We start from the raw sequence: 62159 nt of genomic DNA on the forward strand, positions 1-62159 counted from the left end.
TTACTTTTGTAATTTAATTTGTACTACTATTGGAGAGCATCGCCCTTTTTCTCTTCCATATTCTTTTCTCCTTCTTTGGGTTTTTATAATATTACCTTTACTTTAGTACTAAATCACAGTTTGATTTGATAAATTACAAAAGTGAAGTGAGGAAAAAAATAAAGAAAAAGAAAATTGATTTGTATGTGTAAGGATTTCAAGAATTTTTCTTTAGTGAAAGGTGCATTATTTAAATATCAGAACCAACTAAAGAACCTATTTTATATGATCCAAACAAGGACTCTAATTGTTCAAAGTCTTTCTCGTGAATTTGACAGTAGATTTCCAAATAATCAACCTTATTATTGTCGCACCCAATTATTTATTGGCTGTTTTGCACTACCCCCTCACATGATGGGTGAATAGCTCTAATGTCACAGGCTAGAATGCTTTTTATTTGAAATTGATTGTTGATCACGGGGACGTGTAAATTGTCTTGTATTATATTTAAAGAATAAAAACCTTGGTCACTTCAGATTCATCTCCTTTATAAAGTTGAGGCGATTTAAAGGAAGTAGGAATCCTAGCGTTTGCTATCAGCACGTAATTCAACTTTCATATGTTAGGCGAAAAAGGGACTAGTAGCGTATATAAAAGCGCCATGAGGGACAAGATTTGCATTTTTCCGGTTCTAATTAAGACATGCTTGCGTTTGAAGCAATGGAGATGTCTTCCTCCACTCTTTATTCATTGAGTAGGATCTGTTTTTGATAAAACATTGATTAGGATTCTTGATAGGTCTTTACGGGACTTCACTGTTCTTCTACTTCTTCTTCTTCTTCTTTTTTTTTTTTTAGGATTTGGTTTTCCTCTCATACTTTTTAAAAAAGAATCTCATTTTGTTTTAATGAGAGACTCTAATATTACTTACTAACTAAATAAAATGTGAGGATTAAAACTCATTATCATTTGTCATTATATGTTTAAAACAAAAGAATATATCCAGTTAAAAAAGTATTAGAGGTAAGTCAAATCATTTTTTATATAAATAATAAGAGAATGAAAGGTAGAGTTCAAATCACACTATTATGAAATCTTACAAAAATATATCATTAATTATAACTATACTATGAATTGAAATCCACACAACTTTTCAGTTAAAAATTGGCTATTTTGTCTATTAACTAGTAAGGGTGCTTGGAATTGCTTTTAAAGGGAAAAAAATTTTGGTTTTAAAAATAAACTAACAAAAATAAAAACTCTACAAAAAAGTATTTCTCTAGTTATTTTGTGAAGCATAGAAGACATTTTTTGTTTTCTTGGAAAAAAGAGTTGTTCTTATTGAAACTAAGATTATTTTTTTCATCAATCACACCTAAAATGTATAAGGAAAGCCTACGTATATTAGTATAGTGTAAACCAATAGCACAAATCTACAACAATTACAATGCAAAGTGCAATGGACTCAACTGGGCTTGGATCTAAATCTAAGGGGATAATAATCTCATGGCCACTCTCAAACTCAAATTAGAGGAAAAAAAACTTGAGTTTGGAGACAAGGTCACTAAAGTGCCCAGGTGGATAGGACTTTGTAAAAATGTCAATAAACTAATCACGATATGGCATAAAAGGAATTTGCAAAGTACCATGAAGAAGATTATGAGATACAGATATGTTTAGTCTGCTCGAGAAAAATGTCATTGTGTGCAATTTGAATTATGTTTTGATAGTCGGTATTATTGTAGGCACAAAGTTGAAGAGATGATTGTGAATATAAGTAAAGACCATGTTACAAGGTGTTTTGACATAACGAAGCATGCAAAGAACCATTGCAAAGTGAGTGGAACACAAAGTGGCTCACCATCTTGGGGAGTGATTCAAGCGTTAAATTCTATTGGGGTGAACAATTTTGCTATCAATTGAGTCCAACATGAAACAAAAGGTTTAAGGCATATTTGGTATGTATCAAATAGTAATCAACGTAAATCCAACAAAATAAGTGAGCATACTAAGATCTTTCATCTCGAATTGCTAATTGAGAAGCTACCATGAGCCCTTGGATGCCATCTAAATAATCTCCAAATGATGATCATGTCATCAACATACAAAAACAAAAACAAAAATCAAAACCAAAACCAAAAGAATAGTGCTGAGGTTTGTGTGATGAATGGAAATTGCAAAATTGTAGGAACTAGCAGTATACCTAAGGTAAGAAACTAAACAATTGAACTTGGCAAACAAGCTTGAGATGCCTACTTAAGCCCTATAAAACGTGACAAAGACAACGAACCTTATGTGGTGGATGTGAGAATCTTGAGGAAGGTTTGATGTAAACCCTTCGCTTAGAAGATCACCATTGAGGAAGACATTTTTTACATCAATTTGAACGATTTTCTAATAATGAGAAGTATCGATTACGAGTTTACGATAAGAGTGCACACAAAAGGAAGACGTGCAATAAGAACAATGTTTGTTTCATAATCATTCCCATATTTCTGTGGGAAACCTCTTAACATTAGACTATAACACTTAATATAACCGTCGAAGACTAGACTCTTGATCTTGTATATTACCAATAATAGACTCCTTGGAGATAGATAAACCAAGTCCTATGTATGTATCTTTACAAGTGCATTCAATTCCTGTTTTTTTGTTTACTGCCATGCCATCTTCATGATTATCACTGCTTTAATGTTTTGGCTTCCTTCCTAGTAGACCGATGAAGATCAAGAGGTGGTGCATTGTTAGTGCCCTCAAAACGAACAAATAATCAACGCTCAACTCGAGTGGGACTGATTGTGTGTTCCCTAGAGCCTAAGACTTGACTTAATTAAGCGAGAACGGTGTGTTAGCTGGAGTAGTTGGGTTGGGGGGACCTTAGATTCAACTTAGGAAAGAGATCAAACATAGGTTGAAAAAAAAAAAGAATATGAGAGATAGAACAGGATATTTTGAAAGTCGATACAGTGTTAAACATTTTGGGTTCCCAAAATGCAACACGACAGGATATCCTTAGCCTTCTGGATAAGGTCATAAGTCATAACACCACACCAATCACCTTTATGCTAAACACCATACCTAAAAAAGCAATAGTCCAGAGCATGGAAATAGTTTGATGCGTTCTTAAGGCAGAAGAATGACAAAACAAGAACAACTAAAAATCTTAAATTGACTAAAGAGGGGCGGCGCTAGTCTATATTCAAGGTTCAAATGAATCGCCTGACTTAAAAATATATATATATATATATATATATATATTTTTTTTTATTAGTTTAATTCTTTAATTTTTAAAAATATTTTTGCATACCTTAATTAAATTTTGTACATCTTTATTACAAGTATTTTATACTCTAAGAGTAAAGAGTAAGTGTTTGTGAATTGTAAATATCACTCTTTTTTATAAATTTATATTATGTGTGTGAGTGTGTCTAATATTGATTGTGTGCATTCCTTTTTATTATAATATTATTTGTGTAAATTATGATGTGTGTGGACGTTTGTGTGTACAATATAAATATAATATAAATTTATATAATTTAATAATTATCATGTTACATGTGTGTGTATTGTTATCATGTTATAATAACTTTTTGTTATAAAATTAGTAAAATTTAAGAAAAAAAATTGTAAAGTTAGTATTTGTCCAAGCATTTGATTGGTTAAGTAGACACGTAGTGTATAATTTTATGCATGAATGAGTGTGGTTGTATGCGTCAATAGTTAATACAAAGCTAATGAGTTTAGTTAATTTAGTCATTTAGTTTAAAATATTTTTATAAAAAAAATAACAAATTGATAATAACAATTGCATAAAAATAAAAATGTTAGACAAACTTAACAAAATAAAATAGTCATAGGCTAATAGCTATCTACATTAGCAATAGATACTCATAATGAACTATCATATAACAATTAAAAATTTGATAATTTATAGAAGAAAATTGTAAAACTTCATATATTAATTTTTTTTGTCGATAACTCAATATATTCAAATTCTTTTTTTATTAAAATTTTTAAAGACCCCTCTAAACAAAATTTCTAGAGCCGCCACTTACTAAAGTCATGAGAGAACATCCAACAACTATTCATAGTAGGTTTGCATATGAATAAGGAAAATGCTAGATCTACAAAAAAAAATATATATATATATATATATATAAATAGCTAATGTGGTGAATAATTATTAGTATGTGAAAAACTAAAAATAGGCTATAGTAATTGTGGGGAGTAAAAGGACCAAAGCGGGTATTTGGGCCTTTGGGCTCTAGCAAGGAGGGCCGATCTGTTCTTGGGCTAGGAATTTGTTAGTACTGCGGATCGGCCCATACGCCGAGGGTCCGAGGACACATCTGAGGGTGAGTTCCTCCTCAGACAGACCCAAGAAAGCTCGTAGATTCAGTATGAAGATCAAGGCAGAACTCTGGAAAGACTGTTGGTTAAGAGGGGGAAACCCTGAACCTTCTAGATACACCGATGTTAGAAAAGTATCATGAGCCAAGGCTGCTACCTCCACATTAAAGACTCTGCACCTGCCTCCCTGGCCGCATTAATGGGGAAGTGACCCCTGAACAGTAGAGCTGAAGCTTTTGGTCACTATTCAAAGGCACTAAGGGAAGAAATATCTAGGGGAAAGGGGGGTTTGAGCAACACGTGGATAAAGTGTCAGGAAAGGAAGTATTTAAGGGGGGTGAAGGCCAAAGAAAAAGGGGGAGTCTGTAACTAAGAAAGAAATTAAGAATTGTAATCTTTAAGAAAGAAAGAGAAATAACACAGAAGTAATCCCCGGCTCACGTCCGAGGAGGTCCACCTGCAATTATCATTCTTTGTTTACAAGTGTTTGCACCCTATAGCCCGTTATCAAGTTCTCAGTATCTTTAATCTAGATTTCAAGCCCACACTCTACAAATTTCATTGTTTAAGGCTCATTGGGCCTGAGCCCATAATAATATTTGGGTCCAGGTGCAATTGTGCACTTACAATTGGCGCTGTCTATGGGAAATCTAGTCTGAAAAGAGTTGGGATACGATGGCAGGCCTAGGTTCTCACCATGCAGAATCACAGGGATCACAACCGGAGGATCATTTCGAGTGTCTTGAGCGTCAAAGAGGTCGTGAAGGAAGTGTCCACACAGAATACCCTAGGGCTAGCCATACTCATGGCGGGGGCAGCGCCACCCATGAGGATGGTGCTAAAGCCATGCAAAAGGAGATTAATCGTTTGAAAAGAAAACTGCACCGCGCCAGACGTAAGCCTTCACCGTCCTTGTCTAATCCTTCCTCAGCGGAGGTCTGGGAAGGTAGTTATAGCTCGAGGTCATGTTCAACCCCCAACGCAATGTCCTCTTGTGAGGAGGACAACCCGCCAGCTCGTAGACATAAGAAACTTCCTTCTAGGGGCTTGGGGAACGATGCTATGAGTCGGGCGTTGCACCAACTCTCCAAATCTCCATTTTCAAGGAGGATTGAGAAAGGGAGGCTTCCCAGGAGGTTTACCCAGCCCACCTTAACCATCTACAATGGCCGGACTAATTCGGTGGAGCACGTGAGTCACTTTAACCAGAGGATGGCGGTGCACTCTCATAACGAGACCCTGATGTGTAAAGTTTTCCCCTCTAGCTTGGGACCTGTTGCTATAAGGTGGTTCAACGGCCTTAAATCGGGGTCTGTAGGTTCGTTCGGGGAGCTTACTGGAGCGTTCGCTTCGCGGTTTATCACGTGTAGCAGAGTGCCTCGGCCATTGGACTCGCTGTTATCCATGACCATGAGGGAAGGGGAGACGTTGAAAGCATATTCTGACCGATACTGGGAGATGTTTAACGAGATAGATGGTGATTTTAATGAGGTGGCGCTCAATACCTTTAAGGTAGGTCTCCCTACTGATCACGATTTGAGGAAGTCCTTGACCAAAAAGCCCGTCCGCAGCGTACGTCGCCTCATGGATCGAATTGATGAATACAAAAGAGTAGAGGAAGACCAGCAGCAAGGAAAGGGTAAGATGAAGGTTATCCCGCAGGAGAGAAGGGATTTCAGGTCGGACAGATACCACAACAACAAGCCGAGGAGAGATTACATTGGGCAGTCCGGCTCGGCAGTACCTCAGGCCGTGAACACTGTGTTCCGAGAACCAGTACACCAATTATTGGAGAAAGTTCGTAAGGAGCCCTTCTTCAGATGGCCTAGTAAGATGGCAGGAGACCCCTCGAAGAGGAATCAGAACCTCTTTTGTCAGTACCATTAGGACGTGGGCCACACTACCGAGAACTGTCGGGCACTTTGGAACCACTTGGAGCAGCTTGTCAGTGAAGGAAAACTGAAGCAGCACCTGTGTCAACCTAATGGGCAGGGCAGTCAATCTGGCTCAAACAATCAGAAGAATAATCCATCTCGGCCGGCATTGGGAACAATTAACGTTATCTTTGCTGCACCTGGCAGGACCGGCTCAGGTCCCATTAGGGTGATGGCGGTTTCCCATTCTTAGGCCGAAGAGGCAGGCTCCAGGCCGAAGAGGTTGAAGGTGGATTTACCCGTCTTGGGATTTTCGGAGGAGGATAAGGTTGGTACCATTCAACCCCATGACGATGCTCTTGTGGTCACCCTCAGGATAGGGAATTATGATGTAAAGAGGGTGATGATTGATCAGGGCAGCAGTGCAGATATCATGTACCCTGATTTATTTAAGGGGCTAAGGTTGAAGCTGGAAGATCTTACTCCTTATGACTCGCCACTCATAAGCTTTGAAGGAAAGGCCGTTGTGCCGAAAGGACAGATTCGTTTGCCCGTTCAATCCGGCTCAGAAACGGTTGAGGTGGATTTCATTGTGGTTGACGCGTACTCCCCATATACAGCCATCCTCGCCAGGCCATGGCTGCACGCTCTGGGAGCCGTCTCCTCTACCTTGCATGTTAAGGTTAAGTTCCCTTCTGGGGAATACGTTGAAGAGATCCTCGGCAGCCAATCGACCGCCAGGCAATGCATATCGGCCGCAGTGCTTCATCAGACAGAAGCCGAGTCATCGGCTTTGCTCATCCAAGACTCATAGCAATTAACAGCTCTGGATGCACCTGGAGCGGTGACAGGAGACGAGGCTGTTTGTGAGGAGTTAGAAAAGTTTTTGATAGCGGATGACCTAGAGAGGTTCTTCCAAGTCGGCGTACGTTTGCCGCACCACGAGAAGATGGAGTTGTTGGAATTCCTGAAAGGCAATATTGATGTTTTTGCGTGGGATCCTTATAAGGCTCCGGGCATAGATCCGAGCTTCATTTGTCATCATTTAAATGTCAATTCCGCCATTGTTCCGAGAAGGCAGCCACCTCGACGTTCTTCTAGGGAACATTCCGAGGCTGTCAAGGAGGAGGTGCTCAAACTCAAGAGGGCTGGGGCTATTAAAGAAGTCTTCTACCCCGAATGGTTGGCGCATACGGTTGTGGTCAAAAAGAAGAATGGAACGTGGAGAGTATGTGTGGACTTCACGGATTTGAACAAGGCCTGCCCCAAGGATTCATTCCCAATGCCGCGTATTGATCAGCTTGTGGACGCCCTTTGCATCGGACATCCTCGTATGAGTTTTTTGGATGCCTTCCAGGGTTATCATCAGATTCCATTGGCATTGGAGGATCAAGAGAAGACTGCTTTTATTACTCCAACAGGGAACTACCACTATAAGGTCATGCCGTTTGGGTTGAAGAATGCTGGGGCTACCTACCAAAGAATGATGACCAGGATGTTCGAACAGCAGCTAGGGAAGACCATTGAGGTATACGTGGATGATATGGTGGTGAAGAGTAAAACAATACCTTCACACGTTAAAGATTTGGCTGACACCTTCCAAGTGCTAAGAAAGTACAAGTTGCGCCTTAATGCCTCAAAGTGCTCTTTCGGCGTGGGATCCGAAAAGTTCTTGGGATATATGATTACTCATAGAGGGATAGAGGTAAACCCAGCGCAGGTCAAGGCTATCCAGAATTTGCAGCCGCCTCGGAACCCAAAAGAAATCCAGAAATTGACCGGGATGATTGCCGCACTGAGCAGATTTATCTCTCGGTCAGCTGACCGGTGCCGTCCTTTCTTCCAGTTGTTGAATAAATGGAAGGGGTTTCAATGGACCGAGGACTGCGTGTTAGCCTTCCAACAGCTTAAGCAATATCTTTCTCGGCCACCCATTTTGTCTCGCCCCGAGGCGGATGAGGTCTTGTTTGCTTATCTAGCAGTGGCCGTCCACGCGGTCAACCTGGTCCTCATAAGGGATGAAAGCGGGGTGCAAAGACCGGTCTACTACGTTAGCAAGTCTTTGAATGAGGCTGAAGTGCGCTATCTACTCTTGGAGAAAGCACTTCTGGCTATAGTTCATGCTACGCGGAAACTTCCTCATTATTTCCAGTCTCACACTGTGGTGGTTCTGACCCAATTGCCTCTCAAGGCGGTGTTACGCAGCGCCGATTACTCTAGCAGGGTGGCAAAGTGGGGAAATATTTTGGGAGCCTTTGACGTTAAATACAGGCCTCGCACCTCGGTGAAGGGCCAGGTCCTTGCTGACTTGGTGGCAGAATTCACCGAACCATTGCTAGGAGAAACTCTGAAAGAAGCACACATGGATGAAAAATTAGTTGGTGTGATCACGGCCGCAGCACCTCCGACTTAGAAAATGTATGTGGATGGGGCAGCTAATCAGAGAGGATCTGGTGTCGGACTCGTCCTGATATCCCCTGAGGGAATTTTCTTCAAAACATCTCTAAGGCTGTCATTCTCGGCTACTAATAACGAAGCCGAGTACAAAGCAGTCTTGGTGGGCATGAACATGGTGCATAGGATGGGTGGAAAGGAAGTCCATGCGTTCTCGGACTCTCAGTTAGTGGTCAACCAGGTCACGGGGACCATAGAGGCTAGGGACCCAAGAATGCAGGAATATTTGGCCCAGGTCAAGCGTCAGCAATCTGAATTTGACTCCTTTGTCTTAGCTCACGTTTCTAGGAGTGGAAACACCCATGCAGATTCTTTGGCCACATTGGCAACGTCTTCGGCTCAGGGTTTGCCCAGGATTATCCTTGTGGAGGATTTGCTAGAGCCAACTCTTATCACTGTCAACGCAGCTCGCATCCATCTGATAAGGCCTGGACCTAGTTGGATTGACCCGGTCGTATCTTTTCTTAAGAACGATATCCTTCCTAAAGATAAGTCTGAAGCGGATAAGATACGTCGAAAGGCGCCACGTTTCTGGTTGTCCGAGGACCAGAAACTGTATAAACGATCATTCTCAGGACCGTACTTGTTGTGTGTGCACCCTGAATCAACGGAAGCACTTCTGGAAGAGCTGCATGAAGGGATTTACGGGAGCCACACCGGGGGAAGATCCTTAGCCCACAGAACTCTGACTCAGGGTTATTGGTGGCCCAATATGCAGAGGGAGGCTCAGGATTATGCTCAAAAATGTGATCAATGCCAAAGGTTCGCCCCTAATATTCATCAACCTGGAGGGGTTCTAAATCCTCTCTCCAGTCTCTGGCCTTTTGTACAATAGGGATTGGACATCGTGGGGCCATTTTCGAGGGCTGCAGGAAACAAAAGATGGCTCCTCATGGGGACGGACTACTTCACTAAATGGGTCGAGGCCAAACCCTTAGCAAATATCAGAGACGTTGATTCCAAGAATTTTGTCTGGAAAAACATCGTCACTAGATTCAGTATACCACACACACTTATCTCGGACAATGGCGTTCAATTCGACAGCAAGGCTTTTAGGATATTATGGTGATATGGGCATCATAAATAGATACTTCACCCCAGCTTATCCTCAGGGAAATGGGCAAGCTGAGGCCGTTAACAAGGTCATAGTCAGTGGGCTCAAGAAAAGGTTGGACGATGCGAAAGACAGATGGGTAGAAGAACTCCCACATGTTTTGTGGACATATCGGACTACACCGCGCAGGTCCACGGGAGAAACACCATTCTCTATGACTTATGGAGCCGAGGCGGTGATACCTCTGGAATCTGGTTTTCCCACCCTGAAGACGAGTTCTTTTAGCCCGGAGAATAACGAGGGCCTCCTAGAGAAAGGTCTTGATTTAATTGAGGAACGGCGCGAGGCCGCTATGGTCCAAATGGCTTATTATCAGCAGAAACTTAAACGGGGATATGATGCCCACGTGAAGCTAAGGCCACTCGCACCTGGGGATCTTGTGCTAAGAAAAGTTGTGGGCACTTTTAAGAACCTAGCTTGGGGTAAGCTAGGACCAAACTGGGAAGGCCCCTATCGCATTGTTTCAGTAGTAGGCATAGGGTCGTATCGCCTAGCTGACCTAGATGAAAGAATTGTACCACGCCCATGGAATGTAAATAACCTTCGAAGGTATTATTATTAATAAAATGTGCTTTTGTTAGTTAGCAGTTCAAAGTTATAAATGCCTCAAGGGCTTGCAGTTACTATTCTTAAGTGTCAAATAGAAACTTGGTTAAGTATGGTCCTCGGACCACAAACCTTGTGAAAATTGATATCTTGTCATTTGTTAAACAGAACCTTAGTTATGCCAGGTCCTCGGACCTCCTACTTTGGAAAAATTAATATTTGCAGTAACTATTCTTAAGTGTCAAACAGAAACTTGGTTAAGTATGGTCCTCGGACCACAAATCTTGTGGAAATTGATATCTTGTCATTTGTTAAACAGAACCTTAGTTATGCCGGGTCCTCGGACCTCCTACTTTGGGAAAATTAACATTTGCAGTTACTATTCTTAAGTGTCAAAAAAAAACTTGGTGAAGTATGGTCCTCGGACCACAAACCTTGTGGAAATTGATATCTTGTCATTTGTTAAACAGAACCTTAGTTATGCCGGGTCCTCGAACCTCCTACTTTGGGAAAATTAACATTTGCAGTTACTATTCTTAAGTGTCAAACAGAAACTTGGTGAAGTATGGTCCTCGGACCACAAACTTTGTGGAAATTGATATCTTGTCATTTGTTAAACAGAACCTTAGTTATGCCGGGTCTTCGGACCTCCTACTTTGGGAAAATTAACATTTGCAGTTACTATTCTTAAGTGTCAAACAGAAACTTGGTGAAGTATGGTTCTCGGACCACAAACCTTGTGGAAATTATATCTTGTCATTTGTTAAACAAAACCTTAGTTATGCCGGGTCCTCGGACCTCCTACTTTGGGAAAATTAACATTTGCAATTACTATTCTTAAGTGTCAAACAGAAACTTGGTGAAGTATGGTCCTCGGACCACAAACCTTGTGAAAATTGATATCTTGTCATTTGTTAAACTGAACCTTAGTTATGCTGGGTTCTCGGACCTCCTACTTTGGAAAAATTAACATTTGCAGTTACTATTCTTAAGTGTCAAACAGAAACTTGTGAAGTATGGTCCTCGGACCACAAACCTTGTAGAAATTGATATCTTGTCATTTGTTAAACAGGACTTTAGTTATGCCGGGTCCTCGGACCTCCTACTTTGGGAAAATTAACATTTGAAGTTACTATTCTTAAGTATCAAACAGAAACTTGGTTAAGTATGATTCTCGGACCACAAACCTTGTGAAAATTGATATCTTCTCAGTTGTTAAACAGCACCTTAGTCACTGTCCTTATTCTTATCACACGCTTCGTGGAAATCAGTGTCTTACGATTCATTAACTTAGATCTTAAGTTCTATATCTTTAAGTGTTAAACGAATTTTTGTAAGGAATGGCCCTCGGACCTTACATCCTACTGAAAGTAATACCTCAGATTACAAAAGTTTAACCATCATATGAGTTTTTTAACTAAGGCATTGTTTAATATCCAAACTACGTTAATCTCTGTCAGGTTCTTAAATATACTACTTTGCAAAGCAAATATGCGCATGGCTGTGTGGAGGTTATAATTGTGCAACTCCTGGAGTTAGATTTGTTTATTCTGTTCTTCCTTTAACTAGGTATTAGTGAGCACTTTCATGACAAGCACAAAAAGAATAAAGTAAAACAAATACAACATGAGTGAAAGTTGAATAAAATTGTTCTTCATTAATTAAATACATCATAAAAAAAAAAAGGAATACATGAAAGTCCTATATTAGGCCCTAAGCTTGGGGAGGGGGGTCTTGGAGGGAGTTGCTGCCAGCCTCAGTGCTCTTTAGTTTCAGCTCAAAAGTAGACAAAACTTGTTTCCTTTTGTCTGTTGAAGGAGCTAGGGGCTCCACGTTCTGAATTTGCTCCTTCTCGGCACCGCCACGCTCGTCCTTCTCTTTATGGGAACCTTCAGGTTTTGTAGAATCAGAAATGAGTTCTTGCACCACAGGAGGAAGGCCAGGGGAGGCAGCAACATGAGGGTTTTCTATCTCCTGTATGTCTAGGGGAAGCCAAATGTTCTCGGGCTTCCTCAGCTCGGAAGCTTGAGGAACCCCTGCTGCATTCATGGCCTCTCCCCAGACCTGTTGACAGTACTCACGGCACAAGGCCGCAAAGGCTTCTGTCAACTGTTCTTGCGTTGCATTTACGCCCTCCTGATAGCTGGCCTTCTTCGCGGCCTCCAGTGCGTGCTTGTGGGCGCGAGCCTCCTCCTTCGCCCGCGTAAGCTCCTTCTCCAAGTCAGAGCGTGCTCGTTCGACTTGAGAGAGCTCGTCGTCTTTTTGGCGAAGAAGCTTATGTTGCCCCTCCACTTGGTTTTCCATCGTCTTTAAGCTGGCCTCGGCACCATCCTTCTCTCTTTTTAAATCGGCCAGCTGCGATGTGATCTTCCCATTCTCTGCTAGGACCTGGCCTAGGGACTTTTCTGCCTCTTGACGTAGCTCTTGCTCCATCCCAGCGCGCTTCCAAGAATCCTCCACGAACTTCTCGGCCGCGAAAACTTCTTGGATGGCCTGCAAAAAATGTCAAAAGGTTAAATATGGTAAAGTGTTTACAAATGAATCTAGAGTACAAGTGTGAGGTGGAACTTACCAGAGCTAAATCCCTTTTTAATGAAAGGAACAACTGAGGCTGGCCCATCCTCTCCAAGGTTTCCATGTCCTTGGGCAGCAAAAGAGGACGCTCCAATGCCTCGGCCAGGTGGTGGGCATAGCCTTGTTAGATTGCCCTAATACTAGAGTGGCAGGGGATTGGTGCGCCGTCCAGCCTTAAGTCTGGAGACCAGGTAGCCGGTGCTCGGCGCACTTCGGCCATGTCTCTGATCTCCCCACTCTTGACTGAGCGAGCTCGACCTTTGCCCTTGTCCAGCTTCTGTTGCTGAGCTGGTTGTGGTTGTTGTTGTGGCTTCTTTTGTTTTTCGCCACCAGTCTCCTCGGCCTCCCATTTTCTTTTCTTTTTGGGCTCCTCAGCTGGCAGTTTGGGGTCGGCTGGAGGAGGGGGTGGTGGCAAGGCTAGGGGAACTTGGGACTCCCTCGTTCCCTTTTTGGCCACTCTCGTGCCTCTCGCCGTCATAAGGCCCTTGAGCTCGTCCATGTCTTCCTCAATGGAGCTGTCTTCTGGACGTGCTATCACTAGGCCTGCGATCCCAGAGGCCTCGGCTGGCTCCTCTTCCTCGTCGGAAAGAATGACAAACGGGTTTCCACGAGGTCGTGGGGCATCCTCGAGTTGAAACTTATCTATCTCCTCGTCCAACGTGTTCGACGAAGACACTTGCTCCTCTGGGACAACTGTTGCCTGAGAGTGCGTGGCGAGGGGGATTGCCGCAATGGTCTGAGTGTACAATATAGTGTGGGGGTCATCGGGAAGGTCGTGGTCGGCTAGGAAGTGTGGTCTGGCTACGTGAATCCTCCTACGCCGCCGGTCACCGGCAATGATGGCGTTCTCGATCTCCTGGAAGTCCGAGGAGATAGGGTCGTACCCTAATATCAAATGAGCCGCCCTAAGTTGTAAGTCCGCGCTCACGAACACCTCTGAGCGAAGCACTCGGTTCAGATCCGCGACGTTACAATGGCTCAAGCGAGGGCGCACGTGTTGTTTATCTGCAAAGAAAGACACCAAAACAAACAAACATGGTCAGATTTGTGGGACATGTAATAAACTGAAGTTAGACGCCTAAGTAAATGCAAATGCACATTTTTAGATGTTAGGTGGAGTTATGGGGTGGGAAATTAGATCCTAAGGAGTTGCACCTGGATCTCCCCATTCAACTGGGCAGTGGAGGCCGTCGTACCAGTTGCCTGAGACGATGAGGTAGTCATCCTTCATGCCTTTATTGGACTTGGGCAGACAGGAGATCAACCTAACTACGCTAGAGCGGAACTTGATATAATAGCCTACCCTAGTGAGTTTATGGCATTCGTACATAAAGGCAACGTCATGCCAGGTAAGGTTCAAACCCATCTGCTCATTTAGAGCATCGACGCTTCCTAAGACTCTAAAGACGTTGGGAGCACACTGGTCAGGACACAACCGGTGGTTGCGGAGGTATTCCCTGGTCACGCTTCTCATGGGGAGGGTCATCCCACCTTCTATGAAGGCAATCATGGGGATGATAACCTCTTCCGTCTTCCTAGACCCAGCCACGGCTTCCACCGGGTAGTATCTTAAACCTACGTCGTTGGGTATGTGGTATTTGGCTCTGAAACCTTCCATCCCAGCGGCGGTGTCAACTAAACACTTAAATCTACCCATTAGGAAGGAACGAAAGACTAAGTTTTAAGAGGGAGGACGGTTAAAATGGGAGCCGAGGATAAGATCCGAGGAGAATGGAGTAAAGAAAGAGAATAAGAACTTACAAGTTTGAAGTTGTGCGAGTTTCCACGGATTTCTGCAGGGAAAAAGGTGATTACTGATGTTTTGATGTGATTAGCCTCTGAAGAAATAAATGAAGGCGCAGGTTCCCAAAGCGTCACGACGTGCGGGAGGCGGCCTCGAAATTTTATTCGTCCCGCCCAAATTTTCAGGGGGTAACAAGGGCCGTTGGATGCTCATCTCACCGTTGAACGTGGGGGTCAAGGTGTAACTTATGGTAATAAATGCGCGCGCTTTTGAAATTAAAACCGCCAAGTGGCATCGTCTGGAACACGAAACGATCTCCACACGTATGGTTATTTACAAGACATGTGGGGTAAGTTCTCGTTGGATCAAAACCCTATTTTTCTCCTCGGATGCTGAAAAATAGAGTTTTGAGGGGCTATTGTGGGGAGTAAAAGGACCCAAGCGGGTATTTGGGCCTTTGGGCTCTAGCAAGGAAGGCCGATCTGTTCTTGAGCTAGGAATTTGTTAGTACTGCGGATCGGCCCATACACCGAGGGTCCGAGGACACATCCGAGGGTGAGTTCCTCCTCGGACAGACCCAAGAAAGCTCGTAGATTCAGTATGAAGGTCAAGACAGAACTCTGGAAAGACTGTTGGTTAAGAGGGGGAAACCCTGAACCTTCTAGATACACCGATGTTAGAAAAGTATCATGAGCCAAGGCTGCCACCTCCACATTAAATACTCTGCACCTGCCTCCCTGGCCGCATTAATGGGGAAGTGACCCCTGAATAGTAGAGCTGAAGCTTTTGGTCACTATTCAAAGGCACTAAGGGAAGAAATATCTAGGGGAAAGGGGGTTTGAGCAACACGTGGATAAAGTGTCAGGAAATGAAGTATTTAAGGGGGGTGAAGGCCAAAGAAAAAGGGGGAGTCTGTAACTAAGAAAGAAATTAAGAATTGTAATCTTTAAGAAAGAAAGAGAAATAACACAGAAGTAATCCTTGGCTCACGTCCGAGGAGGTCTACCTGCAATTATCATTCTTTGTTTACAAGTGTTTGCACCCTATAGCCTGTTATCAAGTTCTCAGTATCTTTAATCTAGATTTCAAGCCCACACTCTACAAATTTCATTGTTTAAGGCTTATTGGGCCTGAGCCCATAATAATCTTTGGATCCAGGTGCAATTGTGCACTTACAGTAATAGTTTGTAAAAATGAGTTAAGTTAACCATTAAGAACATGTTTATTGAATATTTTTTTTTGAGATAGTTATTGAATGAAAAAATAAAGATTAGATATATCTATCAATAAAGATAAAGATTAGTTTATTGAATGAAAATTTAATATATTTATTCCATTTAAAAATTCGATATTTATCCAACGACCATTTGGGCAAGTTCAAAAATTGGTAATTAATATGGCACATACTAGCAAAATAAATATTACTATAACTAATATATTTATAATTTTCATTATGTCATTTTCATTTTGTAATTTCACCCTCTCTAAAAAGAAAATATATAATCATTAGGCGGAAAAAAAATGTATCCAAAATCCTATACATTTATTGTAACTTTATGTACTTGACATGATTAAATACGAAACTTTTAAAAAAATTATTTATTCATGCAATTTTTTCTATACTTGAAGGATTAATTACATTTTAATGTTATTTTTTGTTTACACTTTATTATTTTATATTTTTCTTATTTAAGTTTTGAAATTATCTTTGAAAATTATTTAAATTTTTGTAGATTTCTTTTAAAAAATCAAGGTTGCTAATTTTAGGTAATCATTAAATTAATTATGACATCATCATAGTTTGTTCTCAAAAAACCATGAACAATTTCTAGTTTATTAAAACCATACAATTTTATAATATTAGTCAAATCTCTCATGAAAAATTTCTAGTTTATTTTTTTATTTTTTTATTTTTACAGTATACGATTTTTATAATATTAGTTGAGTCTCTCGCTTACCACCCTAATATTTCTAACGTCATTTTGAGCATCTATTGAAAGAGTCCCAACCATACAATCTTGTCATGAGGGAAGACATTAATCATTCCTACAAATGACACTAACTGATAAATCAATTAATTACACAGCTAACATGGATAGTTGACTTATGCAAAAACAAAATAACCATAAGGGTGTCGGTGTGATGCCGACCATTGTTACTTCAATGCTTAAGTTAGTAAAAAATTGTTTAGCAAAAAAGAAAGTTAGTAAAAAAATTCTTCTTTTGAATAAGAATGGGCAATTTTTTTGATAATTTGAATGCCATAATTCATTCCCCCTTCCTTTTGTGTAGAATCTTTATGGCACTTTACAGAAGATCATCTTCTTGAATTTTTATTGTATTGGTTAATGCGAGAAAATGGTTGAAACTACTAGCGAGATTCTAAAATACGTGATTCTTATATAGGTTGATAGTTTTTTGGTAAGATGAGATAAGGTATTCTCATGCCTTTTATCTTTTTTGAGCTATATTGACTCTGATGGGTTTGTAGTTCTTTGAGTATTTAACTAATCTTGAGCGTGTTTATTCGAGGACTCAACTAATCCTCCAGTTGTGTACTCCCTCTGTTTTACTTTATATATAGAAAAAATCTCTTAGGATAATCCTAAAATATTGGTTAGAAGTTTTCAGTCTAAAATTTTATGAATCTAACGAGACCTTAGAGCTAGACTATTACCTTGGAGTTTTGGCTATACCTTTTTTTGTTGAGAAAATGGCTACATCCTTTTTGAATTTGTATATCCGTAGCGATTGCAACATGCCACCAATTATAGTCCAATTATTGTGACCTTGAGTAATTTACTAATATAAGTGGAGTGTCTTAATGGCCAATGAGTTAGCATATAAGTTTTTTTGAACCTAACAACTTTCAAAATTTTATTGTCACTTAATATTTATTTCATAGGATTAGGATCCGGTGCAATACCTAGGATATTGCATCGGGGGCAATTTACCCCAATCCTTCACAATTTTTTTCCACTTTTAACTTTTTTAATTTTTACTTTTTATTTCTCTTAATTTTTTTCTTAACTTTTTTGAATCAATGGTTGAGATTGAAAGTTGCTTTTTGCAACTATCAATCTTAACCACTCATAGGAATTGCATTAGGTGCAATACCTAGTATTGCACCTGATCTCAATCATATTTCATAATACCATTTAGAAATTTAGAAGTCTTTTATTTTAAAATATATCATTTTTCTTATAATTTTGAAAATAAGTTCAAAGTTTTAAAGATGGCTGAGAATTAGTTTGTATAGCAATGATTCAAGTTCAAATATATTGTTCTGTGTTTGTGGTTCTAAGCTCACCTCTGCCCCCTCCCCTTCTCCAATTATATATTTATTTATTTTTAAAAAAATTTATTATTTTTTAAGGCAATTTATTATTATTATTATTATTATTATTATTATTTTGATCCCTAACTTATTATTATTATTATTAAAATCTCTTAACTTGAGAGTTTTTTTTTTTGGTTACAAATTAGGATAACTTATTTTATATAATTGGTGTACTACACGTCTCTTTCAAGTCTCTTTCAAATAAAAATCGATCCTATGTGTAAAATCTATATATTTAATTTTATTTATATGAGAATAAGATGTATCAAATGTATCAAATAATTTCACAAAAGATAAGAACCAATAAATTCCATACATCTTATCAAAATAATAATTAAAAAAAAAAAGTCCATACATAAAATATTGAGAGATATCTAAAATTTGGTTTGGAAATGAGGTAAGCCATGGAAAACTATGGTGGAAGAAGGATCAAGCTAGGAAACTAATTGGAACAAAATTATTTAATAGTTACCATATTTAATAAGAGCATAACTAAAATATGATTAAAAAAAAAAATCTCACCCATATCCATTTCTTTCTTTAATCTATTCATTCTATTCTTCTCTTTTAAGTTTTAATAAGCGTATGTTGAACTCTCTTGTTAAAAAAAAATTTGAACGGTCTTATCTCACGGAATCAACGTGCTGGAAGTGTCGTTTTCGGTTGGGCCGGTGGACCCGCCATGGGTTAGCAGTTAGCAATCAGCTCCAGCACTTCAACCTGATCCGACAACAAAAAAAAAAAAACACTTACACACAGCTGAAATGGACACTTGGGTTATCTCTTTTGACATGTGGTTGGGAGAAGGCACTGTTCTTATACCTACTGTTTTTTTGTATACGCGCGTTCTGTCTTGCACATAAATTCACTCTACCAGTGTTACTTTCCCAAAGTCTTCTACTCTTTTTGTACCTTCACAATGGCTCCACTATCACTCTTGTGGTGAAGACCAGCAAGTACAGGAAGAGTTAAAAGCCATTTCCATGACTATCTCCACCCTAGAAGCTCGGTAATTCTCGCTCTCTCTCTCTCTCTCTCTCTTTCTCTCTCTCTTGCTATGTGCTTTGTTTTGGCAGCAATATATGGAAGTTGGTGTACAAAGGGGGCTGTCAATTGATAGTTGTTGAGACTTGAGAGCTTGTTTGAGTGAATGTTGTCGGTAGCTTGTAAGGAGTTTTACTTTGTGATAGAGAGTGTTTCGCATGGAGTTGCTCAGAAAATCTAGTGTTTTTGGCAATTTATATTGGCAGTTATTTAGATTGTTACAAATTAAGGAAGCATTCTCATTTTTCCCTTCACTTGGATTATTTATTTATTTATTTTAATTCTTTGGATAAAATTAAAAAGTATGTAGTAGCTGCTGTCAACTAATTATCAATTTTCTTCTACTTCATGGTAGAGTAGATTTATTTTAAGAATTGTATCTTCCTCTAAACTTGAACATTGTGAAAAATTCATGGAATGAATATAAAGCCAGTTTCCAGATAATTAAAACTTTTGTTTATGTATTAGTTTATATTCACGGAAATACTATGAGAACTTTTTGCCCCCTTTTAGTCGCTAAATAATTGGCTTGATGCTCTTTTTTTTTGTTTTTTTTATAAGGTTTTTGACACTCCTATGCTGTTTATTATCTTTAATACTCTATTAACTCTGTTTTTTTTGGGTGCTAGCTATCTTGATTCTTGCAAGAGGCATGAGGTGCTACCCAACTGGGCAGTGTTATCCTGGTTCCCTAAGGTTTTTTTTTTTAAATAAAAAAATTAAAGTTCTGCTTACTTTAAATCATCATTGATCAAGTAATTGTTCATGGTTTTCTTAGCTTCTGTTTCTTCTTTTTATACCTTAGTATTTCTTAAGTATGCAGATATCCTACCTTTTCTTCGCTCACATAAATCACATTTTGTTTCATTAATATTCAGGCCAAGATCCAAAGCTCACACCATGAAAAGTGTAACATAGTGGTTTCATTAGACCAGCTAAAGGATGCTGACGTGTCCCCATTAATCGATGCGTTTATGGCAATTGATTCCTTTGATATTGATGCAGTTGACATACTTCAGGAATCACATTGTACCTTGAGTAAAGAAAACATTACAGCTTTGATGCATGCAATCAATCTAAAGCTCCGGATCATTGATCTCCTGGATACGTCACTGAGGAAGGATGTTATATGGTTTGCAATAGTTATTATTCCATGAATTGAGTAGTGCTCTGTAAATCTTTGCACCTGCGCCTTTATGAAAGTTTAATGATTAAGACAATACAGTTCTTTAACCATTAATAAATACATAAATAAGTTCTTACATTCTTAAGTGAAACATTAACTTAATTTCTTGATTTGGGTTTTCTCCAGGGATATCTGCCAGAATGGCTTGGCTTGTGAAGTTTTGAATTTGAGGTCTCTCCATATCCAAAAACTCAATATTGTTGGAAGATTTAAGCGGTTACACACACTTAATCTGGATTTTTGTACTTCACTCACGGGTATCCAGAAGGACTGTTTTGCTTGCATGCCAAATCTGATGCATCTCTCAATGTGTGAGACAAGAGTTGCTAATCTCTGGACAACTACTGCTGCGCTATCAAAACTTCCTTCTTTGGTAGAATTACGGTTCCAAAATTGCTTGTGTTGCAAGGACACTGGACCATGTCCTGCGTCATCTGGTGAGAAAACTAATTTTCATGTTTGTGAGAGAACTGATTTGACTCAATTGAATATGACTTATTACAGAGAGGTGCCGTCTACTGATGGTAGAGATGCTACATGTCCTGCTTTGAGCACAAAAGCAGTTGGGAACTCACTTTCTCTTTATGATTCAAAAACAGCTTGTAAGATCCAGAGCAGAATTAATAGTTTTTCAGAGAATAGTGAAGTCAAACTTTCAAGTTACTTGAAAGAAATGTGTTTGTTAGAACTATCATCTACTGCCCTTCCTGATTTGAATGGACAGGCCAAATCACAAAATAAGGTAAGAACAAATATGATTTTTTGGATCAGTATATAAAGTTAAAAAAACAATTTATGAGTCTATTTAACAGGTTTCTTTTGGAAAATTGTAGATTCAAGACAAAGATGGGATTACTATGAGCTTTCCTAAGCAGCACTTGACAAATGGCACATTGAACAAATATAATTCTCATCATCCTTCACCCATATGCTTTGAGAAAAATTATAGGGAATACATGATTGTTTCATTGCCTCATTTAGAAGTTTTAGATAATATCCCTATCAAAAGGATGGACAGGGAAATGGCCAAGACTGTCTCTTCAAAATACTATGAATACTTACCTTATAAACGACAGCAGAAAGAAAGTGTTGTTAGTGTTTTGCATAAGCGTGAAATGGGAACAAGTGGTGTTTATTCCAAAAAACCTTTCAAGCCAAAACAGCTATATCCTTATAGAAATGGTCAACATTTTTTCTCGAGGTCCCTCAGTGCTGCCAAACTTGGGTCTTCTGCTTGGCCTCTCTTACATCCGTTGTCTAACTTTAGCCACACATTTAAAGAAGAAAGTAAGAAGCTTCTTCCAAGGCAGTTTGAGTATCATCCATCTAACTCTTGTCTTATGGCTTTTGGAACTCTGGATGGGGAAGTCGTTGTTATTAACCATGAAAGTGGAAAAATTGTTAGCTATATCCCATCCATAGGAGCAATGAACAGTGTTTTGGGGCTGTGTTGGCTCAAAAGGCATCCATCCAAGGTATGTGATTTCATTAGAGCGCCATTTGTTTTCAAGTCTACCATGAGTCAGTGATATTGGTAACAACAGCATCATGCTTTTACATATAATTATTTATTCTCATGGCATATACTATAATCTAATATTAGTATATGAGAATGCATAGTACTTTCTCTCAAGATTGACATAGAATGTGTCACAAAGATCTTTCTAAATTATGAGCTAAATTGAGATACCAAAAAATTTTATGGTGCCATGTTGTGTTAGGTTTATTATATATTGAACCTTGAAATAATTTTTCATACACATTAGGTTAATGTATCGAAATAGCAAGTACCATTTTTACTCCTGGAAAATTGTCTAGTGGGACTGATTATATTCAAATCCATAGCCTTCCAGTGTGTTTGGTTGGCCGGCTCATACATGTATATAATTTAAATATTTATAGCCATTAATAGTACACAGGGGTGTGGATACTTGTCAGTTGTTTAAAACATCTGCCTTTTTCGCTGATATCTTATTCATTTGTGATGAACAATCAGATTGTTGCAGGCTCTGATGATGGTTCCTTGAAGTTGTTTGACATTAATCATATGCCACCAAAAGTTGCAGATATCTATTGCTGTTCTGCTTCAGTGACTTATGATGATTTTGAGCAACTGACTTCTCTTCACATCAATTCGACAGATGATCAGTTTATTGCTAGTGGGTACTCAAAAAATGTTGCTCTATATGACATCAGCAGTGGAAAACGTTTGCAATTGCTCACTAATATGCATCGAGAACCAATTAATGTTGTTAAGTTTGCAAACCATTCCCCCTTTTTGTTTGCTACTTCATCATTTGACCATGATGTCAAGATGTGGGATTTGAGACAGAAACCAGTGCGGCCTTGCTATACAGCTTCGAGTTCAAGAGGAAATGTGATGGTTTGCTTTTCTCCTGACGACCTCTATTTGCTTGTTTCAGCTGTTGACAATGAGGTACATCTTCCTATTGTATAACAAAATTGAGTCAATTAATTCTTTTTACTCATGTGCGTATGATCTCCACTGTCCTTATTAGAAGGGTTTACTTTGATGAGTTACATGAGTATAGTCATCCATCTCCAGTTTCAATATGATATTAGTTCAGAGTTTGACCTGGGTAAAACTTAGAGGTGAGGATATCATCCTATTGCCGTATACCATCTCATTTTCTAAAGTCTTCTGCTTCAGCAGTTAGGCTGTTGGCTTGCCTTCTAGCAATAACTAATTTTTGCTGTTTCTTTGTGAGTTGAAAATGGAGGCTAACCGTTAAGGACTTCCAGGTTAAACAACTTCTGGCTGTAGATGGGAGGCTAAACATAAATTTTGAGATAGCTTCGTCAGGAAGTGCTCATAATTATACACGCTCCTATTACATGAATGGAAGGGACTATATTATCAGTGGGAGTTGTGATGAACATGTTGTTCATATCTGCTGTGCTCAAACTGGAAGGCGACTTAGGGATGTCCATTTGGAGGTACAATGAAATTTGTAATTTTCACTTATTGAGCATCTAATCATGTCCACAACTACTTCATACTGTATTTATAACCAAGGTTTCAACTAAGTCTGGTGCTTCTTGTTCCTTTGCAGGATAAGGAGTCAGGAAATCCTATGTTTGTGCAGTCTTTAAGGAGCGATCCTTTTAGGGTATGTCTTTTTTTTGTGGATATGGTGTTTAATTTTTTTGCATGACATTTTCCATCAACAGTTATTTTTGTTAGCATATTCATGGTACCAAATTCAGTTCTCAAAAATACATATTACATTTGTTAATCTGATCCTGATACTATTACCTCAAAGTTTCCCCTCTTCTTGATTTCAATACTAGTATGGCTTACGAGCTCCCACAAAATGTAGGAATAGGTTGTCAAAAAAGTTTCGAGTTTCATCAAGTTAGTGTACAACATTTATTCTGCAATGCAGCAATATGTCAATTGATAAATAAATCCTCAATATGTTTACTTGTGTTCTCAAAAACAGGAATTTCACATGAGTATCTTAGCAGCATCCACGCGGCCAAGCTCAAAGCGGGAGATCATAAAGGTAACTTCCATGTGCACTGGCTCTTCATGTTGTTGATCGTGTAAAGTTCCAATTGGGTTGGCTAAACCAGTGAGAATTCATGCAGGTCAATCTGCTTGCTTCCAGTCACAGTGCTGAAAAATATTCTTTTGAACAACGTTGTGGTCCTTCCTACACTTTGGGAGGATGATGTAACTTCATCATATGCTATTTATACCAGAAAGCGTGTATATCTTATTGGCCTGTATATACTGCAAGCTGTAGAATTTAATGCGCGAGTTCAATACTTAAAATGAGTGATTATCTTTCTGGGATAGGTATCATTATTCATTACATCTTGCATTGCTTAGTTTTGTATGATTGCTGTGTGTCCTTGTTAAACAAACTGGCATATTTGGTAGCAGAGTTAATGGAATGTAATTAAGATTTGAGAAATTCTACTGCAAAATAAACAATAAATCAGTTGGATGGTTAAGTTCTCTTCAAGCTTAACGAGGACCATATTGAAACACAGACTTGAGCATAACTAAGGAGGGACCAACTCAGCAGGGGAAAAAAAAGCCTGCATTCGAAATGAATCCATATTGTTTATTGAATGATATAAATAGAGTTTGTCTCTATGAGATATAAATCATTTGGTGTACAACAAGTCCCACTTGAACTCAAGGAGACAGTTCTCTCTCTCTCTCACGCGCACGCACATGCATTGCAGACACAAAAAAGCAAGTGGGGGAATGCACAGGCTGTATTATATCAGGAATACTTCACACTGTCTCACCCACTCCCCCCTTTTTTTCTCACCTGATACGAACTCTCTGTCACTCTCTGAGTACCTAGTGTTCAATCTTTGTTTCTTTTCCTTGTGTTTTCTCTTCTGTTTTTCAAGATTTAAACGAATCTTGGTCTTTTTATTTGAAAATACTAATAGTCTTGCCAAGCTAGAAAGAGAGAAATAAAATTAAAAAAAATTGTAAATTGAATTTTTAATCCCCAAATATAGGGTTTATTCTATTTTTATCCTTCAAAATTTTTAAATATAAAAATTTATTCTTATTTATTATTCGTTCATATTTTGCTCATATGTAAGGAACAAAATTGAATCATCTCACATTTAAAAGACCAAAATCAAATTGATGCGATATTTTAGAGATTCAAATCAAGCTAACTCTACTTTTAAGAGATCAAAAATAAAATTTACCAAAATCACATCAGCCAAAATATGTTACATCCACCGTTCACCCAGTGTGCCATTGGTCAAGCAAAGCTTAGGTCTAGTATATTTGGAGCACTAAACTCAAGTTTAGTCCCCATCGGTCAAAATGGCAAATGTTCGACCTCACTTTTTATAATTAAAAATTAAATCAATTTACATTGTGCAACTTTGAGATTGAAAAAAATTAGAGTGTACTTTGGAGAATTTCTATTAAAAAAAAAGAAAAAAAAATGTACTTTGGAGATTGAAAAAGTTTCACTTGACAATTGACACATGACACATGTGAAAAATTGGTTAATTAATCCATAGAGAGAAGAGGGAATCAACATAGAGAATTTACTTGATTCGATAATGTTTCTATGTCCACAAGAGCGAGCGGTTATTAATCCATTATATGAGAAATTAGAGTTACAACTTACAATAGTTTTTATATATAATATAACTCTACCTAGTACAAATTCGTTTTATTCCACTCATTACGTTCTACTCTGCTACACCTATAAGACTTTTTGAATAGTGGTTCAAAAACAAATATGAGCCAATTCTAATAACACATTACCAAAGCATTTTTTTTTTCAAGTATTTTTTAGTGAAATATTAAAAAGATACAGTTACCGGTACTCACGGCACTCGTTAAAATTAAATTTTATAAAGTAGTTAATTGACTTTTTATAAAAAATCCAGTCATTTATAGTTTAAAGAGTATTTATTTATTAGTTTTTATTACTTCACACACTGGTGGGACTCTTTTGAACTCTCCTTAATCGGTTAACAAAAGCCACGTTGAAATTGTCACCCTACTTAAAAGAAGCTGCAACTAAGCTTCTTTGCAGCATGAACCTGGTTGGAGACTGTTGGACAGCATAAACTGACGAGGCAAGTAGACCGCATGTTCCCCCAACTCGACTAGGACATCACAGTCTGTACTAAAGCTGTAAATCGCTACCTTTGTCATTTTCGAGGATTCTCTCCTCGTCTCTTTCTCTGAATTTTCGCGTAGACCTCACTTAAAGACTAATATAAATACCCACGTAAACTCCAAGAGGCCATAGCCACCTTAGGTTTATTCACTACTAACTCACTACTCACCAGTGCTGTCGATCCATTACCAAAAAGTGAAAAAAAATGAAGCCTGTCCTTGCAATTTTGCTACTTGTGTCAATGTTTCTAAGCGTCTCCTTCCTTCAGTTCACTATGGCTGAATCCACCACCGGGGATGCTCCAATTCCAAGTAAGTTCCTTTAATATTGTGCACATAAATGGTGCTAGCTAGTTATAGCTGGTTGGTTTATTAGTGGTGTTGATTTCTCTAGTACTAGTAGGCTGATTGGTCTTTGCATATTTGTTTTTTCAGGTTTTTGTGACTCCAAGTGCGGTGTGAGATGTGCAAATGCGGGAGTGAAGGACCGTTGCTTAACGTATTGTGGAGTCTGCTGCCAACAGTGCAACTGTGTTCCTTCAGGGACATATGGAAACAAGTCTGAATGCCCTTGTTACAGAGACAAGTTGAACGCCAAGGGCAACCCTAAATGCCCTTGATTATTTATTATGTGACATTTACCAATCACTTTCTTCATGTTTTGTACGTTTTGGTTTAGGTACTACTGGGTATAACTTTGGTTAGGATTTATATGGAAGTGCTTTTCTTGCTTCTGAGTTCTACTTCTAATATTCCTTCAAAGCAACATGCACTAGTGATTCATATTCATATTAGGCACTTTGAAAATGCCAAGCAAAGGATGCCTTAGTGATTCATATTCATATCAAGCACTACCTACTAGAGTATTGTAATCAAAGGATCATTGCAATAAATAATAATTGGGATGCATCAATTTATCCTAAAAAATATTGAGGTATCACTGTCCGCCTCATGATGTCAGATAATGTTTTCTGGTTGCGGTCCAACTTGCAATTGGATTAGGAAAATGTTTTTTTTGTTAAGAGGAAAAATGTTGGTAATATTATTTAAATGTTTGTGTGATTTTTAAGATTAGTCGTATTTGCGTCCAAATTATAAGGGAAATGGTTCAATAGTAATTACCATCCATACTCTTCACAAATCAATATATATATATATATAAAAGCAAAGACCTCATGTGAGAGTACATGAGGTCCTACCACGTGGCACTCTAATATTACATTTAATTTTTTTTGCCATGTGGTACTCTAATATTACATTTAACTTTTTTTTACCTTTTTTATTAAGTTTTTTTACCTTTTTATTAAGTTTTTTTAACCATTACCCAATGGATTATAGTAACTCATTTTTACTATTATATAAATTTAGCATTGTTTACCTCTTTTTATTATTTTTTTTCCTGTTACCCAATAGATCATAGTAACTTCTTTTTACTGTTCTGCCACGTGACATTCTAATATTGCATTTAACCTTTTTTCATTAAGTTTTTTCAACCGTTACCCAATACATCATAGTAACTTATTTTTATTATTATATAAATTTAGCATTTTTTACCTATTTTTATTAAGTTTTTTTTACTGTTACCCAATAGATCATAGTAACTTCTTTTTACTATTATATAAAATATGGGCTATTCTTAACAATTAGACCATTAGACCAAAATTAATTCACTATAAAATAAACTCCCTTTTAAAAGTAGACCAAATCTTATGAAAAATTCAAGCCAGTTCTTACCTTACATATTATGACACAAGTGTGACTCTTCCCACGTGTAAATCAAAGCAAAAACTCTTACCCTCTTACAAACTCTCTTCTTCCTCCCCTTCGTATAGGTGATACTTCTAGAAAATCTCATCCTCATGAAATCATGTCTTCATTTTTCCCCAATTTCAATTCAATATGCGTTTGTCTATTAATAATGTTCTATGCAATTTATGCAGACAAATTCTCTGTCATCGACCAGTGCAACAAATATGTATATAAATCTTAAGATCCTTGCTAAAATAATTGACAAGTGCATATTTCTAAAATTTATAATAACAAAAAAGTCTAATAAATATCATATACTATCTCACAAAATGTTATTAACTTAATATATTCTTTAAAAAAAATCAATGATAGGAATGGTAAAAAACATGATCCTATATAAGAAATACCAAAAATACATGCACAAAAAAATTCATAGGAGGATATATCTTTAAATATTATGAAGACAATAGTAAAAATAAAATGCATTGAATGAGATCCTACGAAACAGGTTTGTTAATCATTTCAATTTATACTCATCATTTACGTAAAAAAAAAAAAATCATACATCATATTATTTACATTAAAAAAATAATACATATTAATTTCAAAGTTCATTGCAAGATGTAAACTGCTAGGGTATTGCAATAATAAGTAATATTGATACAACAGTAGGTTTGTATTACATTCTATGTGTAATTTGTGAAAGGAATGTCAAACCACAAGCAAAATCATTTTGGTATGCAAAATGTTAAACAAAAATAAATCTTTCTATCCCAAATATAGAGGCACTCACATTAACTGTATACCCTTCAAATATTTATAATATATTTATCTTGCTATAGCTACTATATATATACAATTGCAAACTACTTCAGATACATGATTCAAATTGAAGTTTTTGATGCAGCTATCAAAACAAATTTTGTGATATTTGATTGAGATGCCGAGAAAATCCTAATTGAATTTACAAGATATTTTGCTGAAAAATAAATTGAGGTACAACTTATTTAAATTATTGTAAAAATATTGATATTGGAGAACGAATTCCACGTGATTTGAAAAAAAAAATTATGAAAAAATGGTTTTCTCTTCTTCATTTGAATTAATTCAATCTAAAGGGTGGTTTTGAAAATTACATAGTTGCTAAGATTCTTGATGCACCTTCAAATGATAAAAATGTATGGAAGAAAAAAAATACACAATTCAATATGCTATATTAATTTTTTTTGCTGCACTATTCCAAAATTAACAAAAATAAAAAATAAAAAAATTTACAAAAAATTGTAACATCATTGAAATTTAATATAAATGCAAACACTATGAAAAATCTTAGTGACAAAGTTCAAACTTTGTAAGATCCAATTAAGAATTTCTCGATGCCAATTCATTAGTGATTAACACATAGGATGCAATAAAAGTAAAAAAAAAAATGATGAAAGCTCAAAAATTGAACAAATATGTACAGACTAAACTTCAAACGTTGAAGATAGAGAAACTGATGATGATAACAAGCATCGCCATACCTTAATAACAAAGATTGAAGAAACAAAAAAAAAAACAAAAAAAATTCGTAATGAAGTTTTTTATTACATCATATAATAAAAATCAATAATATAGAATGAATTAATATGCTTTTATCAACTTTTATTGTACAATATTACTCCAAGTGGTTTTAATTATTGCTCATTATTTGAACAAAATAATTATAATAGATATATGTGAGCAATTTATAATTGTTACTTTTTATGATGAACTCATTACTAACAAAGTTTTATAATAAATATGCTATAATATATGTCTAATATTTTCAAAAACCAAATTTACATAAAACATTATAATAGTATCCGTGCATCGCATGAGAAACTTACTAGTTGAAATAATGGGAAAATCAAATATATCTCACTTATATAATTTATATGAAATCTTACAGATGAAGCATAATATTTTTTGTTGTTAGGTATGCAGTATACACTCATTTTGAGGCATATTAATGTAACATTTCGGTCCAATTCAGCTTTAGGCTCAAATTTTCTTTTATTTTATTTTTATTTTTATTTTTTGGTTGAAAAGTATGAAATTTAATTCTATTTGAGCTAAAAAAATACAACAAAATCATTATTAGAAATTAGAGATACAGATTATGGACCCTAAAAAAGCAATAAAAATGATTAATATTTAAAATATAGTAAAAAAATGCTACACTAAACTTATATCGTAATTTAAACTTAATGTAATATGTTATGTGTTTTTCCCTGGAATGAGGTTATACATTTCTTTTAATATTCTTGGATGTGTTCAAATTAGTTAAGCGATTATGATATTTTTTTAAAAATCTTTTTTAATATTATCTTCTCCATTTATATAAAACAATGTTATAATTATGTAATTTAAATCTTTATATAGTACATTTTTCATCTTCTCTATTTATTTGTTGTTAAATGCAAAATACATTATAGTTCCATACATAAAATTTATAAAAATATAAAATACTTTTAAATAACATATATGTATTATTTATCCTACAAATTTTACATTATATTTTTATAAAATAATTATTTTACATTTTTCAGTGCATCACATAGGTTTGCAACTAGTCTATATATATATATATATATATAGCCAAAACTGAGAGTAAATTCAATTAGATTTCAAATTGAAATTTAATTAGAGTCTAATTTTGAGCATGTGTCTCATCTAATCTAAGCTTTTTAAATTTTTGTGCCAAATAAGTTAATTCAATTTGTAAGAAACGACGAATCCAATATAAACAAACCTAGGTAATATATATAAAACCAAAACTTAGAGAAAATTTGATTATAATCAAAATTAGTTTTTGCCTTTGTTAGTTTTTCATACAAATTAAATTGTTTATATTTTTGTTGTTATTTTTTTTTTCTGAACCAATGAGTATATTTTTTTATACAGTTTCTATTTAGATATATATTTTGTATGTGAAGATCTTGAACGTATCAAACTGTAACTGAGTTAAACGATTTCATGCACTTATACTCATTCAATTTAGTAGATATTATTGAATCAATTTATTCTTTTATTTTGTGCTATATTTTGTAGAATTCCATGGATATTGATAGTGAATTGATATTATATATGTAGTCTTTAATAGTGATTTTCAAAATTATATACATAACAGTGGTGTAATGAGAAACTTGGTGTAACTAATATCATATAAATCGCAAGGAAAAATCATTTTAGTATCTCCAAATATCCTAGTCAAACTAATGTCCTATATATTTAATAACTCAAACTAACATCAATAACACTGCTACAATCCATCATTCCTGTGCATAAGCACAGGTTACATATTAATTATAAGTAATTGTACAGAAAAAAGGTTGAAAAACCTATGCATTATAAAATTTTGGATGATAGGTGCAAACATAAATGTGCAGGGGCCTAGGGTTTAGAAGAATGCAACATATGAATGCTGCTCTCAAGGAGAAACTAGGATGGGGGCATTCTGATAATGAATTGTAAATTATGGGTTAAATTGTAATCAAGCAAGTACCTAAAAACTACAAGAGTAAGTTCCAATAAACTCAACTAGTAATATTTCTTATTGTTGAATAAGAGATCTAAAATTCAATTTCTGCTTACACCAAAATTCAATTGATGTCTTGATGAAATTATCCCTAAAATAATAAATAAATGAATACCTAATAGGAAGACAACTGTAGTACGTTTAAGGCTATAAAAAAGACTTTGGGTATGGAAAACCAGTCTTGTATCAAAGAGACCTTTTGGAAAAAGGTGCTTGCTGGAAAATTGGGAATGGGGGAATGCTCCATTCCGTGGTGCCACATTTGGAAGGATTTAAACTAAAACTAAGGACAAACTCTACAAATAACCAAAAATTGGGTTTATGTTCTGAGCTTATTTTACAAAATCCAGTTAAGTGGGATAAGGATAAAATTAGGAAAGATTTGAGAGAGAATAGGCAAGAACAATCCTTCAAATTAATGACCTCAGACCAATCAAGAAGACTTATTAGCATGGGTCCCCAACTCATCAGGTAAGTTCTCTGCAAAGTCAACCTATCAATTGACACAACATGGTAGAGAATTAAAGAACAACTCACTGGAAAGCAAGAAGTGGAAAATATAAATAAAATTAAAAAAAAAAACCCTACTCTAGAAATTGAAAATTCAAGAAAGACTTAAGCTATCCTTGTGAAGTTAGCTTGACAAATAATTATGATAAATTGGTAATTAGGAAATGAATACATTTGTGTGAGGCCGAGGAAAAAATCCTGGAACAAATTCCCCTTGGACTATAAGATTTTTTTTTATCAATTCAATTCCATAAGCCATTGGGTTAGATTAATTATACTAGTAGAAGAAAAATTGAGGCTGCAGCAAGAAGAAGCAAGGAAATAATATTATTCGTAGCTATTTGTTGTGAAATAATATGGATGAGAAAAAACCAAATCCTGAAAGGGAAATAGATGATCATTTATTTTTAATTAGACAAAGTGTGTGTGTATATATATATACATATATCGATCATATTTAACCTAGGAATATGTAGGTTTGAAGTGGAGACCACTAGGAGCAGTCTATGAGATCCCTGCTCCCCTTATCCCCTTTTTTTGAAAGTCAACTTCAATATAGCCATCAATAAGGAGAAATCTTGTATATCAACCATAGCCAGAGCCCAGAGACCACAAAGGAGAAGTTATTTTTGTTTGTACAGAGTTCATAAAAGATCAAGAACTCCTGATAGCGAAAGTCAAAGAAGCTTATCCAACAGCAGAGAAAGCAACAACTTTGAGTTTTAAATTGTAGGTCAAAATGCAAAACTCACCCTTTAAATTTCAGTCTTTTAAGTTTGGGTTTTGTCATGTTTCATTCATTCTCAATTAAATCTTTTGTTAGTGTTCAGTTATTTGCTGCTGTACACTTACTAAAACAACATCGTTTTGGATTTTATAATTATTATTTCTTAATTTCAAAAAAACTGAAAAGCATTAATTAAAAAAAAAAAAAAAACAGAAACTAAGGGTTGTTTGCACGCCTAACTCAAACTCATATTTTTACATTTTAAACAACATTATACACATTTTCACACACTTTTTCACCTACACGTATTTTAAAAAACTACAAAAATTTCATCTCAAATTGCTCTATCAAAAACCCCCTAAATTACTCAGGAATGACGGTCCCTGACCCACTGAATAACAAAAATAATCCCCACCCCACCGATATCTAAGAAATTCTATGGGTTTTGAACAATTTTGCTTCTTTGGCACTTTGGATTCTGAAACAGACACGTACGGCCAAAACCAAAGTGCTCCCATTAATCGGAAAATTCTTAGGTAATCCCGGAGTATAGTGAAATGATGCTCCATCCTCTTACATTCATGGTAAACCATACAATGAATTTAATGAGTGAACCCCACCATAAATGTGAAAGGAGGGAGCACAATTCTCTATGCTCCGGAAGTACTTAAAAATTACTCCCATTAATCACTGATGAAGAATCTCTCAGGGATTTCCTTGTCCCATAAAAACCAAAAAACAAACATAGATATAGAGCAACAAAGTTGAGACATCAAACTCGGTACAGTTGAGCAACGATTTCCTTGTCCCATGAAACCCATAAAACAGCAATTCTATTTCAAATCTTAAAAGGTTTTCCAAGGAAATTCTAAACTTTGCAAATAAGAGGTGATGTAAAAATCAATAACATTCCAAAGTGCAATATGTACCTGCAGTCTGCAAACATGGGGAAAATTACAGAAAAGGTGTGATTTGTATTTGAGCCTTGTAACCTGACTGTGAAACATGCCTAGCAGTGCCAATCTCAGTCTGTCCCTCCTAAAAAGTTGTATTTAACACCTGCATCTCTTCTCTTGTGTAGTTTTGTTTTAGTCAATGGGGTGGGGATTATTTTTGTTTCGGTGGCTAGGGAACACGTTGTTCCCTTGAGTAATTTAGTTTTTTTTTTTTAAATTAATTTTAATTAACGTTTTCCAATTTTTTTGAAATTAAGAAATTAAAAAAAAATCAAAACAACCTAAGTGGATGGCAGCAACTAACGGAGGATTCAATTAGAAATAAATGAAACTTAAAGGATTGAAATAACAAAATCCAAACTTAGAGGACTGAAATGAAAAAAAAAAAAAGAAGTGAAACTTAGAGAGTCAGTTTTATATTTTAGCCTAAATTGTAACATGTAAAAGAGATACACTGATGTAATATAACCACACTAGAACTCCTTGACCTCTCCATATTTGAGTCATAGAAAACATCACTGCTCCTTTGTTGATTGAACTGTTAGTCATACCCATAAGGAAACTAATTTTGTAGTTTATAATATTCCCAAATTGGCTATTTTGTATAATTATGAGGGAGAGATCCTCATCTCCATAAGCCCAAAAAAAAAATGGCTCTCTTACGAAAAATTATCTTATGAAATGGTTTTATAAAACATCTCTCACATGTTGGAAGAGGGGAGGTATATATGTGGATCTCACTTGTTGTGAATGAGATGTTTCACTCTCATGAGATCATTTCATAAAATACTTTCTCACAAAATTCCTTCTCCTTGTGCACATTGGCACCGCAAATGCAATGCGCACCATGTAATCGAATAAAAAGGCTGGTCAACTTTTATCTTAAACTTGCTGTGATGCTCATCTAGACTGCATTAATGAAACATTGGTTATTTAAAAGGCTAATCAACAATAATCTTACACTAACGACTAACTAGCATTGGCACTCAACTAGACTACAATTAAAAGCAAAGCTGCTCCATCTTTGTCAGAAACCTTGTAATTCAAATGATTGACATCTTTTGGTATATCTAATAGAGACATCTAGGATTCAGCTCCTCTTTCTCTATTGTAACTATTGAATTATCGAGAAAATAAAGCTGCACCATTTTTTCCGAGTAAATATGCAGATATTAGTGTAAGCTCAGGGGAAGTAGGTTAGCAGCCACGCATTTCTTTGGAAATTGTTAACGGGAAAACATGGCTTATTTTTTTCCAGTGAAAATGAAAATCACCTGTATGGAGCGACAAAATTGAGTTGCCAACACAAACCGATTTGACAATCAAATGAAAAAGATAACTATTGCACAACAAATTAGATACAGCCTCCACTAAATCACAGCATTTTAAACTTCTTTGAAACACCAATGAAAAAAAAACAAACATGCACAAAAAGAAGCAAATAAGACAATGACATTAATAGAACTGATTATTTGTCCGTCGTTGTCTTGCCCAAGCTCACTGCACTCACGTGTATAAAATTTTCTTCCCACATTCACAAGTAGACCTATTTCACAAGAGGACTCAATCAAGTCCTCCATAAATCATAATTGGTTTTTCCCCCTTTCTTTTCTTCTAGAGATCAAGTAAAATACTTGCAAGATCACCTTTCACATGCATTATTTGCAACATCAAATGTACACACTCTTTAGAACTTGACCCAAAACCTTGGGATGAAACCCCAAGGTTGTGATCCCAAAATCAGCCCCTCCCAGCATTACCGTGTCTGCTGCTCCTAAAGTAGCTAAGAAGCGCCTGTGCCTGCAAGTAACCAAAACCATGTTAGATTAGTCTTCAAGATAAAAATAACAGAAACAGCAACCTCATAAGCAGCCGCATACCTTTTCTTTGGCCCTTGGGGTGCCTGACTGTGACAATGCCACCAGTGGTGGGACAGCTCCTTCTTGGAGCACCATACTGCAAAATCTATTACTGCTTTGACAAAGATGTAAAAGAGCAGCAGCTGCATTCTCCTTCCCTCTTGCAGAACCCAACTCAACAACTTCTACCAGAACTGGAATCCCACCCTCCTGACCAATAGCAGTCCGTCCCTCCTGAATTGTAGCAAGATTTGCCAATACAGCTACGGCCTTGTCAACCATTCCAGCAGCCGGGTCCATCAACTCCACAAGGTACTTTACGGCACCAGCTTCCACAATTCGGGACTTGTTTTCATGAAATATTGATAAATTAAACAAAGCTGTGGCTGCATCCTTCTTCCCCCTAGGAGTCCCATTCCCTAATAAATCAACCAGAGGCCCAATTGCACCAGACCTTCCAATCTTGACTTTGTTATCCTCAATCACCGAGAGGCTAAAGAGAGTGGCAGCTGAGTTCTCCTTTGCTTCAGGACTCCCCGTCGTAAGAACATGAATCAGAGGTTCGATTGCACCAGCATTAGCGATCGCAGTTTTGTTGTTATCAGCGATTGATAAGTTAAGAAGTGCTGTAACAGCATTTTCCTGAATCCGTGAGTCTTCCGAGAGGAGCAAATTGACCAACAAAGTAATGGTCCCGCAGTTAGCAATTACAATCCGATTATCCATGTTGTGCTTGGCAAGTAACCGGATCTCAGATGTTGCATCTCTTTGAGTATCAACTGAAGAGCTTTTCAAGTCCTCAACTAGCTTCCGCACTCTGGTTTCAATACCAGAAAGATCAGCTCTTGTTTCAATAGCAGGAGAAGAAACCATCCTTGTACCAAACCTCTCTGATGGTCGCCGCCAGATTGATTGATTTCGAGGCCTTGCCTCCAACAATCTGGAAGTGAAATCAGGTTCTCTCTGTGGCAAAGTCAAGGGAGCAGCAAGTGGCTCTGATTTCCCCTCCCCTGATGCGTCACTGCTGTAGCCAGTCAGATTAGTTGTTATCTGTGAAGCTTCATTGGCATCTCCAGGTGTTTCTTGAGTAAAATTTTCATTAGAAAGCACACTTGAGGCAGAGGCAGTTCTATTATGGCTCTGAGCTGATTGTTCAGCTCCAGTAGCATTGGAAAATTCATTTGCAGAAGGTGATGTAGTGGGTTGGCCAACTGCATCCATATTCCTTTCTTCTGAGCTTGCAGACCTATCTTCAGAACTTGTTGGTGATATTCTTGCCATATCCAAATCCTGCCCATTTCCAGCTACACCAGACAAGGAGCCCTCTGATGAAGAATGAGGATACAATGGTGAAGTGTCCTCCTGATGTACTCCACCAGACAAGATCAAGTTCTTACCAGGTGAACCCATAGACCGGCTTGACTCAAGTGATATTGGCTGGTTGACCCTGGAATGAGGAAAAACAGGTGACTCCCTGGTTGCACCAGAGTCTGTGTGCCCAAGAAGGGGTGATGGTTGGTTTAAGTTTGTACACTTCATGGGATCAGGCAACTTCACATTGTTTGACTCACACCAGTTTGCAATTAGGGCCTTTACAGTGTAATTAGGTATTAGATTGGTGTGCGCCAGAGTCTGTCGTGTCTTAGGACAGACAGTTAGACCAAGATCAATCCATTTCTTGATGAAAGCCCGCTCATAGGTTTGCCCTGATGACACAATCACTGGATCTGTCATCAGCTCGAGAGAGAGAGGACAGCAGAAATCAGGAGGTATTGGAACCGGGCTACAGCTTATGGATTGCTTTATCATAATAAGGCGCTCATGCATGTGAGTTACAAGAGCTATCATTTGATCAATATATTCAGCATCCTCCGCCTTTTCGGCTTGTTCAGCATTCTCTTTCAACTTTTCGAGGGCTACAGCCTCAATGAGAATCTTCTGGTTTGATTTCAAGCTCAGACTCTCTGAAATTTTCAACAGGGTCTCTGAGCTGGGTCCAACACCCCTCATTTGATCCCTTAAAGCTTCTTTAATGACAGATGACATTGGTTCATATCCCTTATGCTTAATTTTCTGTACACAATGCTGCAATTAAACATGCTGGGTGTTAGGCATCATAAAATAATTTAGATATACATCTTCCCAATTCTAGCAACCAAAATCCTGTAAAATTTAAGTATTTTTTCCCCTCATATGCTACCTCAAGAGATGCTGAGCTCAATTCATCAGGAAGATGTTCATGTGAAGACTTCAGCTGCTGAAAAATGTCAAGACCAGTAGCCCGAGTCTTTGATATCAATGATTCAATTTCCAGAACCTAGATATCATGCAAATTGGAAAATGATTAGAAAATTTGTATTCCCCAAAACACCCAATATTATAATAAACTAAGGGTATAATAGCCATATTTGTGTTGGTGAAAGTATGCTAATCACAAGTAAAATAACCCATGAATGATCAATTTAGTTAGTTTTCTTTTCAATTGGTGATTAAGATACTGTACCATCAAATTCACAAACTAAAACAGATTATAAAATTGTATATTTAACTTACAAAATAAACTTTACTGGACAATGGTTGACAGTTTTCAAAGAGCTCTCTCAATTCTTCGACAGATTGACTTAGTTCTTCAAATGCCTTGATAACCACTTCATCAGAAGCTAATTCAGAATCAACAATTGCATCAAGTATTGGCTTCAACAACTTTAATATCTCTTCAGCCTTTTGGTAATACTTAAGAACTGGTTCTGAGTTTATATTGTCACAAGAAGATAAATGGAAAAATGATGATATGTTATTAAGAAGGGCTTTTAACAATGATATCTCCATCACACCTGTATCAATAACAGAATAGGAAATGGTCACTCAACAGAGTAAGTTCTTAAAAATAAAAAATAGAAAGAATGGTTGTTTGGCGTAACTTATACAAAATTTACACCACAACAATGCGATTAACAACAATGTGATTAACAAATAGCTGCCTAGTTCATAAGCTATTGAAAATAAAACTAATTGATTGGTACTTAATATTTGTATGCCATCCATCTAAAAATTGTTGTTTTCCACATCATCTTGACAGAAAGACCAATAAAAAAAACCTCCACTGTGGGAAAAATATATATACATATATATTTATAGGAGGGAAAAAATTACCAATTTGTAATAAATAAATAAAAACCCTAACTTCAGTTAATGTTTAGAACAAAAAATGCAAAAAGAATGTCAGAATGTGAGGCATATTCTTATTGCCTTGGATATTGAGGCACATGGTAATGGAATATAAGCTTCAAGTGTAATCTGTTAAGAATTTTCTAGTGTTGGCACTTGGCATATTCCGTGCCAAATTTCATTGTATTTGCAATCATTTACTTGTAATTGATTTTAATGAGATGTATTGCACATGAGATTAGAGGGTCATAGGCTGAAAGGTGGAATTGTTGTTTGAAGAAATTCAGTCGAGCAAATCTGGGCATATCAAGCTAAAGTACAGCATTTAAAAATGAGTTGGACACAGTTTCACAAGAAACTTACGAGTAATTATGTAGAGCAAAAATTGCAACTTGAGAGAAAGTTGTTGATTTTTTTCTCTACTATTCCTATCCAATTACCCCTCTTATATCTCACTATAGCCATGAAGATATACCCAGAAATTTTTTTTTTTTTTAGGTAATATTATTAAAAAAGAAATAGGAGAAAGGATACAGGGTGTTCACAATAATGAACAAAGAGCAACACAAAAAAATAAAGAAACAAAGGAATCAAGATGCTATGCTAAGAGACAATAGAAAATTAGTAAGAGAAGAACAGTCCAAGAGACCCCAAGACCAAGACCAAGACCAATCTAAAAGAGTCCGCTGGCACCAATCTATCAACTGAGCCAAAGATTTGTCAGTATCCTCAAAAGAACGCCAATTACATTCTGTCCAAATAATCTACCTCACTTAGAATACCTAGAGTTCTCATATTGAAGAGTGAGAGAGTTAAGCATTTCCCTTAGTGCAAAAACTCATTGAACTTTCTACCTTCACCCTCTCCAGTTGTCATATCTATTGAAAGGAGACCCAAGCCACATGCTAAAGATACCTTAAGTGATCTTTATTGAAGCTTGGTGCTGGGATTCATAAGAGAAATCCCTAGAAATCTAAAAAAATCTTTGAGAGGCCTTGAAGTGGCCAAATAGACTTGGTCTTAAGGTTGAGGGCTCAATTTGCGGAACTAGTAGCTAGTAAGGAGAAAGGATTGGTGCAATCAGTTGCAAGCAGGAGCAAGGAGCTCGAATACATCTACTCTTACTTAGCTTGGAGGGTTTGTAAGTGTAATATATTGCAACTATTCTTACTAGTGAATTGGTTGATGCTACAGGCTCAAGAGCTTTTTGCCCGGTTTGGGTTTTTCTCTTGGTAAACACCTTCCGGTGTTTGGGTGCTTGTCTTATTGGGATTTTCTGTTCTATTGTGATATCCATGCATGAATAAATTGGCTAGTTTAAATTTTTTGGTCTTAATTGTGCAATCAACTTAAAATTGGTATTAGCTATAACTGGCCCAGTCTTTTTCAAAATCCTTAAGCACATAAATAAAAAATATAAGACAACAGGTGGTGAAGCAGGCGGCAATAATAAATGTCATTTATGTAAAGCACGCATTCTTTTAAGTCATCAATGGATAATTTCAATATATGAAGCATGAAGTTTATTTCTTTTCTTTTGGGAGGGGTGGGGGGAGTGCGTTTGGAACTACCCAATCTATGTCAAAGTACACCTATAATTATCAATATAGAATATTATTGTAAGTGAAATGATCTATTTAATGGGAAGACAAAAAATATAATGAATTTAATATCAATGATATATATTTTATTTTCTTAATTATTTATTTTGGTTGGTTAGCATATACAATTCATCCACCTGTATGGAACTAAACTCATTATCTCTCCCTACAAACATTATTTATGGGTGAGGTGATTCCATTTGGTCTAAAAACCACAAGCACCAACAATGATAAATGCTGGAATCTCATTTATTTAATAACTAATAAAATGTAATTAAAAAATCAAGAAGGAAGCATAATCCAAGTACACAAAGTATACAAAGAAAGAATGGATGATTGTAGAAAGACACGAAACAGCCAAGCAAAGGATGGACTGACACTCATTGGAACCAAACTTTTAAGAAAATTTCACTTAGTTTTCCCCCATAAATTTCTAAACATCATCGAAAGCCCTCCTGCTTCTTTTCCAACCAGACAAACCATACAGGGCATGAAGGGATTGCCCCACATGCCACTAGGCTGCCCCAACCCCCAGCTTCCAGCTCCATGAAACCAATAACTTAGCAACTGTTTTGGGCAAACCCAATGTACTCCAAACAACGTAAAGAACAAGACCATAAATCATTAGCACAGTACAGAAGAGTATCAAATGATCAACTTTATTGGAATTGCATACCAACTTTAATTAAAAGTATTATCAAAGAGAAGGATATCCATACCTATATTTTGATATGGGTGGTGGAGAGTGGTATGCTTGAGCAGAGGTTTGAAAGAGAGGAGATTCTTCAGGCTACCTTCAAGGGGATAAGGCTAGATGGTTTCACTGGCTTTTTTCCAACACTGTTGGAGGGTTGTGGAGAGAGATGTGATGGCATTCAGTTTTACCAGTACAGACCGTAAGGTAAATTTGAAAAAGATCTTTGAATGCCTCCTTTATATCTTTAATCCCCAAGAAGCACAATGCCTCCAATATTAGAGACTTCTGGCCTATTAGCCTGGTGGGAAGTGTTTACAAGATATTGGCCAAGGTTTTGGTGAATCGATTGAGAGGGGTGTTGGATACACTTGTATTGAGACTTAGAACGCTTTTGTGGGAGGTAGGTAAATTTTAAACTTGGTACTTATTGCAAATCAGTGTGTTGATAGTAGAGTCAGAGGTCACACTTCGGGTGTCATTCGCAAGTTGGACATTGAAAAAACATATGATCATGTGACTTGGGAGGCCCTTCTATACTTGTTGGGGAGTATGGGTTTTGGTGAAAAATGGAGGCAGTGTATACATACTTGTATTTCCATGGTACAATTCTCAGTTTTAATTAATGGATCTCCAGGTGGCTTCTTTAGCATTTTGAGTGGTTTAAGGCCAAGGAGTCCCTCTATCCGCCTTGCCTTCTATTTTGATGATGGAGGTATAAAGTAGGATGCTTAGGAGAATAGAAGGGATGGTCTTATCAACGGATTTAGGGTGGGTGGTGTGGATGGTGATGGGATATTTGTTTCTCACTTATTATTTGCAAATGACACAACACTCTTTTGTGATGCTAGTACTGAGCAAATCCTCTATATCCGACTATTATTTTCTTGTTTTGAGGCAGTGACAGGATTGAGGGCAAGAGTGAAATGGTTCCACTAGGGGAGGATAAGAATATTAATGCTTTAAAGAATATTTTGGTTAGCAAGGTAGGGTGCTTGCCTATGTCTTATCTTGGTATGCCTCTTGGGGCCTCCTATAAGTCAACATCTATTTGAAATCCCATCTTGGAAAAGTTTGAACGACAGTTAACAGGATGGAAGAAACTCTACCTTTCTAAAGCAAGTTGTTTGATTTAATTGAAGAGTGCGCTTTCCAGCCCTCCTTATTATTTATCTTTGTTTACCATCCCTACGAGTGTGGCTAATAGGATTACAAAGGAACTTTTATAAGGACGTTTGGGGGATTAGCTTAAGCATCATTTGGTGGGATGGGAGAAGGTTTGCACTCCTATTGCTAATGACAGGTTAGGGATAAGGAAACTTACTACCTTTAATAAAGCCCTCTTAGGGAAGTGACTGGCAGTTTGGGCTCAAAGATGCATATCTATGGAGGCGTGTGGTAGCCTTAAAATTAGGGGGTGGGGGGGGGGGGGATAGTGGTGGGGTTGGAGTTTGAAGTTAGTTCGGGTTCCCACGGTTATTAGGATGGGTTGGGAGAGGTTTGGTCAGCATATTAGTTTGTAGAGGAAAACTGAGATTTTTTTTTTTACATGATTGTTGGTGTGGCGACCAACCTCTCCAAATGGCCTTCCTGGTCTTGTATGAGAACTCTACTAATCAAGAGGCTTCAATGTGGTCTTTGTATGGCAGACTAAGGGGTAGAGGTGGAATTGGGATGTGTTTCTTCCTCGATCTTAATGGTTGGGAGTTGGATATGGTTGTTGCCTTTCTTCATCTTCTGGATTCTCCTACTCTTCTTAATGAGGGCGAAGATCTGGTGAGGTGGAGGTTGAAGAAAATTTGGGAGTTTGATATGCTTTCTTACTATAATGCTTTGAGGGGGTCCACTACAGTCTCTTTCCCTTGGAAAGGTGTTTGGGGGTTTGAAGGCTCCTTGGAGAGCTTTTTTTTTTTCTTTTTTTGGATGGAGGCATTGGGGAAGATACTCACTTGTGATAACCTTAGGAGGAGAGGCTATACTATAGTGGGTTGGTGTTGCATATGCCGATGTATGAGGGGATAGCAGGTCAACTTTTTCTTCATTGTAAGGGGGCTCATTAGTTGTGGAGCTTTGTTTTTAGATCTTTTGGGTCTCCTGGGTCTTACTAGAGCGAGGAATAGATCTGTTGTTTGGGTGGAGAACTGGATAGGAAAACATTCCTCAGACATTTGGAATTTGGTTCTACTGTGTTTGCTGTGGATTGTTTGGCTGGAGCATAATAGGTGTACATTTGAGGATTTGGAGAGTACAAGGGATCAACTCCTTGCCTCATTTGTAGGCACTTTGTTTAATTGGTCTCATGCTTGGGGTTTTACGTCTAGAGAATCCATTCCAATGTTTATAGAATCCCTATCCTTTTGTACATAATCCTATTGTAATTTTTTGTAATTCTTTTGGCTACTTTGTGCCCTTTTTGCATGAAGTAGTCTTTTTTCAATAATCTTATTCTTACTTAAATCTATGTCAAGAGGACATTTAGGACTCCAGATTCTCCCCAAAACATGGTCTTTCAAGCTGGGGTAAATGATGGAAGAACCTACCATGCACCATGCACCATGCACCACGCACATTATTAGGCTTTCAACACATTTAAATAATTAGGCTCTAGTACCAAACAAAGAAGAAACCCTATCAGAATTGTATCATTTAAGTGAGCATCCTAAATGGTAGACTGAACAAGACAGAGTACCTCAGTGATCCCACCGTAAATTTTCTGCCTATTCAAAGTTCTTATCCCAGAGGATTTAAAATATATATAGCACACTATTATATTAATCAGAAATTTTTGTTTTTATAAGTATATATTAAGTGGAAATTCAAATACAAATACAACTTGAATTGGATTTGGTCCTTGCTAAAAAAATATACTAATTCCCTTTTTTTTGTTTAATCCTTAGTCAACATTTATGAAGCACTAAAAACATTTGGATCATGGATCTTTCCCATTCATCCAAGTTAACTTGTGAGCTTGGAATTAACCTAACCAAGTAGATCTATTCAGCAATTCCTTCAATTGACTTAATGTGATTTCAACTCTATCAAAAGCAACATCCTCCATTGGCTTATCAGCTATCATGTCTCACCATTACTACCAAAGTTCTTTTAGAATAAGTCATGACAAAGAGATAAATTTAAGCCATTAACCAGTATGAAGAAATGATAACAATAATAGCCACATATATCAGGTAAAGAAGGCAAAGAATGTAACACTCACCACAAACCTGTAATTTCAAAAATCAAAACAATCTTCCTCACACGGCTGATCCTTGAGAAACCATATTAATCTGTATAGACGAAGATCACATGCAAAAACCTTATGCACCCACCATGTGGAGAGATCAAATCCACATAAAGAACCTTGGGAATTGAGGTTATCCAGTTACCAAACCCTGTACAGAACCAAAAATTTGAATTATGAATCCAGAATATTGAAGATTTAAAAATGGACAAGCAATGAATTTCTAATATTATAAATTTAAACCTTCTAAATATGAAAAACATTAACCACCCACCTCAATAAAGAAACTGAGCACATAAACAGTTTCCTCACAGAAGTGGTCATGTGGACAGCCTTCTCTTATAACTTCTAAAGTTACAATATAGGAAAAATAAATAAATAAATAAAAGATGACCTGTCTCTCTACAATATATATACAATCACCAATTTTTTTTCAGCAGCTAGTTTGGAAGGAGGGAAAGGAATGGAATTGAATGGAATGGATTTTAAGGGCATTTCATATATTCCTGTGTTCAGGGGGTTAGTGGGAAGGAACAGTTTAGCTAGGAGAGAAAGCGCATTTCATTCCCTTCCCTCCAAAAGTGAAAAGAATATTGGTTCTTTTAATGAAATTAAGGCGAAATAGCAATTTTATCCTAGTTTTGAGAAAAGAAAAATAAAATGTAAAGGGTATATAATACTAGAATTATATATTTCTTTCATTTTTCCTTCTTTTTATGAAGTTCTAAACACAATAGAGAAAATACCCTATGCTCCATTCCATTCATTTATACCTCCCAAACACAGTGCAAGGGCTAGCGATATGAAAATGCAGCAGCTCTTCCTCCTACTCCTCCTCTCTCTCTCTCTCTCTCACACACACACACACGCACGCGCAAATTTATTTTGAAAGGATGTAACAGAGAAGAAAGCATCTGGCTAGAAGAAATTAAATACTGTAGAGCATGATTTCAAAAAGTATTCTCTAACCTTTCTACCATGCCATAGAACCATATCCATGATAATTACTCACATACTCTTCACAAATTTCCAAATTCTAAACCGAATTGCCCCCGTCCCCTACACCTCCCATAATGAATTACCCAAACTGGTCTTCAACTTCAATCCTCAATCCTCAATTAATTCAATTATATAAGCTTAGAGATACAAAATCGAAACTAAATACACCATATACACCAATCAAAGATATTATTAGCAGTGCTATAACAAGCCCATATATCAACCCAGATCGTATTAGCTATCATAGAAAATTCAAAATAAACCACTAATTCTATTAGAGCAAAAACCTCACAGCCATTAAGCAGATTAAATATTTTTTTTTTTTTTCAAATCCCACAAAACATATATCAATTAAAAGCAAAACACAAAGTTCAAATTTCGCATACGCAGAAATGAGGGTTCGAAAGCCTCAGATGAAAGATAAAGGGGAGTTGATAATTCTTAGGCCGAAATGCACATACCAGTGGTTTCACAAAGCAGCTAATTGAAAAGAATTATAAAATTCAAAACCCTAATAAGTTGGATCAAAACGAAGAGTTAGAACAAGAAACGGTACCTGAATGAAGCGACCAAAAAAAAAAAAAAACAAAAGCTATGGAAACGAAGAGGAATTCGGCTGAGTTTGTTTGTTTTGTTTTGTTTTGCTTTCTCTCTCTCCTCTATCTCTCGCTCTCTCTCACAAAGCACAAAACAGCCAGATTCGCCAATTCTGTGCTGTGGTATTCTGATCCTTTGTTTCTGGGTCTAACTTTTTTTTTTTCTTCTTTAATATTAATATTAATATTAATATTATATTTTCTGTTATTTAGTTATAAAATTAAAAGTAATATATATATATATATAGGTGGTAGGGGCAGCGGTAAACATAGGAGGAGAGTGGGGCATTGTGGTGATTACGTAATTATCATGTCATAAATATGGCAGAGCTCAATAGTATTTGATTATGTGGATTTGACTGGGTATTCATATTTTGGGAGATAGCCGCCACAAAGGCCGTTTACCCACATTTATGGAAGTCCAATGGATAGATATTGCTCAGTTTTTTTCATTTCCATTTTTTTTTATTAATTAATATAATAACAACCTGCACTCTTGGCTTACTGTGGAATGTGGATGATGTCAATTTTTCTTTTCCTTTTTTCAGTCAACCTAAATTCGATATTTTATTATTTCCTATTTATTACAAAATACCCCCTCTTTCTTTTTGTTGATAATCCCTCTTTCTAAATATATATATATAATATGTTTTGGAGGGAACTATAGAAGTATAAAAAATAAAATTTTCTTTTTGCAAAAAAACACACGTGGGTAAGAAAGAAAAATAAATCATTACTCAAGTTATTTTTTAAAACAATAATGAAAATTGGTATATTTTTTAAGGCAAAGTTTAGCTATAACCCAATTAAAAGGGATTTCCTCTAAATGAACTATGTGGTAGCATTATAGAATGACATATGTCTTGGTATGTGAGACCCATATGATCAAATTTACCCCTTCTAATAGATCCCAACTCATTTTCTCTCTCATCAACACCCTCTAACATCCAAACTTGCCTCTCTCTCTCTCTCTCTGATATGCTTTTTCATTTAAATCTAAGAAAATTTTGACTTTAGAGCTTAGAATTGAAGTATAAGTTCTATTCACAATTTCTGAAGAGCTTTTAATTTATAATTTCGCATTACTACTTTGATTTGGCTTATAAATAAGAAGATCTTATTCATTTTTTTAATTGCTTGGTCCAAGATGCAAGTCAATGAAGATTGAATCTTTTGGAATTTGGAGGGTAACAAGAACGTGTCCTATTTGTGTGTGCAAAAATTAGAAAATGAATCTTTGAAATTTGTGAGAGATTTGGAAGAGGAATTAGTCTTGAGAGAGAGAAAAAAATCAAATGGTGACTCCCGAGAATTTTGCATATGATAAATGTCAGTTCAGCTACAATACTCTTTTACTTTTTTTTTATGCAGATAAAAGCTCAAAAAACTAATAGTCAAACTTTGTACACATTATTTATGGCATATGTTAATCTGCCAACTAGACATGCATATAAAATCTAAGATAGTGCTCTCGGAATAAAAACTTTTCTTCTTCTTCTTCTTCTTTTCTTTTTTTTCTTTTTTTTTTTTTTTTTTTTTTTTTAGAAGATCTCGGAATAAAACCTAATATAGTGCTTTCGGAATGTATTGTTCATGTGATAGATGAACTGTGCACTCTATCTCTTACAATTTCAATGCAAAGTATTTTCTTTGCTTTCGCTAGGTCCTTCATTTGACAATTGAAATTCGTTGTTCAATTGAGTCTTCAACTTGTCCATCTTAGCTTTGCTTTTACTTGCCACAAGCTTATCATTGACATATAAAAGCAAATATATGAAGGATCTATCACTTAGCTTACCAAAATACACACAATGATCATAATAGCTCTAATACCATTGACATACAAACACAATGATACAAATGCAAATTTATGAAGGCGTTCGTACCAATGTTAGGCAGACCGTTTCGAACCATATAATTTGTTTCTCAATATAAAAAGAAAATTCTCTTTTCTAGCAACTTCAAACATAACTGGCTGAGACATGTTATATCCCTTTTTTTATAAATCACAATGCAAGATGCACTCTAAATATCAAGTTGTGCTAACTCAAGATTAATTGGTTAAGTTAAAATTGGTTCAATTAAATAGCAAGGTATACTAGGGTCTAAACATTGTTACAATCCTATTTTATTATAGTATTAATGAATTACTCGCCTCATCACATGCGCTCTGCACATGTGATGAGACCCTTTTTTTATCATTTTGAGTTTAATGTAATTTTTCAATTTAAATTTATTTATTGTTAGTGAGGTTACACAGAATGAATTTTTAAGAAACTAAAATTTAGGATTTGAAAATAAGTAAATTGTTGAGTTTAGTGTGTGTTAGTTTTAGAAAAAAATGTATCAAATGTGCATGAGATATATTCAAATAGAGAGTGTGCTTATTTTTAGGAAAAAAAGTTTATCTGATAGTTTTTTTTTTTTTTTTTTTTTGCTTTTGAATTTTGTTGAATTACAATTTTAAACCTATTTTTTATTTTTTAAGAATAAAGATTATCTAATTAGATTAGAGGTATTTTTGACATTTTATGAAGTCATAACTAACTTTGTGAATTCTCTTAATATATAGATAATATATAGAAAAGAGATAAATAAGAGCAAGACTTAGGTACTGTTCCTTAAATTTTCTTCTTAAAATTCTGTCATGTGGCTTTTTTCTCATAGAATGGAAATGCATTTTTAGTTTAGTCATATGGTTAAATCTTAAGAAGGGAACCTAAGGTACAACACCTAAATTTTGTCCTTATAAAAAATATTGTAAAAATAGTTGCTATCCTAAAATTGTTGTCCTTCTTGAGAATTAATTTAACATTTTAAGATAGTGGATTTCAGTTAACTCAACTGGTAAAATATCTGATAATTGAATCAAAAAATTAGAGTACAACCCCTGTCTACACTAAAAATTAATTGGCGTCTTAGTCTGATGATAAAAAGTAAAATCATAAAAATTGCCAAGAATTTTATAGTTCAACTGGTTAGTTCCAACTAATACATTCAGATTTCAAATCCTTAAACCCTAACTATTCAAACCTAAGAATTTTAGGTTATCTTCTTAAAATTCTGTCATTTGGCTTTTTTTCTCATGAGATGGAAGTATATTTTTTACTTAAGTATTTATATGGCTAAATCTTAAAAGGGATACCTAAGATACAACACCTAAGTTTTGTCCTCATAAAAAATATTGTAAAAGTAGTTGCTATCCTAAAATTGTTGTCCTTCTTGAGCATTAATTTAACATTCTAATATAGTGGATTTCAGTTAACTCAATTGGTAAAATCTCTGATAATTGAATCAATGATTTACAGTTCAGCCCTTGTCTACACCAAAAACTAATTGACATCTTGGTCTGATGATAAAAAGCAGAATCATACAAATTTCCAAGAATTTTATAGTTCAACTAGTTAATTCCAACTTATACACTCAAGATTCAAATCCTTAAACCCTAACTATTCAAAATAAAATAAAATAATACAAAACCTTATTTGGCAATACTCCCCTATAATTATTTTATAATTATTAAAGGGAAAGATGATAAATAAATAAAATAAAAATAAAACTTTATTTTTGTGCTGAATATGGTAATAAAAAATATATATAATAAAAAATACTCTGCCCTTTCTAGAATGGTAACCAGGCATTTCATACTCCAACGAACATTTTGGACTAAATGCCTTTGAAAATCCACTTTGACCAAAATAAGAAGATTCTCCGATGGTAATAAAACGTGGAAAGTCAGGAGGTTTTGTGAATGTCATATTTTTCTTCGTAGAAGCTGCCCAGAATCTCTTTCGAGGAGCCAATTTCAATACTATCTCTTTGTCGGCATTCTTATTAAGTTATTTTATCCCTTTTGTCAAAGCTAATTAAGATTTTAAAACCTCTTTTGTTGCATGCTTCATGTAGATGATTAGGTTCACAATAAAATTCCTATAAAAACATCAAGAAAAGGGGTTGTTAGTTATCACTCCAGTTTGATGGTCGGTTTATTTATCTTTTCTTATAAAAAAAACACACACACAAATGAGAGGGAATGAAGTTTTAAATAATCTGTTTTAGTATATTAAACCTAATTACTCAATTAAATAATGCACTTATTCTCATCAAAAAAAATAATAATAATGCACTTATTGTAAACATTTATGCATTAGACAAAGACATACTTTTTTTTAAAACAAAGAAAAAATTATTCAAATTGACAATTGAAGACACACTTCACGTCGGAATTGGAAAAAAAAAAACAATATATATGGATTTATACAACGAGAAAGTATTTGGTATCAAATGATACCATGTTAATGGTATCAAAATTTAATAAGTGTGAAACATATCAACAAAAAATAACTAACCCACTAACAATTGAAAGACATGTGTTAGTATCAATATACTAACATTTGTATTTCTTTTATATCAATATACTTCTATCACTTCAATAAAAAAAATAAAAAAAAAAAGACATTTGTTAGTGGGTAGTTATTTTTACACTCATGTCTCTCATTTATTGAGTTTTAATAAGGATGACGTGGTATAATTTGACATATAATACTTTTTCCTATACAGTAGGTCATAACAACATGGCGGTCGACAACTAATTAACTTGCCCAGTGTGATTTCGACTTAAGCCCAATAGGTAAACCCTTAGTGGACAACTCATCATGTCTGTACGAAAGCCTAATTATGCCTCGTATGCATATAAATCTTGATCATGATACTTTTGTTAATCTTAGAGCATCGCATCAGTGGATGCAAAAATTTTGTAAATTTGCATGAAAAAACCTACTTTTTCTATTTTACACTCCTACTTTTACAAAACATTCACATCAGTTTGTCTATTATACACATTTATTCAAATAATGTGTTCATCTTCACCCACCATCAATGATCAATCCACACCCACCATCAACCCACCCAGCCACCAACATCAACCCACCACCCCAAAACCCACTGATTAAACAGAAAATCCAAAACTGGTCAAACAAAAAATTAAAAAGGATTAAAGGTGAGTGAGATCGTATTGGTGAGTGAGCTTCGGAGATCATATTGACAAGTGAGCTTCGGCAATCGTATCGGTGAGTGAGCTTCAGCGATGATCGGCAGTGGCATGGCGAAAGCAAAGGTGGCACGGCTTGCTTCTTCATTCATCAGTGGCGGCACCGCGATTCGCTCATCAGTGGCAGCGCTGGACTAATCAATGAGCGTGAGGCTGGACTGATTAGTGAGAGTGAGGCTGGATTGAGGGACCAGAGATAAAACGAGAGAGAGGTGAGAGTGAGAAGTTGAAAATGAGAGAGTGAGGTCAAGGAGAGAGAAAAAAAATGTAAAATATTAAATACAAGAGCTACAGTAACCATGCATACATGCACTGTTACTGTAGCACTTGTGCATAAATGCACAATTTTACACTCACTGATGTGGGTGTTTTTTGAGTCAAAATGTGTAAAACGAAATGTTTTTTCTATTATGCAAGACTTTGCATCTACTGATGTGGATGCTCTTATATTCGTATTTAATGATTTTTTTAATTTTTTTTTATTGCAATAATTTGAAAATATCACAAATAGATTATATATTATTTTCACTTTTAGTATGCATATCAAATTTTATTTCAGGTTAATTGGGTATTCTTTATTATTAACTATTAGACTCTTAGTACACACATTGTGTGAGCTTAGAAGCTCTTCTATTTTTTTGGATAAGAATTAATAATTTGCATTTGTTATAATTTGGAAATAAATATTTTTTATTTTTAAAACAAATAAAAAGGATAAATTTAGAGATAAGCACTAACTAATTTCTTTTTTGAACGTAGGAAATAAAATCCTAAATTTTAGGAGTTCTTTTTTTGAATTCAAAATGAAATTTGTTTTATTTGACATTTATGACTTCTTTTCTAAATGAAGTTATCCTTCATTAATGAGGGTATTTTTGAACCACATAAGGTCCAGTTCAAAGAGGGGAATCCTCCTATACATATAGTATAGATAAATAAACCCTAAAAAATATATATATTTAAAATTTAAACTTTTTGTAGATGTTGTAGTTAGTTATCTTTGATCAATTTGATATTTTGTAAGGAGAGTATAAGAATTCAATATAATCTATATATATAATAATAGGTGAAGCTGAGAGAAACTCATATTAGAATTTCAAATTAGAGTTCCAATTTTGCGTCATGTGTCCTAAATTATTTATTCTTAAAAAGTTTTATTTCTTAATTTTAAAATTAAATATGGGACCATATCATAAATATTCATCCAAGTGAGTTATTAAGTACTGTAGGGGTATTGGGCCCAGCAATTTATGAAGGGCGGCCCAACGAAGTCTTTTGGGCTAGAAACCCAAATCCGAAAATATCAAATGATCATGGAGTATTTAAATGTCCCAAAACGTCCGAGGAGTAGATTTGTCCTCAAAATATTAAGCCGAGGACACACAGTATACGTGGAGGACAATAAAAAGAGCGGTGGAATGTCTAAAGTAAAGCTGCTACCACCGCCCATACATTAAAAGCTCTGTAATTGATACGCTGACTGATAGAGGGAAGGATGGGACCTGAGCATAGAGCTTGGAACTTGGTCCCTAATCCCAGCGGGTTTTAGGGAAGAATGGATGGGACAAGTATCCGAAAATCAGGATTGCAACCATAAAGTGGAAGATGTTGAAGAGAAGGAGAGGAATATAAATAGAAGGGAAGGCATACGAAGAAGAGGGAGGCTTTTTGAGAAAGAAAAAGTGTATGATAATCAATATTTGTATCCAAACTTGAGAAATACTATTAGAAACTATCCTCGGAAACAGTCCGAGGAGGAATTCTCAGTGTTACTCTTTGCAAACGATTCTTTGTTTTTTTCCATTGGGCCCAAAGCCCGTTCTTTTTGTAATTGTCTAAGCCATCCTTGAAATCTAGATTACAAACCCATCCTCTACAAATTCATTGTGAAGAAAGGCCTTTCAAGCCCATTTCCTCCCAGTCGTGGTTTGGGAATTTGAATTGTGTCCTTACAAGTACAAAACTCAAAAAATCTAGAATAAATGAATCGTAAAAAAAAAAAAAAAAGTGCTTCAAAATAATAATAATAATAATAAAACATGGACAATTTACATTTTATACCTAATAATATCCTTACAAAATTTTTTAAAGAGTTAACAAAATATAAAAATGACTATCAATAGTATTTAAATTATATATATATATATAAGAATTATATTATGCATTTTATTGTATATCTTTAAGTGTATCCATGCATATGGATGAGGTTAGAAGCTAGTTTATTTAATGCTGGCTGATGGGTTCAATAAAAAACACATTTAATATAAATTTATTAGGTGGTATAACATAATTAGGAGTTACCTGTCCATTTTGAACAGTTTATTTAGCTGAAAGTGAACTTTTTTGCTGAAAGTGAACTTTTTTGCTGAAAGTGAACTTTTTTGCTAAAAGTACTATAGATAAATATAAAAGTTAACTGAATAGTGCAATGGGACCCACAAATAGTACCAAAAAATGTAGTAAGACTCATGAATTATAGCAAAAATAAACTGAATGTAGAGATAAGCTAAAAATTTTAGCTCATCCCAAACGCACACTTAAATCAAATTTTTTATCAATCCACCGTTTAAATTTCAAGCTTCTTGAACTTTATCCAGCAAAAAAAAAAAAAAAAGTTATTAACTTTTAGGGTAAATTTCACTAACTACCCTTAAGGTTTGGACAAATACCAAAGAGATCCAAAAGATTTTAGAACTAACCATTTCAGTCCTTAAGTCCAAACGGACTCTAACGCCGTTATTTATCTTTTAGTTTCTCTCTTTCACCCTCACTCAAACCTTTCTTCTCTTGTCCCTCTTTCTTCTCACTCTCTCTAAATCCTTCATCCCTCTTCCACTCTCAGACCTTTCTTCTCAATCTCTTTGACTACCTTAACCTTCTTCCACTCTCATACCTTTCTTTGACTCTCTCGTCCCTTTCTTCTCTCTCGTGATCTTTGCAACGGCGTCGTGGTGTGGGTAAGTGGCGTTCAGGGGTTTCAATGTGGATTGGTGTTGGTTCTCGTGGTCTTTGGGCAGTGTTGTGTTGTGGGTAAACGGTATTCATGAGTTTTGGTGTGGATCGGTGTTGGTTCTCGTGGTCTTTCGGCGGCGTTGTGTTGTGGGTTAGCAGTGGTTCGTGGGCTTTGGTGCGGAAGCTGTGAAGGTTGTTTTTGGATTTTGGTTTGGGTTATTTGTTGGTTGGCAAAAGAGGTTGTTTGTGGATTTTGGTTTGGTTTATTTGTGGGTCGGCGATGGAGGTTGTTTGTGGATTTTGGTTTGGGTTATTTGTGGGTTAGCGGCGGAGGTGTGGGTTTTGGTTTGGATCGACTGTGGGTTGGCGATGGAGGATTGTGATTTTAGTTTAGGTCGGCAGTGGGTCAGTGGCAGAGGTATGGGTTTTGGTTTGGATCAATTGTGGGTTAGTGGTGGAGGTTTGTGATTTTGGTTTGGTTCAGCGGTGGGTCGGTGGTGGAAGTTTGTGTATATTGGTTTGAATCAGCGAGGTGGGTTTGCTTTGGTTTGAACAAAGGTTTTGTGGGTTTGCTGTGGTTTGAGCAAAGATTTTCTCTTGCTGATGAAGATGTTGAGCTTGAGAGCCATTGGTAAGGGGTTTTGGTGATGGAATGAGCAGTGTTTGTAAATTTGAGAAGATGTTTTGGGTTTTTGGTTAAGAGAGGTTTTGATTTATTGGGTTTGGTTTTGGTATTGGATTAGGATTTTGAGTTGAGAGGCTGATTTTTTTGTCACAGTTCTTGATGGATTTGTGATTTTTGTTGTGTATTTTCCATTTTGATTGTTCGATCCATTCAAGTATTCTCTTTCCTTGTTTGTTTAATGAGAAAGTTACAGGAGAGTTTCTATTTTATTAGCCAAGAAAGAGAAGAGAGATAGTTAGAGAAAGGGATGAGAGGAGAGGTTAATGGCGTTAGAGTCTAGTTGTACCCAAGGATTGAAATGGTCAGTTTTGAAATCTTCTGGATCTCTTTGGTATTTGCCCAAACCTTAGGGTTAGTTAGTGAAATTTACCCTAACTTTAAAAACCTACAACAATGAAAAACATATATGGGAAAATAAATAAATAAAAGTATAAGCGTTATTTTTTTTAACCTTATTTCATTGATGATGATGCCCCAATAAAAATTATTGTCATCACCTGCGTTAATTTGAACAATTAATTAGAGTTGGTTATCAGATTGAATAATAGGTTAAGGGTGTGGGGAGCAACACCTATGCGGTACAGTACAATGGTATTTTGGAAATTTATACTAGATAGGTTTACATATTATTATTATTTTAGAAGACACTAGAAAATGTTATATTATTTATTAACATTGTTGTAGCTATAATTTCTCATATAGTAGATTATTAGTTGCTCACTTTTTTTTTTTTTTGAAAAAGATTAGCTACTCACTTCAATGGATGTAAGAACATTGTCGAACCACATAAATTATGTGTTGACCTACCAAAACTCATCAAAAATCAACCATTCTTGCTTTCCTTCTTTCCAAGAATAAATAGTATTAAATGAAAAAGGAGTAGAGAGATCTATGCAAGTGTAATTCTAAATTTTTGTAATTGTTTGTTAGTGTATATATTTGTTGAAAGAGTTAGTGGATAAGTTTGAGTTGTATAGCCATTTGAATTAATAAATTTAATTATATATACCCTTAGGTGGTGTTTGGTAAATTGGTATAAGAGAATTCACATTATCCTTGACATCTAGATTTATGAGATTGTGATGCCTAGTGTCAAGGGTTCTTTTTACATTTTTTGTACCTTAGACACACATCTTGATGTTATTGGAAAATGCTTAGCTTAAGCTTTTTCTAAAAAGGAAGCTGGGTCTGGCGCTTCACAGAATAGGCTCCAAAGTACCATTTTATTGCTGCCAGTTTGTGCGCAAACATTGAGTCCATAGTCCAAGAGAAGACACTGCAAATTGAGCTTATCCTCTACTTTTGCCGCAGAAGGAACTTTTCTCCAGTTTCTGCCATAGGACCGACTTTTTTATTGTGCAGGAAAACTTTCTGCTATGCAATAAAACCTTTTGTTGCGCAGTAAAACTTTTTGCAGTGCAGTAAAGCTTTCTGCTGTGCAATAAAGCTTTCTGTTGTGCAGTAAAACCTCCTGCTGCATGGTATAGCTTTCTACTATGCAGTAAAGTTTTCTGCTATGTAGTAAAACCTTCTGTTGTGCAGTAAAACTTTCTGCACTTTTCTGCAACGTGAATGACTACTCTTCATTTTTACAGCAAAAATACTTTTCTACTTCCTGCACATAAACAAATCTAAAACCTAAAGAAAATACCAATCAAGTAAATGTTAGTTTACATGGGTTAGCTTATTCTCAAATATATACATACATATATCCATAAATACACTTATACGTATTCACATATACATGTATAAAATATATTTTGTAGAACATGAGATTCAATGTATATGTATATATACTTATGGCAGGATAATGATTAGTTTGTGTCAAAAGTAAAATACGTGATAACAAAGAAATAAGAAAGTTTCAGCAGAAAAATTTTAACTAGTATAATAGCTTACACAATAAATATAATAAAAATGTGTTATAGCAGAATAACTAGTACAACAAGTAAAGATACCACAGCAGGACAACTGATGCAGCAAACATGATAAAAACATGCTACAGCAGAATGACTAAATACAATAGATATAAGTTCTAATGAGTGAAATCAAATATATTTGCAATCGAAATCAAATATTGAATCTTCCCATAGAATAAGTAAACTAAGAAGGAACTCAAACCCCAACTTGAACAACTTTTTCATAGGCTTTTGTCATCAAAATTGTGTATTCTGGAGAATATGCCTAAATGGTTAATGACTACTACTTTTAGGAGACTTCAAAGAGTGGGTTTGCTAAGAGGGAGGGAAAATATTGTCTATTGATGCGTGTTCCTATTCCTGCCTTGTTTTCTCTCTTCTTTTTACCACTTTCTTTCTTTGTTTCTCTCTATTCCTTTTACTCTTAGTTTCTTATTACTTTCTTGCCATGGGTTGTTCCCCCTTTGGTATTTCCTTTTATTGGGTCCCTCTCTCTAGGTGCCTCTCTCTCTCCAAGCGCCTCCCTTAGGTGCTTATTGCTCTCTTACCATGGGTTCCCCCTTTAGGTGCTTCTCCCTTTCATCCGCGGTTACCTCTTCCTTTTATAGTAAACTGATTCAATGAGATTTCTCCCTTTTACCTCTAGGACTTCACCAACTATTTTTGGCTTGTTTTGGGCATTCCTTCAAGACTGCTCACCAACCCATTGGTTGCCCGACCACTACCTCTACTCAGAATACATTTGTTGCACCATTACTCATTTCGTGACGAAATTCAATTTTGTTCGTTCCTACTGTATACCTCTACCTCTAAGTTCAAATGGATAAGGATTGAACTACCTCACCACCTACATCTATGGTATGCACCAGATAGTCCCAGTCATCTAATACTTCTTTTGAGTAAGATACCATCCTAGTAGAGTATATTCCCAAAAGAAGTCATGGCTGGAAACCAAATATAAACCCCTTTTCCCCCCACCACCAAACCACACCCTTTGAATCCCCTTGATTGTGAGTCCACCTCCCTTATATTGGTTAGGTATAGGTTGGTGGTGTTTCTACCCTTGTGTGCTTGCTTCATTATCTTCTGTTTTTGTCTTCTTTCATTCCCACGCCGTTTTTGCCATAGCAAATTAGCTTTGTTTCGTTCTGCTGCGTGTCTCTGTCTTATTTCTTCATGTGTTTCCTACTATGTTTGTCATTCCTTTTTGGCTTTTCTTTCCTTCACGTAATTCTTGCTGTTGACACTTCTTGTTGTTCCTTGTTTCTTTTCATCGTGCTTCTTCATATTAGTTTTCACGTCTATCTTTTTATACAAAAGGATCTAGGCCTTTATGGGGCCAAATAATGTTGACTAGATCAAAAGGGTCTTGGGCCCAATTTTCCTTGATTTGTCGAAGCCATTTTGCTAAAGAACTGTATTCTACGGTAGATCTGTAGTCTGCTGCTGATTTGTATTTTGCTGCAGATCGCTTTCCCTTACATTTCTTTCTTTGGGCATTTCTTACTCTTCGGTCTTCTTGGTGGGTTTTTGGACCTTGCTTTTCATTGAGCTTTCCTCCGTATGGGCTTTTGAGTCTTGCTTCTTATAGGGCTTTCTTTCTCATGGGCTTTTAGATACGGATTTGCAAAAATGGGCATCAACATTTAGCCCCCTGAGCATATGGATTGCTCTTGCAATTCATATGTGAACACTTATGCAGTTTTCTTTCGCTGGTTGTTTCACAACTCACTTGCGAATGCTTCTCTTCTTTTCTTCGCAGGCCTATTGTTTCAATCTTTACTCTCCTTAGGCAAATCATTCCCTTTCTTTCTGCAAATTTATGACCATCTAAGGGTAGCCAAAAAGTTGCTCTTTATAAGGGTGGTGGTTTTGTTGTTGTCACCTCGAAGCGAGTTTGTTGAATACTTTGCTTCTTTTTAGCTTGATTATTTCTACTGATTGCCTGCATGTTATTCTGTAGAAGCAGGAGGTCCTTACTGATAGCTCTTGCTTGTGATTTCTAGATTGTACATGCTTACTTCAAGAGGAAAGATGGCGTTTGCCGCTAACTCTAGTAATGTTGATGTTGAAAGTTTGCAGAGGGAGCGCTTTCTTTCTGCCATGCCTGCCCTTAATGACTTTCAAGATACTTTTCTCATTACTGACTTCATTTGATCTGTGTTGTATTGTTCATAGCCGTGTCCAGGCCCTTGCTTATATTTTTTTTCTTCTTCTCTGCTCACATACCGATCTTCTTTCTTTCCTTCCTCTTTGTAAGGAAAGCGATTCTTTCACCACTTTGTTTCTGCAGAAACATTTATTTATTTTCTTTGTTAATTCTTTTTCTTTCATTCAAGAGGTCTGCCACCCAATTCAATGAGTATTCAATAGAAGACCATTCTTAGTCTTTTTATATTTCCAACCTTATTCAAAGGGATTGTTAGCTCATGAGATCATTCTTGATCTCCTTTTTTATATCCATCCCTATTTAAAGGGAATATTTTCCCCATTCGAGGGCTTTCTTTACAAAATACCATTCTTAATCTCTTTTTCTACCTCTACCCTCCTTCAAAGGGATTATTGCCCCATTCAAGGGTCTTTTTGCAATAGGTCATTCTTAACCACTTTTTCTACCTCGACCTTCATTCGAAGAGATTATTACCCCATTCAAGGGTCTTTTGCATACTTCTACCCTCATTCAAAGGCCTGTTGCCCCATTCAAGGGTCTTTTTGCAATATGCCATTTTTAGCCTCTTTTTCTACGTCTACCCTCATTCAAAGGGGTTGTTGCCCCATGCAAGGGTCTTTTTGCAATAAGCCATTCTTAGCCTCTTTTTCTACCTCTACCCTCATTCAAAGGGACTGTTGCCCCATTCAAGGGTCTTTTTGTAATAGGCTATTCTTAGCCTTTTTTTCTACTTCTACCCTCATTCAAAGGGATTGTCGATGATGATGATGTATGCATCATTCCTTTGTTTGTTTCTTGGTTTTCTTTTTTGAAATTCCTTGTGATCTTGAACTTCTACGATGGTACTCATTTCTTTATGTCTGTGGCAATTTATATACTTATTTCTTTACATTTCTACAGTAGCAAGTACTCACTTCTTTGCTTCGGCGGCAATATGCATGCTTGTTTCTTTATACCTATGCTTTTTACGGTAATACATACTCATTTCTTTGCTTCTGTAGGGATAAATACTCATTTTTCTACTTTCGCAGAATATGTAGACACTTTCTGCTACTAGTTTCTCTGCTTCTACTGCAATTCATAAACTTATTTCTTTGCGTTAATTCACCTCGTACTTTGCTTTTTCTAGAGTGCGCCTATACTGTAGGAATTGAAGGTTGTAGGAGATTCTGTGGCAAAAGAATTAGTCTTCACTGCTTCAACTAACTTACTTTCCCCACGTATTCCTTAGTATCATCTTTTCATTCTTCCATAAATGTAGTTGCTCTCTGAGAATGGTCAGGAGACACAAATGCCATGGAATCCTTCCTTGTTGGGTTCTTCTTCATTATGATGTTTTACATTTTCTCATATCTACAAAATGCTCAAAATTGGCTCTTTGGATTCTTTGACTCTTCTTTCTCTTGCCAACTTCGCGAATAGCAATTTTGCGGAGTAAGGATCCTTCTTACGGTCTTCATTTTTTCTTTTCTTTTAGCCACTTAAGGTTGCTTCACTTCGGGTTTCATTCATTCTCAAAAATAGAGAAAGTGTTGTCTTCTACCACCTTTAAATCTAAGTCGACGACTGAAAAGATTTTCATCAAAATAGTTCTGCCAGATTACTTTCTTCAAGTAGAGTTCTTTCACAAGAGGAAAGCTTCCTCTAAGTGTGTAGATCAAAGGGTGGCTTCGCTCCCTTTTCTTGTGCCTTCTTCTTCTCTTTACATTCATGTATCTTCATTTCTTTTGCTCGAAACAAAGCGTAAAGCTAACATTGCAAGCCCTCATCATAGTAGAGTACTCTTTCATTTGCTGATAATGCTTTCTGCTGTGTTGAAGAACACATGTATTCTTTGCTAGGATGAAGTTTCTGCGGAGAAGGATGCTGGGCCTTGTAGAAAGGCAAGTTTCTTTCAGTGATGATGTATTTATGGAGGACCTCTTTATTTGGAGCTACTACTAACATGGGAAAATGTATTGTTGCAATAGTAGAGGACTTTCTAGCCCCCAAGATCATCAATACTCTTGTTTAGAATGAAAAGAAAGCAAAGATTTCTTTCAGTGATGATGTCGTTTTCATTGCGGGTTGTTTCTAATTCTGCCATAAATTATAGTTCTACAGTAAAATTGATCTTGCTGTAGAAGTGATTAAGTCTGCCACTCATTGTAAGGCGCCTACAAGTGGTGCCACTATAGATATTTTTCCAAGGGGAAATGAGGATGCTTTCATGAGAAATCTTCGCTTTCTTTTCATTCTAAACATTTTCTTTGTCATTCTGCGACAACAACTATTGATTCTTTCATGTTTGATTTTCTTTCTTCTTTATCATATTCTTCTTGTTAATCTACCACAGCCACTGCTAGTGAGGATATCACTGCTTCTTTGACGAAAATGCATGGATGTTGTTGCAAACTAACTTTCTCTCGATTTTGTTGTAATCTTCCTAGATGAGTAGGATAAACCAATCTCTTAGGAAGATTAAATGCTACTCAAGAAAAAAAAATTCCTTGAGATTACTGCAGATCTTATTTCTTCCAATTTTTCTTTCTTATGTTGCTAAGCTTGGCAATGTCTTTCCAATTCTTGTGGAAGGTGGTCTACCATTGAATGCGTTGCTTGAGAGATGTTTGGACTGCATTGTTGATTTCCACCTTTTGTTTCTGCTGTGAGTTCCTTTGTCACTCAGCTTTTCTGCGAAGCACTCTTGAAGTCTTAAAGTCTCACAAAGAGCATTTATTTTCTGCTATAGTGCTTAATGGTTCAACATTACACATGTTTTGCTAGAGTGCTTGTAGGCCCTCTCTTCTTACTTCCTTTATTTGCTTCTTTGACATTTGCCGCAACAAGGGTGGTAGAATTTCTTCATGGATTCGCCACTACGTAGACTTTGTATTATGTGAGAACTTATTCTCCAATTGTTAGTTGATGTTTCTAAAAAAGATAGATGGTGTTACTACTTTATCGCAGACTAGAATGTTACTTTATTTTGGTAGGTTGCGAAAAATTGCATGGGTGTTGCTTTATGCCATATCATAAAGTTTGAAGTTGCTGCGGATCAAGTGGCGGATGAATGTATACTTGCTGAAATGCCACAATCAATACTTATTTCGCGGTGCGTAATGTTGCTGCTGCATATTGATACTCTAAGTGCTTTGTGGAAGGCATTCTAAATTTACTATAGAATGGGCCTTAGCCCCCCGGCATGCAAGACAACTTGATGAGTCTTTAGCTTTTTGAAGAAGGCTTTTCTTATTTTCTGTAGAATGAGACAGCCCCTGGTATATGAGAATGAGTCCTTAGCTTTCTGCAGGAGGCTTTTTGTATTTGCTGTAGAATAAGACAGCCCCCAGCTCATGAAAATAAGTCCGTAGCTTTCTGCAGAAGCCTTCCCTGATTTGCCATAGAAAGAGACTTAGCCCCCCCAGCATGTGAGACAACTCGATGGGCTTGATGTCATACTTAAATCACCTTCTCTTAGTATTGATGCTTCTGATGAAGCTTTTCAACATAATAAGAAATCTTGTTTTGCCAAAATAGGCAGTTTTATAATAAGATCACCTCTGCCATGTGGTTCATGCATTCTTTAGTAAACATTCTTAGATGCCACGGATCTACAAGTTGCTATACTGTATAAATTCTTTGTTGCTAGAAATTTTGGGAAAGAGCTACTTCCCAGACATGCTTTGACTTCATTCTACTATGAACACACTTGATTCCCATGTATTTTCTGCTACATATGATTGTGGTTATAGCTCCTTTGCAAACTTTTTCCAAAAAACTCACGGTCTTGGTTCCTTTGCAGGTTTGATTGAGTGTAGCCCCCATTGTGAGCTTTTGCCAAGAACTCACAATCAAGGTTCCTTTGTCGGCTTTTAGCCAAGAATTCATGGCCATGACCTATT

General features: G+C 36.1%; 4 protein-coding genes across 6 annotated transcripts in view; 3 read left to right on the plus strand and 1 right to left on the minus strand.

Moving 5' to 3' along the window:
• The window catches only part of LOC142624028 (uncharacterized), a 1800-nt gene extending 1744 nt beyond the window's left edge, over positions 1-56 (plus strand). Inside the window, exon 2 of the mRNA XM_075797529.1 lies at positions 1-56. This exon is cut by the window's left edge and continues 318 nt beyond it. The gene's annotated coding sequence lies outside the window, so the exon portion shown is untranslated.
• Positions 57-18768: 18712 nt separating this feature from the next.
• On the plus strand, positions 18769-24027 carry LOC142624525 (protein DWD HYPERSENSITIVE TO UV-B 1-like). 2 transcript variants are annotated; one of them, XM_075798120.1, is made up of 11 exons: positions 18827-18984; positions 19649-19715; positions 19898-20151; positions 20332-20642; positions 20805-20947; positions 21039-21680; positions 22202-22642; positions 22969-23163; positions 23280-23336; positions 23670-23732; positions 23818-24027. In XM_075798120.1, the coding sequence occupies exons 1-11, from the start codon at positions 18959-18961 to the stop codon at positions 23899-23901; spliced, it is 2283 nt and encodes a 760-aa protein (XP_075654235.1). In that variant the 5' UTR covers positions 18827-18958; the 3' UTR covers positions 23902-24027. The 2 variants fall into 2 exon arrangements, with proteins under 2 accessions (XP_075654234.1, XP_075654235.1); XM_075798119.1 differs by having other exon boundaries at positions 18769-18984; positions 20332-20947.
• A 1856-nt stretch (positions 24028-25883) lies between these two features.
• On the plus strand, positions 25884-26813 carry LOC142626396 (peamaclein-like). The gene is made up of 2 exons (XM_075800220.1): positions 25884-26155; positions 26279-26813. Exons 1-2 carry the CDS (start codon positions 26050-26052, stop codon positions 26461-26463), a joined length of 291 nt encoding a protein of 96 aa, XP_075656335.1. The 5' UTR covers positions 25884-26049; the 3' UTR covers positions 26464-26813.
• A 7873-nt stretch (positions 26814-34686) lies between these two features.
• Positions 34687-45649, minus strand: LOC142624361 (U-box domain-containing protein 4-like). Of its 2 annotated transcripts, none has more exons than XM_075797913.1 (6): positions 45460-45649; positions 43881-44055; positions 37757-38037; positions 37404-37520; positions 35225-37288; positions 34687-35144 (listed from the first exon to the last, which is right to left on the minus strand). In XM_075797913.1, the coding sequence occupies exons 3-6, from the start codon at positions 38030-38032 to the stop codon at positions 35085-35087; spliced, it is 2517 nt and encodes an 838-aa protein (XP_075654028.1). In that variant the 5' UTR covers positions 38033-38037; positions 43881-44055; positions 45460-45649; the 3' UTR covers positions 34687-35084. The 2 variants fall into 2 exon arrangements, with proteins under 2 accessions (XP_075654028.1, XP_075654029.1); XM_075797914.1 differs by having other exon boundaries at positions 43888-44055; positions 45460-45642.
• Between the last annotated feature and the right edge of the window lie 16510 nt (positions 45650-62159).

This window comes from Castanea sativa, chromosome 2 (assembly GCF_040712315.1).
Source record: "Castanea sativa cultivar Marrone di Chiusa Pesio chromosome 2, ASM4071231v1".
Lineage (NCBI taxonomy): Eukaryota > Viridiplantae > Streptophyta > Magnoliopsida > Fagales > Fagaceae > Castanea > Castanea sativa.

Bases quoted from the DNA above. Each gene is read 5' to 3' on its own strand.
- LOC142626396 (XM_075800220.1), top strand. From the start codon at position 26,050: ATGAAGCCTGTCCTTGCAATTTTGCTACTTGTGTCAATGTTTCTAAGC. The intron at 26,156-26,278 runs GTAAGTTCCTTT...TTGTTTTTTCAG, and splicing joins CGGGGATGCTCCAATTCCAA to GTTTTTGTGACTCCAAGTGC.
- LOC142624525 (XM_075798119.1), top strand. From the start codon at position 18,959: ATGACTATCTCCACCCTAGAAGCTCG. The intron at 22,643-22,968 runs GTACATCTTCCT...AAGGACTTCCAG, and splicing joins TTTCAGCTGTTGACAATGAG to GTTAAACAACTTCTGGCTGT. The intron at 23,337-23,669 runs GTATGTCTTTTT...TCTCAAAAACAG, and splicing joins TAAGGAGCGATCCTTTTAGG to GAATTTCACATGAGTATCTT.
- LOC142624361 (XM_075797913.1), bottom strand. From the start codon at position 38,032: ATGGAGATATCATTGTTAAAAGCCCTTCTTAATAACATATCATCATTT. The intron at 37,289-37,403 runs GTAGCATATGAG...GTTTAATTGCAG, and splicing joins TGAGCTCAGCATCTCTTGAG to CATTGTGTACAGAAAATTAA. The intron at 35,145-35,224 runs GTATGCGGCTGC...GGTTACTTGCAG, and splicing joins CCCCAAGGGCCAAAGAAAAG to GCACAGGCGCTTCTTAGCTA.